General features: G+C 40.7%; 2 protein-coding genes across 3 annotated transcripts in view; one reads left to right on the top strand and one right to left on the bottom strand.

Moving 5' to 3' along the window:
• Positions 1-6,933: 6,933 nt before the first annotated feature.
• LOC108709312 (choline-phosphate cytidylyltransferase B) lies at positions 6,934-31,277 on the bottom strand. Of its 2 annotated transcripts, none has more exons than XM_041583555.1 (8): positions 30,752-31,277; positions 19,116-19,215; positions 18,703-18,819; positions 16,327-16,478; positions 13,547-13,625; positions 12,307-12,449; positions 9,652-9,840; positions 6,934-7,792 (listed from the first exon to the last, which is right to left on the bottom strand). In XM_041583555.1, exons 1-8 carry the CDS (start codon positions 30,866-30,868, stop codon positions 7,586-7,588), a joined length of 1,104 nt encoding a protein of 367 aa, XP_041439489.1. In that variant the 5' UTR covers positions 30,869-31,277; the 3' UTR covers positions 6,934-7,585. The 2 variants fall into 2 exon arrangements, with proteins under 2 accessions (XP_041439489.1, XP_018104531.1); XM_018249042.2 differs by having other exon boundaries at positions 6,934-7,795; positions 30,752-31,274.
• A 27,871-nt stretch (positions 31,278-59,148) lies between these two features.
• Positions 59,149-64,244, top strand: part of LOC108705797 (DNA polymerase alpha catalytic subunit-like) — a 125,018-nt gene continuing 119,922 nt past the window's right edge. The window contains exons 1-3 of the mRNA XM_041583551.1: positions 59,149-59,366; positions 61,800-61,924; positions 63,659-63,755. Of these exons, the coding sequence (XP_041439485.1) occupies positions 61,802-61,924; positions 63,659-63,755 (220 nt within the window). The 5' untranslated portion in view covers positions 59,149-59,366; positions 61,800-61,801. The remainder of the gene's footprint in view (positions 59,367-61,799; positions 61,925-63,658; positions 63,756-64,244) is intronic.

Below are 64,244 nucleotides of genomic sequence, written 5' to 3'. Positions count from 1 at the left end.
CTTTCGACTTTTCGTCAATTCGATAGTCGAAGTACTGTCTCTTTTTAAAAAAACTTTGACTACCTACTTCGCCACCTAAAACCTACCGAGTACCAATGTTAGCCTGTGGGGACCTTCCCCATAAGCTTTCTAAGCTTTTTTTGATTTAAGAAAAATCCTTCGACTTCGATATTTGAAGTCGAAGGATTTTACTTTGAGGGTCGAATATCGAGGGTTAATTAACCCTCGATATTTGACCAATAGTTAATGTGAACCTAAATGTGCTGTGGAAGAGCTTGTTTTTTTTGGGAATGGGGTCCTATAGATGGCTCAATAGTGTACACCTTATTTTATCTCAAATGCATGAAATGCGTTTATTGTATCTTTTTATACAAGCTGTGATAAAACCGAGGGAGTTGCATCCTCTACTCAGTGTGCTATTCTAAAAACATTTACATAATTTTTTTCGTTTCATAGCTATTTCGATTTTTATTAACTGCCAATAAAATATATATACGTCCATTCAACTTTAACTTCCCGCCGTATGCAAATTAGGCAATGCTAGCGCAACTTCGCTTTGCTTGGTGCAGTAACGATAGCACAACAATGCCAACGTTCGGCGCCCTGGACGCAACTTCGGATTTTAGTGAATTATCGTTGTCCTGATGAATCTACGCCTGGCGAAGTGTTGCGCTGTGAGGGAAGCCATTGCTGGCGAATTTTCGAAGGTTAGTAAATTTGCCCCATAGGGTTACTTCACAAACCCGGCACCAGCCTCTGCTCTGTCCTTCCCCCTCGCTGCATACCTTTAACTTCCAACTTCAGGCCGCAATCAGGTACGGAGCATTCAAAGTTCGGAGTGCATTGCAGGGAGAAGACCTGAGTCACCCACCGGGATTTTTCCCAGTGTCCCACCAGCCCAGTCCAACCCAGCTTTTGCTCTCTTATATCATAATTCTGCGGTCTAACTATTTGTTTACACAAAAAAATAAGGAACCCAAAAGGAGAAAGGAAGAAATATGATTGCAGTTTCCATCTGCCCCTTTTTATCTACCCAAACTGACATACAGTTATGAGCTCATTATATAAGGCCCACTGATATCTATGCCTTCCAGACGGCTAGAGAGGAGATACAGGTACCAGGAAATACATTCCTTTATACACCTTTACTTGTAACAATACAAATACATTACCTTGTGCACTTTTTCATCTCCCAATTTGTGCGTGTATGTTAGCCTCCCATACACAGACTGTAAGCTCTATGGGGCAAGGACCTCCTTCCCACTATGTCTCTCACCACATAGCACTTCAGCTCTTTGTCCTGATATGATTTCTGTATATATTTATTATGTGATTTGTCTTCCCGTGTATACTTTTATATATATTGTACTTTTATGCACTGTACAGCGATGCCCAGGGTCCGGCTGCCACTGGAAAGCCTGGGCGCTGCTGGATGGTCCAGGAGGAGACATGGGGAGAGCACAGACCAGGCCCGTACCAGTGCAAAGTCTCATCTTGCGAGACTTGTGATGTCACGGCCACAAAGTGCCATTTAAACTTCTGGCAGGTCGCGGTCTACCAGGAATATTACCATATTATTACTGATAGACCGCGTCCGAAATCGATGTCCTGGACTGCCCTGAGCTACAGCCAGATGGTGCAGACAGTGGACGCACAGAAGGGTGACATTTTTTTTTTAAATTGCAAAAAAACCCATAGGCCCCTGACCACTATGGGCCCCTAGGCTATAGCCTAGGATAGCCTAGGCATTAATCCACCCCTGATTGTATGAACTTTTTTTTATAGTGTTCTGTTGCACATATTCTGCCAGGTTTAGATTTTGATGTATTTGTATAATTTGTAAGCTCAGTACCTCAACCCATTTATCTTTGTCTCTCTTATGGTTAAACCAGACGCAGGCAGTACAAGCAGAAATGTAATAAATGTTAATGCCGGTAAGGAAATAGTCACACGATTACCAGAAAAATGGATTTCTCCATGGCAGCATGCAAATATGAAAAACAATTTTTTTAATCAGTAAAGTAAAACATAATGCCCCCCCCCCACAAAGAACAGGACTTTATACGTTATTAAATGTGCATTTTTATACTTTATACCCCTTGTAAATGGCCTCACCATTCACAATAGAAGAAACTAAGTTTTATATATGGGATATGTAGGAGTCCTGTTTGGGTAGGGAAATCTGTTTCATTCCAAAGAAGGGAACATGCACCATGGCAGCAGTAAGTCTATAAGGATAAAGATTCCTCCAGTTCTTGTTATTCCCTTGAGTATTGTGATGGACTGATCTGACACTATGGAATAAACAATATAAAGCTGAAGAGGCTTATTACACTGGGGAGCTGTGGATTACTACTTAGCAGAGACCAACCTTCAGTTTCTTTGGAAGAGAAGCCACATAACACTAATCACCCATTTTTTTATTATACGTCTGTACTTGGAGCTGCAGATTTATTGCCTCTTGTTTTCCAGTGAAATAGTCATTCATTTGCCGTCATTAATGGCTTCACTCCTAGATTTCCTAATTAATTACAAACCATGATAAATTCTCACTGTGTAAAAGAAATGCCGTTCTTAATAAGTAAAATAAAAATTACACTCTGCCAGAGGGGGCAGCGCAGTGTCGGACTGGCCCACAGGGATACCAGGAAAAGTCCCCGGTGGGCCCAGGTGTCAGTGGACCCTCCTGCTTCAAAACATTTGGCCTATTTCATGGCCATTACCTACTTCTATGAGAACAAAGAGACTAAGTAGATTGAATAATAGATTATAGCATGTAAAGAAGAGAGACTAGCAGTATAGAGGTTGTGTGAGGAGAGGAATTATAATAGTACTGAGAGTGGGCCCCTGGTCTAAGGTTTTTGGGTGGGCCCCTGGTGTCCCAGTCCGACACAGGGCCAGCAACATACTCTGTGGGCAGCTTCGCATATGGGTTGGTTGTATCTTTAATATAGTTTTAATATAGTTGATTTAGGGAAAAGCTTATCAAGGGCCCTGTGGGTTTTTTTTTAAATCTCTCTTTTCATTCCATCAGCTGGTATATTGGAGAACTTGACTCCAGCCCACATGCCAGTCCCAAGGTTGTGCTATGCACTCAGCTTTTCCTAGTGCAAGAATCTGATAGGTTTGAGTGATAATGTAAAGATCTACAACTTCTCGGACCACAACTTCCACAAGTGAAGGCTTAAAGGAGAACTAAAGCCTAACTAAAGAAGTAGCTAGAAATGTACATTATGTTTTGGCAGGGCCAGGCCATGCCACACAGGCGCCCTAGGCAAGCCAGCCGGACACGGCGCCTGCTTAGCGCGAGTGCTCATGTGCAAGGTGCGCAGAAAGAAGCACAGAGGGGACCGGACTGGAGAGTAGGCACAGAGGGTAGTACGTGCGAGCGTGCATTAGTGCACAAGTGCAGGAGCGCAAAAAGAAGAAAAAAAGCAGAGAGTGTCGGCACAGAGGGGACCAGACTGGGGGGTAGGCAACAGAGGAGGTCCGTGCCTGGCGCCCCCCCAGCTTTGTGCCCTAGGCACGTGCCTACTCTTCCTTCCCCTTGGCCCAGTCCTGTGTTTTGGGCTTCTGCACCAGCCCAAAGTGACCACAGCCCTTTAGCAGGGAAGATCTGTGTCTCCAAATATGTCCCAGTAGCTCCCCATGTTCTTTTCTGCACATGCTCTGTGCTGCTGTCACTTACTGAGCTTAGGGACCCATTCACAATATACAATACACATAGAATAGAAATGTCACTACAGGGGCCACCCAAAAAACTTAGACTAGGGCCCACTCTCAGTACTATTATAATTCCTCTCCTCACACAACCTCTATTCTGCTAGTCTCTCTTCTTTACATGCTATAATCTATTATTCAATCTACTTAGTCTCTTTGTTCTCATAGAAGCAGGTAATGGCCATGAAATAGGCCAAATGTTTAGAAGCAAGAGGCCCACTGATACCTGGGCCCACCGGGGAGTTTTCCTGGTATCCCTGTGGGCCAGTCCGACACTGTGCTGCCCCCTCTGGCAGAGTGTAATTTTTATAATTTACTTATTAAGAACAGCATTTCTTTTACACAGTGAGAATTTAGCATGGTTTGTTTTTTGGGCTTCTGCACCAGCCCAAAGTGACCACAGCCCTTTAGCAGTGAAGATCTGTGTCTCCAAAGATGCCCCAGTAGCTCCCCATCTTCTTTTCTGCTGATTCACTGCACATGCTCTGTGCTGCTGTCACTTACTGAGCTTAAGGACCCACTCACAATATACAGTACACATAGAATAGAAATATCACAATATAAGGCTGATTAGTAATAAATACAGATAATTACTACATGGCAGCACAAACCAGTGCAACTAGCATCAGAATTTAATAAATAGCCCTATAGCATCAGCTTATGTTACAGACAAACCTAATTTTCTGCTTGATAATTTTTAACAATCCCTAAGTTTAGCTTCTCAACAGCTGCTCTGAGCTTCTATTGAGAAGCTGAAACTTTAGGCTGGTACAATAAGTTCAATTTATAAAATATGACATTTTCAGCCATTTTAATTTTAAGGGTTTAGTTCTCCTTGAATGCAAAGTTCATTCTTGAGGTGGGCAGAAGGAGAGGCATCTGTCTCCCAGTGACAACTTATAGTTATTTGTTGTTCAATATGTTGTTATTATATTACGTTGCCTGAGGGTGGCAATGACTTCTTTGCATAATATCATCTTTTTATTATAATTTTGCTCCCAGTGGGTTACCTTCTATTAATGGGATACCTATGGGATAGAACTATGTCTTCATCATTTAGCTGAAAAGCATGTACTGCTACTGTATTAACAAAAAGGCCAAATTTTATTTGCTCTGAAATAACACAGAATTCCAATAACATGAACTGCAACTTTGCCACAATTTATCAATGTGGTGCCATAAATTCCCTAAAAATACGGACGAAATGGAGCCTTGGAAGGAACAGTTCTTCAAATAAAGTCTTAATTCCAGAACTCCCATATGTACATGTGCCTTGCATAGGTATGGGACCTGTTATCCAGAATGCTTGGGACCTGGGGTTTTCCAGATAAGGGACCTTTCCATAATTTGGTTCTCTTTACCTTACGTCTGCTAAAAATCATTTACACATGAAATAAACCCTATAAGTTTATAATAATAAATTATGTGAGTCTTAGTTGAGATCAGGGTCGGACCGGCCCGGCAGGACACTGGGAAAAAACCTGGTGGGCCCCGACCCTCATGGGCCCCCGCCAGGCCAGTCCCCATTTTTATCTAAAAAAATAATAAATTTGTTGGAGCCACGCAGCTCCATCTTTGTGTGTGCCACCTTCATGCATGCGTGCAGAGCGGCCATCACAGTAGGGGGAAAGGGGGGCCCTGGACAGCAGTCCCAGTGGGCCCAGGCCCCCCAAGTCCGATCCTGGTTGTGATTAAGTACAAGGTGCTCTTTTACTATTAAAAAGAAAAATTCATTTTAAAATTTTAAATCATTTGATTAAAAAGGAGTCTATGAGAGACTATCTTCCTATAGCTCTGAGCTTTCTGGATAACAGATCCTATAACTGTATATGGATAAAATAGGCATTTCGATGCAAGTACGAAGGGGAATGTATGGGCACAAGTACCTTTGTGTATAGCATTCTGACACATTTTTCCATCAATTTCTGTATCATAAATGAGCTCTCTTCTGTAAAAAATGCATGAGTTCTCTTTAAAGTCTCCCTAACCCAGGCTTAAATGGGACAGCATCCCATCTGAAAGCTGTATGGATAAGCCCATTAGAGAGAGACAATCCACAACATAATGTGTAACACAACCAGATGTAGATCTCCAAAAAGATTCCCCAAATGTAAGTTACCAATTGAAACAGCAAAATGGAGTCAGTGTAGCTGTTCTAGCTGGATATTCTAGTAGTCCCTCGTTATTTAAATGATCTCATAACTTATGTGTACTTTCCTTACATTAGGCCTGACCATAATAAAAATGGTTTTGCATATAGATGGATATTTTTTTAAGGTCTACCTTTTGTATGCTCAGGAAAGTGCCATAAAAGTTACCACACAAAAAAAAGAAACAAATTCCATGTCTCTGAATGTCATTATCTCTGAAACCTCAAAAGGTTTAAGGTTTAGGGCAGAGAGACACACGCTCAGATTCGGAGAGATTTAGTCACCCGGCGATAAATCACCTCTTCTTCGAGGTGACTAATCTCCCCGAACTGCCTCCCGTTGGCTAGAATCTAAATCGACGGTAGGATGGCAATCGGATCGCTTAGTTTTCCGAAGCAGCCCAAAGTTTCCTCGTGGGGCAACTTCTGGCGACTTCGGAAAATGAAGTGATCCAATTGCCATCCCGCCGGCGATTTACATTCTAGTCAACGGGAGGCAGTTCGGGGAGATTAGTCACCCCGAAGAAGAGGTGATTTATCGCTGGCTGGGTGACTAAATCTCTCCGAATCTGAGTGTGTGTCTCTCTGCCCTAAACCTTAAACCTTTTGAGGTTTCAGTTCGGGAAGATAAGTTGCCCCGAAGAAGAGGAGATTTGTCACTGGGCGACTAATCTCCACGAAGTAGGAGGAACTTTAAACATCTTCAGGCCTTTAAAGTCATTTAGTGGGAGATATAACATTTTTGTTCAAGTTAGTTTTGCCTATTGCTCTGGATACTACAACCTTCATTTTCTCATTGTGTCTTGCCTTCAGTTCTTCCAGTTACAAAAGTAAACAACATAGATGATGCCAATGTGAAGCCCTCCAGCTAATCATGAACTTTGAAGTCCTGAAGCCCTGTTAGCCCTGACATTTTCATCTTCTTCTACAGGGTGATCAGATATCACTATTATTAGATGCACAGGGATGTATAAAGCTCTCTGCAAACACCTGTGGTCAAGGATGTTCAGTCTCCAGCCATGGGGCTGAATGAATGGCAGACTGTGCATCGATATGACCTATAATAAGCTAGAAATATTTTCCTTTATGTACCATGGTTGGATTCCATTCCAGTATAATTTCCAAGCACCAGTGAGCTCCCCAGCTAGAACTTAATTAGTGCAAAAAAAAAAATAAGTGAAACAATATTCTACATTATTTTGAAAGTAAAGGCTAGCTAGTTAATGCATAGGAATGAAACAGCCTTCTTGGTATTTTACGAGCAGATTGAGTTTTCATTTTATAGCAATATCCCATAACTCATTGTATAAAATAATAAAACATGTTTTTTGTTGGTTTACTGTGCTCATAGGCACGGCATGCATCTACTGTAATATCTATACGCTAACCTTCCAGAATAGCTACTCTTCTCTGCCTGGATATCATGATCTCTTTCAAGTGTAAACTCTTGGGACTGAAGGGTCCTATCATTTCCCCAATGTCACATTAATTTAAGCTGCTACTGGTCCTTCCCTTATGGGTGACCCTGTCTCTGGCACAAATGCATGTCACTGAGAGCGGACCTTTACATTTTGAATTTTAAAGATCATATTAAGTACTTCTTGACACCTCGGTTCTCTCTATGTGAAATCCTTACAATAGCCTGTGTCCTGTGAAAAGAATACTTTGGGACCCTTCTCTAACTAAAGACCTAACTGTTTCATAAGTTCCTATAAATTACTTTTCATCCTCATCTCCCTCACTCATGCTGCTAATGGAGGCTGAAGCTCCTTTTGGAGAAGTAGGTGATGACTTGTTATGGATCCATGGCAGAGTGGGAGACGGAGAGCGTGACGGCGAGCGCTCTCGTATGGGACTGCCAGTGGGACTCTCTCTTGGAGACAGGGTTTGTAGCATCCTCCCACTGCGCTCCTGGAACATCTGCTTCTGGAGGGAAAAGAACTGCGTAAGTACAATGCATTCTGGGGGTAGCGTGGGTTTTATTTTAAGAAACTTTACACACAACAAAGCTTGGATTACAAAACAGTTATAAAAACTCAACTCAGTAGCTTGACAAAGGGCCGAGCATTGGCCTGAAACGTTGCATATTTTAGATCAAAGCCATGTAATGCTAATTTTACAAAATTTACACTCCTTGATGGTACTGTCTCCTACACTTACATAACAGTGATATTTGAAAATATGTGAACACAAATTATAATTAGAAGAATATATAAAGTTAATTAAAAATAATTAATTAACAATTAATTATGATTAATTAAAATAATTTTACATTTTAAGAATTCTATTTTTTACATTTTGGGACATGTAAGCAGTTCAAATTATATTAAAAATTTTAATTCCTTCCTCTCAGAAAAATAAAAGAAATGGAGCACTCTATATGGGGCTAATGTATTAAAATTGTGTTTTTGCCGTCTGGCAAAAAATTGTAAATTGGAATATATTCTTATTTAAAATTTTCAAATGTACATTTTTGAGATATTTCAATGAGAGAAATCTCAACAATCCACAGAAGTACATTCAGCAATAAAACCTGCAACTATATGACTACAGAAGTCAAAAGGAGGTTTATTTTCAACATTCAACCTATTCTATAATTCTTGGGTTTTTTTAAAAATGGTTTCGAACAATTAGCTTTTCCTAGAGATCAGTGTTTTTTTTTTTGTGAATTGCTGCAAATGAGTTTGATAGGGGCAGATTTATCAAGGGCCGAATTGAAAATTTAAGGGAAAAAAAATTAGAATTTCAACTTATTTTTTTGTACTATGACTAGGGAATAGTCCAAATTCGAATAGAATTTGAAAAAAAATGTAAAATTAGAATATCGAAATTTATCATGCACTGTCTCTTTTAAAATTTGACTTCGACCATTCGCCACCTAAAACCTGCCGAATTGCTGTTTTAGTCTATGGGGGACCTCCTAGAACCTATTTGGAGTCAATTGGTTGACTTTTTTAAATACAGGTATAGGATCCCTTATCCGGAAACCCGATATCCAGAAAGCTCTTAATTACGGAATGGCTGTCTCCCATAGCTATACAGCTATGTATACAGCTATGTATTCCACAAAGCTGGTGAATATACTGGTGCTTTATAGATACATGTCAATAATCATTATTACAGGTATAGGATCCCTTATCCGGAAACCCGATATCCAGAAAGCTCCGAATTACGGAATGGCTGTCTCCCATTTTATCCAAATAATCCAAAATTTTAAAAACAATTCCCTTTTTCTCTGTAATAATATAACAGTAGCTTGTACTTGATCCCAACTAAGATATAATTAATCCTTATTGGAAGCAAACCCAGCCTATTAGGTTTATTTAATATTTAAATTAATTTCTAGTAGACTTAAAGCATGAAGACCCAAATTACGGAAAGATCCATTATCCGGAAAACCCATACCTGTACTTCTAATCGAATTCGATTGAATTACTTCGATTTGAACAATTCGAATACAGCCTATTCACCCACAGAAAAAAGCTTGGATTTTTTAAAATAAATTTCGGTTGGTCTTTTTCTATTCAAATTTTGAAGTTATGGGAGTTCAAAAAAAATTTGAAATTCACCCCTTGACAAATCTGCCCCTAATTGTGATCCTTTTTCAGGATCAAGTTTTTCAAATAAAAAATCAAAATGTTAAATTTCCCCCCATATATTTTATTTTCTTACATATAATTAAATATGTATTAGTGGTTTTACAGATGTAAAAACATACTGTTATATGTCAGCCATGTATTAAAATTCCTACCAGTACTAGAAAATTGAAATCTGGCACCTACCCAGGTTCCATCAGGTCCAAACAACTCTAAGAAATTTCCAATAAAATCTCGTGACTTCTCCTCCCATTTCTGAATAAGGTCGTGGCTCTTTTCCTCTACTTTATAAACAAATTCCTTTGATTTTTCTTCCACATTTTTTACTTTTTCTTTCATTTTGTCGACTTGGTTCTGAAATCTGTATTTTTTATCCTAATCAATAAGACATTGAACATATTAAACAATGAACATAAAAAACCCAATCAGCACATATTATTTAAAGAGGCATTGTCTTCATGCACGAAGGCCAAAGTCACATGTTGCCCAATCTCTTCTCAGGAAATATACTGGTAAGATAACAAGTGATATTGTTTACAGGGATGTTACATTAGAGACAGACAGTGGGGGGGGGGCAATTTTCACATCGATATGAACAAATAACAAAAGACCAACCCTTTAAACTTGAGGAAGCCCAAATGGCTTACAATTCATCAATTTATGGTTTATCCACTTCCCTATGCTGTAGGCTCAGGGCAGTGCCCTGTAGATGTGTTTAGCTCAGATACTTTGCCAGACCTGGTCTGTTTACATATGAGAAAAGGGAGTCAAAAATTTGAGATATCTCAGTTGTTTGTAGGGATGCACCAAATTCAGGATTCGGTTTGGGATTCGGCCAGGATTTTTCAGCAGGATTCAAATTCGGCCAAATCCTTCTGCCCGGCCGAACTGAATCCGAATCCTAATTTGCAGATGCAAATTTAGAGGCGGGGAGGGAAACCAAGTGACTTTTTGTCACGAAACAAGAAAGTAAAAAATGTTTTCCACTTCCCATCCCTAATTTGCATATGCAAATTAGGATTTGAAATCAGTATTTGGCCGAATTTTTCACAAAGGATTCGGGGGTTCGTCCGAATCCACAATAGTAGATTTGGTGCATCCCTAGTTGTTTGTAATAAACACAGAGGTGGTTTTTCCAATATTTGAGATATGATGCCCAATAGTGGTCATAGACCAGTGTTAGACTTTTATATATTGAGCAATGACTCCACTCTCCCATCTGGCCCAGCCTCAGAGTGTTGCAGATACAGACATTCAGATATAGATTGAAAAATAAATGCTAAAGAAGCATTAGGAATTTCAGAATAAGGAACAAACATATAGGGGGTTATGCAAAAATCACGAAAAATGTGTGGATTTTTTTTCATAGAATTGGACTTTTAAAAAATCACGACTTTTCGGAATTTATTATTAAAAAGTCAGAATCAAAAAATCCGGCATCTCAGACCTGCTGAGGTTGCATATTTGTCAATGGGAGAAGTCCCAATGATTTTTTGATGTACGCTGGGTTTCGTGCAATACCCCGAAGTTTTCAGAGTTTCCGGGCAAAAATCTGAGTTTTCGGGTGAAAAATCTGAAAAAATATTTGAAATTTTGATAAAAGTCCAAAAAATCGTGAAAATCAGATTTTTTTCCACAAAGCAAATTTTCGGGAAAATGTAATAACAAATAAGCGTAAGAAACCCGAGCGGATTTGTATCAGAAAATATTGAGATAAATTCGGACTTTGATAAATAACCCCCGTACTGTATCTGAGGAGAGGTTATCTGTATATACAGTATGGCAGCATACTGGCCCTGGCAGTTAAGGGGCCGATTCACTAACTTCGAGTGAAGGATTCGAAGTTAAAAAACTTTGAATTTCGAAGTTATTTTTGGGCTACTTCAACCATCGAATGGGCTACTTCAACCTTCGACTACGACTTCGAATCGAAGGATTCGAAGTAAAAATCGTTCGACTATTCGACCATTCGATAGTCGAAGTACTGTCTCTTTAAAAAAAACTTCGACCCCCTAGTTCGGCATCTAAAAGCTACCGAAGTCAATGTTAGCCTATGGGAAAGGTCCCCATAGGCTTGGCTAACTTTTTTTGATCGAAGGATATTCCTTCGATCGTTGGATTAAAATCCTTCGAATCGTTCGATTCGAAGGATTTTATCGTTTGATCGAAGGAATAATCCTTCGATTGTTCGATCGTACTATCTGCCCTAAATCCTCCGACTTCGATATTCGAAGTCGAAGGATTTTAGTTCCTATTCGAATATCGAGGGTTAATTAACAATCGATATTCGACCCTTAGTGAATCGGCCCCCAAGTGTCTCGATTGCATGGTCATAGGGTTTTGGTACAGTATTATCCATTTAAGTTAGCTGTTACTGTGAAATTCAAGAAGCAAAAGCTTGATAACTGGGGGATGAGTACAAAAGAAAAGCGAAAGTCATGCTGATGAAGATGACAAATACTGAAGGTAGCATTGGAATCTGAAAATGACATTAAACCTTGCTGAATTGCAAACAAGTCTGTATTTATAGACTGCACAGAAATAATCAATCTTGAGAGGTCAAGATAGTAAATATAAGGCTAACACAAACACAAGATAACCACAACCCAGGTGAGATTTAATGGTACAGCAACGCTCCAAATTTCAAAACCTCAACATGGGTAAGGTTACAATTTAAACAAAATGCAGCTTTTAGGAGAATGGGAGGAGGATTTAGTTAGCGTATAACAGAAGAACTTCTCTATGGTTATTACCTATCCAGGCAGAGAAAGAGAGCACAAAGTAAACATTGTTTTGGGGGAAGTTCCTGAACTCAAGCAATAAGCCCGTCTTTATACTTACATTTATAAAGCTAACATTTAGCTCTTTGGCAGTGTAGCCTCTTTGTAAGTTGCGCCTTGCATAAACATCATAATCACGCACAATTCTAGTGATTATGTCAGATGTGGAGATGCCTTCTGTCCTTTGAGTTGGCACAAACATGCCTGTCAAAGATAAATACAAAGGATGAGACACAACTATATGTTCTTCTGTGCAAGATACTTCCTTCCTAAAAAGCTACAAATTGTTCATTTCATTTTAAAGACCTTAAAGTAGACTAGAATGATGTAGGCATGTACTGAATCATTAATTGCTATGGTTTTATATAAGTTTTTTTCCAGTATATAAGCAATACAAATAACAATAGAAATCTAGACTTCTAATCATTCTGCTTTCTGGTTGTCATGGTGACTGGCTCTAGCAACAGAAAGTCTAATTGTCAGGCAGAATAAAAAAGGCAAATAATTCATAGCAAAAAAAATAAAACTACTTGCTGAATTGTAATTATTGTATTTATTTTATTTTGGATGTTCACTTTTAAAGGGGAAGGAAAGCTACAGAAGCAGGTTATTGCCAATAGATCAATCACAATAGTGCAAGATATAACGCTATATTTATTCTGCATACCTGAGTAAACAGCTCTAGAAGCTCTCTCTGTTTATTTAGGATAGCAGCTGCCATATTAGCTTGTTGTTCACTTCCTGCCTGAGTCTCTCCCTGCTCACTTATAGCTCTGGGCTCAGAATACAGCAGGGAGGGGGGATGGGAGAAAAGGGAGGAGAAGAGGGGAGAGGAGCAAACTGAGCATGCTCAAGCCTTAGCCTTGGAGGATTAAGCTGCAAACAGGAAGTCTGATACAGAAGCCCATGTATACACAATAGAAGGAAAGAAATGTGGTGTTTCTTTTGACAGAGGACTCAGAGCAGCAACATTAATGTGAGGGTTTACAACTATCTGGTTGTTGGGGTCCCTGTCCTCAGCAACTAAAAAAACAAAACAAAATCCAGGTCAACTGGGTTTAATTTTATCGCTGTTCTTGTTTTGAATTGTTTTTTATCCCTCTTATATTGATCTTCCATTTTAATTCCCAAACTACTATGTGGTTTCTAGGTCATTAACAGCATCCAGTATATGTAGAAGTTATAGATGTCAGTTGGGATCCCCAGAAAGGGCAATGTGAACAGAAGTTTATGCTGGAAGTGAAATATATTTGTATGTTAGTTCTTATGCATTATATGTATATACATAAAGGGATGATTACCTGCTTCCTTTATATGCTTGTACACGTCATCTGAACCTGCAGAAGAGTATGGGATGTCATCATGTGCAACAAAATCTATCTGGATACAAGACAAAACAACGATTTTAGGCTTCTAGATAATGTAAAAAGGCTTTATAATATACAGTAGTTCATTATTCAAACTGGTATTTAGGGGTCATTTATCCAAGTCTGAATTTATCTCAATATTTTCTGCTATAAACTCCAGTCAAATCCGCTCAGGTTTTTTACTCTTATTTATTATTACATTTTCCCAAAAATTTGCTTTGCGAGAAACAATTCGTTTTTCACAGTTTTTTTTTCGGATTTTTCACCCGAAAACTCAGATTTTCGGGGTATTGCAGGAAACCCAGCGCACATCAAAATTTTGACTTATGTGCAACCTGGACAAGTCTGAGATGTATTTTCTGAATCAGACTTTTCAAATCCTCGGGGTTTCCAAAATTCCAAAAAATTTGTGATTGTGAATGTTTCGTGATTTTTGCATTCTGAGTTTAGTAAATAACACCCTTAGTCTTTGCATCAAAAGTTCTAACAAATATAAGATATGTATCTGTGGGGATTATCATGGTCAGATTCTTGTCTTCGCCACCCCAAGGCCTCTTCGCGTTGCAGGGTCCTAGCGCCCGGCAATTTTGAGCGCAAACCCCTGCAGAACCATGCATGCTTGCGCTGAAATGCTGGCAATAAGCGCCTGTTCGAATCCAGCTGGGCCAGCATGCCGCCCCTACCTTCTTGCCGCCACAAATCTGGGCATGGGGATTATAATAATGATTGTTGAGCAGATGACCTAAGATTAAAACATCATAGAATTGGTGGTTTAGTCTGCTGCCCCCCTTCGCCACAATAATGTCCTTATAAAGAGCATGGTCTGCACCCACTGTGGACCAGCAACAGATGGACTAAGGGGCCTATTTTTTATGGTATGTAAAATTAAATCCGCCAAAAAGACGGTGAGAAAGCTGTGAAAAATAAATGGTGAATTTATCATGGTGTGTTTTATTTTACGCCATGCAAACACAAGATTTGCCACCTTTATTCGACTTTGCTTTAGACCAGTGATTCCCAACCAGTAGCTCATGAGCAACACGTTCCTTTCTTATTGTTCCTTGCTTATTTTTGAATTCCAGGCTCGGAGGCAAGTTTTCGTTGTATAAAAACCATGTTCACTGCCAAAACAGAGTCTCAATGTAGGTTGACAAACCACATGGGGCTACCAAATGGCCAATCACAGCACTTGGCACCCCAAGAACATTTTTCATGCTAGTGTTGCTCCCCATCTCCTTTTAATTCTGAATGTTGCTCATGGGTTCAAAAGGTTGGGGATCCCTGCTTTAGACCATTGCAATTAAGTTCCGGCAGAAGTTGTACAAAGAAAAAGTGTGTAAAAAAATTATGCCATTTTTAAACTGTTTTATACAAGGCGATGCTTGGCAATGTGTGGTGAAATATTCAGCCATTATTTATACCACATAATACGTACATCTGCCCTTAAATGCAAATATAATATAGTAAATACAATAATTAAATTGTGTTTTTGGCAACTAAATCACAAAGAAGAACAAATTAAAAATTAGACAAAAATTTAAAAAACAATATATCAAGTTAGATTTGTCTTTCCCAAAATGGTTGCAGGAATAATACAGGTAATGGAAGAGAGAGAAAGGAAGGTTAAATAAAAAAATCAATACTCAAGTAATTGCTCTAGAACTTATTCAAGAGCAGGAGTGACCAAAGAAGTGTCTGAGATGCTGTGAATTGTGAGAGAAAGAGAGACGGGAGCACTCACAGACCTTCTGGATTATCCTCCTGCTGTGCTGCCACGTTAAAAACGCTCCCGATGCGTACAGCCTCCAATTAGAATTATTGAACACGGAGTCTTAAAATCAGCATTTTATTGAATCTTCATTAAAAAGTTGAGCAGAACATACATCTCAAAGCACGCTTAACGCGTTTCGTGAACAAAACAACTTTCTCTTTTTTTGAGAAAATGACGAAACAAACTTTTGTGAACTTTTTCCCATCCAAGTAGTAACCAGGCCCGACCCTGCTTGGCTTCCGAGATCAGACGAGATCGGGCACTTTCAGGGTGGTGTGGCCGTAGGCCTTTTGTGAACTTTTTAATGAAGATTCAAGAAAATGCTGATTTTAGGACTGCCGGTGCTCCGTGTTCAATTATTCTGATTGGATGCTGTGAATTCTGGCCCGGCAGAAGGAATGGTGCAGGCCACATGTTGACTATCCTTGCTCAAAAGTAAGAAAATATTAAGCAGTATTAAATGCAAATATTAGATATCTAGGATCCTATATAACGGATGATAGACCCTATAGAAATGGATAGTGAAGAGGGCAAACAATCCCAATAAGCAAAAATGTCATCAATTTAATCAATGAATTATTTGATTTGCATCCATATAATAAAAATAAAAACTGCCATATGTTGAAACTAGGGGTGCACCGAATCCAGGATTCGGCTGAATCCTTCTGCCCAGCCGAACCGAATCCGAATCCTAATTTGCATATACAAATTAGTGGTGGGGAGGGAAAGCGCATGACTTTGTCACAAAACAAGGAAGTCAAGATTTTTTCTCTTTCCCACCCCTAACTTGCATATGAAAATTAGGATTCAGTTCGGTATAAATAGTGGATTAGGTGCATCCCTAGCTGAAACTGAGACCTACCTTATAGTGCACTCTCCGAGAGCTCCTACAATTACACAATGAGGACATTTATCATTATTAGAGTGAATAAGCAAAATGTACCTTATGCTTTTCCAGGAACTCTGGAGTTAGGGTCCATGGAGCATCTGTGATAATCTCATCCACATAACGACAGTGACGCAGAGCCTCATATCGCTCAGTCTCATTCATCACTGTAAAGCCTTTGTATTTATGGGTCAGGTCATCACTGCAAACTTTCATACAAAACAAGAAACAAATGCTGGTGCAGCTATACAATGTTCTGTATTTAGTGACATATTAGCTCATAAAACCTACAGTTACAACATCCCCCCATTTTGTTTACCCAATGTGTAGACTGAGTGAATTCAACTTCAAGTCAATTTGGTATCATATTAAAATATAGTTTTCTGTTGACACATGATTGCTCTGGTCCTTGGCAGAGTATTGGGCAAATCCTTGTGAAAATGCAAGCAATTAAACAGATGGGGTTCAGTCTGTTTAGCCCATATATATCCACAGGTGTCTCATCAATAATTACACTTTAGGGCATAGACATATGTATGACATAGGGGTTTTTTTTTTAATCAATATCAGAATTTTTTAGATTTGTGAAAATGCAAGCAATTATACAGATGGGGTTCAGTCCGTTTAGCTCATATATATCCACAGGTGTCTCATCAATAATTACTCGAGTGAAAACCTGAATCAGATGGAGTTTTCCTGAGAAGCCAATTTTTTTTTATTTGTGCCAGAAAAGTCAGAAATAGTTGGATTTTCTGACTAATTCCAGCACTGACCATAAAAAAACTTCCAAATAGCACAGGGACCTCTCCCATTGACTGATATACAACCTCAGCAGGTCTGAGATGGTGGTTTTTTGGATTCGGGCTTTTTGCAGCATCGAGCTTTAATAAATCTAGAAAAATTTGAGTTTTTTAAAAAAAAGAATTTGAGTTTTGCCCCAAAAAGCCCAACTAGATACATTCGGAGTTTAGTAAATAACCCCTGTAATGTTTCTTAATATATCCTATGTGAGTGCAATTTACCTATCTTCATTCAGCACTAGTTGTCAATATCCAGACAGTATCCAGACAAGACATAATGGGCACTGTAGACCTTGAAATTGAGCTCTTCCATCATAACTTGGTTTAAATCACTCTGTATGGAACAGGAATTTGCCTTTAAAAATCCCTACAGAATGTGGTGCAAACCTTGTTTGATAGGTTGTTTGTTTGTTCATCTGGTTCCAAGACATTGTAAAAGCAAGTTTTTTAATTTTCTTAAAGTGGGGAAACCAAAGGAACATGTGGCGCCAGGGCCGTCCATAAAAGTTTTTTTTAAAAAAAAAACATTTGCGCCAGGGCCCCCCTTACATGGTAAAAATATTGGGGCCCCAAAAAATATTTTAAAAAAAAAACATTGGTGGCAGGGGCCTATAGAATATTAAAATAATACATTGGTGGCCAGGGGATTAAAAAACAAAACACAAATTGGTGTTCAGTAGAATTGAACTCGTGGCTTCAGGACTTCACCTTCGCCTCCTTTTGTGACTTTTGGTCTTTTCGCCGCTTCAGGACTTCAATTTCGGCTGTTTTCGCGACTTTGGGTCTTTTCGCCGCTTCGGGACTTCGGCTATTTTCGTGACTGCGGGTCTTTTCGGCGCTTCTAGACTTCGGCTTCGGCTATTTTAGTGGCTTCGGGTCTTTTCGGCACTTCGGGACTTCGGCTATTTTCGTGGCTTCGGGTCTTTTCGGCGCTTCGGGAGTTCGGCTGTTTGGCTTTTTGGCACTTCCGCATTCTCGGCTGGCCGCTGATCTTCAGTGCTGGCCAGTGGCGTAACTACCAGGGGAGCAGGGGGTGCAATTGGGCCAGGGCCCACACCCCCGCAGGGCCCCCCGGCAGTCACGCGCCCCACTGCAGCGGCTGCAGCGCCGCACGGAAGAGGGTGGGGGCCCCACCTAGTTCCGTCTTTGGCGCTGGCAAGGGGCCCCCCTTCATGCCTGGGCCCGGGACACTTGTCCCCCGTGTCCCCCCCTGGTGGCGGCCCTGATGGAGAGATCTTGGCCTTGGCTCTGCACTGTGGTTATTTGGATACTGTCAGTTGTTGATTGCATCAGATTTCAGGGCTCCCCTAAAGCCTGAGAGGAGATCACTGCCAAACTGGACAGGGCAAACAAAACTAGAGACAGCTACTATAAGAGAGAGTCAATCGCTTGCTTACTTCAACGTTCATGTCTAGTTAGATTGGAAAGTATTAAAAGAAAAAGAGTTGTTTTGCTAGTTAAATGATTTGTAGCTTTGCTTTGGGCAAGATTGGATGTATAGGGAGGGACTAAACTTTAGTAATATGTGCATAAAAGTATACATTCTAGTTAAATTAGCTGCATATTTGCCAACAAAGTGAGACATGGCTTTTGTTATTATTCTTTTATTAGCATTCCTTTGCCAGTGTGTTACCTCCAACAAGCAGGTAGCTGTTAGGAAACAGGTTTTTGGCTTGCATAAGGGCTCTTGCATGACCTGAGTGGAAAACATCAAATATCCCATCTGCATATACCCTGACAGGTCGATCAACTGGAAAAAAAAAAACAATACAAAGAAAATCAGTTTCTTTCCAATATCCTGAGAGCTTGGGGTTACTCCCACTATAGACAAATTCAGACACATGCAGTGATCAGCATTATTGGTTTGGGACCATGAACAATACATTATTTATCTTAAAGAAATACATTATAATCAGCAGATAATTACATTCAATATATAACCATAACCTGACTGCAGTTACTGGATTCTATTATTGCTTTAGTTAACAGTTTACAATTGGAAAAGATTTCAGACATGGGCCATATGTATTGAAGGTAAGGACTTACCTGGTGTTCCTATACGGGCCTGAGTGATGGTTAATTTCTCATGTGGAGCCTTACACTCATAAGTTGTTTCTTCAGCAAATGGGGCAGGTGCAATTATAGTCTGATATGGAAACAGAAACAGAAGAAAAAATGAAAGGCATCTGCTTGGAGTATACATTTTCAATGTTCTTGCTATGGTACGATATTTAAAATATGTTCAGTCTAGAACAGGGGTCCCCAAACTTTTTTTTTTTACCTGTGAGCCACATTCAGATGTAAACAGAGTTGGGGAACAACACAAGCAAATTGGCCATTTGGTAGCCCCTATGTGGAATGGAAGCAGAGACTCTGTTTGGCAGTACACCTGGTTTTTATACATCCAAAACTTGTCTCCAAGCCTGGAATTCAAAAATAAGCACCTGCTTTGAGGCCACTGGGAGCAACATCCAAGGGGGTTGGTGAGTAACATGTTACTTGTGAGCCATTCGTTGGAGCTCACTGGTCTACAAAGTCTACCCAAGTCTACCCAGAAATTTGAGGAAAAGACTTGAGGAAATGTCATAAGATGCTGTTACAATGGAGACGTAGGGGGTTATTTATCAAAGTCCCAATTATCTCAATATTTTCTGCTACAAACTCCGATCAAATCCGCTCAGGTTATTTATTTTTTTATTATTACTTTTTCCAGAAAATTTGCTTTGCAGGAAATAATAAGATTTTCAGGATTTTTTTGGATTTTTATATCAGATTTTCACGAATTTCACAAATTTTTCCGAATTTTCACCTGAAAACTCCAAAAACGTCGAGGTATTTCACGAAACCCAGCGCACATCATAAAATCATTGGGACTTCTCCCATTGACTTATATGCAACCTCGACAGGTCTGAGATGCCAGATTTTCAGATTCGGATTTCCATCCTCAAGGTTTAATAAATTCCAAAAAATTTGAGATTTTTTTAAAAGTCAGATTTTATTAAAAAAAAATCACGAATTTTTCGTGATTTTTGCATTCAGAGTTTAGTAAATAACCCCCGTAGCTTGTTCACTTGAAACAATGGCTTCTGGGATATTGGCTTTGGATATAAGTCTGTGTTGAATCGTTCAGCAATAGTCTATGTACATGTTTGCTTGCATGTGTCTGTACTACATATGATTAGATGCTAATTTGAGATATTATTTTTCTCTGCTGCAACTATACAAGATGCACTACCCATTATATGTATATATTTATATATAGGTTCAATGGCCTCCCCAACCTGATCCTGTGAAAATTCTAGAAATCCATCACAGAATGTGTTTGGCTAGGTCATAATATAATTATCCTGCTTTTTTTATACTCTATGCCTTCTATGCCTTCAGTCACTTGGGATAACATATTTAAGTGTGAATATTTTTTTCCTTTTAAAATCATGAGTATAATTAGATTGAAGGGTTGAATTTGATGGACATGTGGTGTACGTTTAATGACTAATGTATCCCAAACTAATCAACTGGCTGTTCCTTTTTTATAAAAAAAAAATGTTCCCATTAAAGGTCCAATAACAGTAATTTTTTTTTTTTTTGTAAAAATTGGTTTCTTTATAACGAAAAAAATCCAATACAGTTTAAACTTTTAATTTGCAAAGCTTTTATTAAGAAATTACTTACTGATTCTCTGCATGCGCTCCTCTTCTGAAACGGCGACAGGGTGACGATCCATCGCGCGGCATTTGATTTCTCCTCCCTGGCTATCTCCTATAGAGGAGAAATCGAGCACCGCATGATGGATCGTCGCCCTGTCGCCATTTCAGAAGAGGAGCGCATGCAGAGAATCGGTACATAATTTCTTAATAAAAGATTTGCGAATTAAAAGTTTAAACTGTGTTGGTGGTTTTTTTTTCATTAAAAGGAAACTAATTTTTTTTTAAAAAAAATTACTGTTACTGGTCCTTTAAGTTAATTTTTTCCCTACTTTTATTCCAATAAGTAAACTATTCCCTTTGTAATCTAAGGGGGTTATTTATCAAAGTCCAAATTTATCTCAGTATTTTCTGCTACAATCTCCAAACAAATCCGGTCAGGTTTTTTACGCTTATTTATTATTACATTTTACCGAAAATTAGCTTTGCTGGAAAAATATCCGATTTTTGTCTGTTTTTTCAGATTTTTCAACAGAAAACTCAGGTTTTTGCCTGAAAAACTCTTAAAACTTCACTCACTTAATTGGGATGCACTGTTAATATTAGGAAACAGCATGCTCTCTTATAACAAAAATGGTACGATTTTATTCAATTAACTGTAGAGGGTTAAACTCCCCTAATAAACATAATCAAATTTTCAATGACGCTCACAAGTCTAAAACAGTCATTTGGTTTTGTCAAGAAACGCATTTTTGCAAAGTATCTCCACCTAAATTCTATAATAAACACTTCCCGCATAACTATCATGCTTATGCCAATAACAAATCTAAAGGCGTTTCAATCCTCGTTACATCCAACATACCAGTTTAAAGGCATGCATGCTGATCCAGCAGGTAGATACTTGATGTTAATATGCGAACTGGGTAACGTCACATATTCTTTGATGAACATTTATGCCCCAAATGAAAACCAAAATGCCTTTCTGAAAAATGTTTTTGCTAAACTTCTCCAATACAAGGTTGGGAAATGTGTTATAGCAGGGGACTTTAACATGATTTCTGATCCCAGCATTGACGCTTTGAAAGGTAGGGGGAGAACTATTTCACAAACACAAAGGAACCAGGCCAAAACATTCAGTAATCTACTTCACTTTACAAGGGCTGATAGATATATGGAGGGCCAAAAACCCATTAGCCAAAGATTATACTTACTTTTCCCCACGCATTCAGACACATACGAGGATAGATGCATTCCTGGCAGACCCCCAAACCACCACGCAAACCACACGACCTTGGATTGGGTTAAGGACATGGTCGGACCACGCTCTGATAGGAATAGAAATCCCAAACACCACTTCTTTGAGGGATAAACTACCATGGAGACTAAATGATAGGTTGTTGCTTAAAGAAGAAAATAAACTCCACATAGAGCAACTCATTACACAATACTTTAACCTAAACTCAGGGGGTGAATTCAACTCACAGACAGTCAAAGCAGTTTTACGGGGTGTATTCATTTCCTTAGCAAAGAAAATTAAACAAAGAAGAGAAGAGTCCCAACTTCAATTAGAAACAAAATTAAGAGATCTAGAAAAACAAGCATATCAGCAAAATACAACTCCTCCCCTAAAAGAGGTTGCCGAACCAAGAAGTAAATTAAATTAAATCATTACTGCAAAAACAGCTTATAGGCTGAAACTGCTTAAAAAACTATATTACACCAAGGGAAATAAAGCAGATAAACGTCTTGCAAACCAACTTAAAAAACAACAAGCTGAAGCCAGAATTAGCCATCTAACTTCTGCGAAAGGGAAATTAACTGACCCTAAAGCAATAGCAGAGGAATGCACTAAATATTATGCTTCCTTGTATAACTTATAAACTGATAGTACACTAGCACAACCAAATTTAGGTACTATTAGGACGTTTTTTAGTAAATTGAAACTTTCTCATCAAACTCAACCACAACTCGAAATGTTGAATGCACCAATATCAGGAGAGGAGATTGTAAGGGTTATAAAACTCCTAAAATCAAATAAATCACCGGGCCCAGATGGGTTTTCTAACTCTTACTATAAAGTGTTTACAAAGTTACTTACACCTCATCTCCTTAAAGTCTTTCAAGGCATTGTAGATACGGGGTCTATCTTCAAGCTCATGTAGTAACAATCCCTAATCCAGGAAAACCTCAAGACATAATTCCAAATATACATCAATACATAATTCCAAATATCAACCTTCAAGAGTGGGAAAACAGAGGGATTAATAATATCGGACAACTCTATTTTGCAAATACTTTGAAAAGGTTCGAAGATCTAGTGGAAAGATTTGAACTACCGCATTCTCAACATTATACTCATCTTCAAATAGTCCACCTTTTGAGAACCGAGGCCTCATGTGAACTTAAAATCCAATATAATACAGATATGGAACGCTTATGTGGCAAGGCATGGAATTGCAAAGCTATCATCTCGGAATGTTATAAACAACAACTACAAAAGGATTTTAAATTCCCATACATGCAAAAGTGGGAGAACGACCTCTAACTCCACTTCTTCCAAGTCCAATGGCAACAAAGCCTCTCAGCACCTAAAGGAGCCACTTCTTGCACCAATCATCTAGAAACACATACCAAAATCACCCATAGGTGTATCTTACCCCAAAATGTTTGGCAACTGTTAATCCTCAATACCACTCGCAATGTTGGAGACAATGTGGACATATTGGATCGCTCTTACACATGTGGTGGTTATGCCCTATAATTCAACATTTTTGGTCAAAAATATTTGACTTGATTCAACAACGTTTAGGATGTACTCTTCCATGCCAGCCCCAAATAGCTCTTCTCCAAATCTATCCAGGACATACAGTTGGACTCAATAACAGAAAACTATTATTCCATATCTTCAACTCCAAGCCACGCTGATTGCACAAACCTAGAAGCAACCTGTAACGCCAAACATACAACATATAATTTCGCAATTAAAAGCCAGAGAGAAAATGGAGAGAATGGCGGCATTTACACCAGAAACCAGTACCAAATGTGCGCATTCCACCCCAGAACCACAGGAGCGATGTTTCAAGGCATCCGGAACTTTGAATTTTGTCTTTCGTTGAGTTTTTCCCCTTAGCAAAAGTCGTATATCCGATATATCAACATTTACCAGGTTTTTGTTCTCTGTATATTCCATGTACAATTATCTCTTTTTTGTTATTCTCTTTTCCACAATCTCTTTCCTTTTACTATTACCTAAGTGTATAATTTTTTCGCTGTTCCTTATTGTGCTGACTCTGCTTATATAAAGCTTTACATAGCTCTTGTATGTTATTAAGCATGTAGACATTGGTTCTATCTATGTTTATGCTATGTCAATGCACAATAAAATTGCAATTTGAAAAAAAAGAAAATCATTGGGACCTCTCCCATCGACAGGTACGTGATGCCGTATTTTCTGATTCGGACTTTTCCATCCTCGGGGTTAAATAAATTCCGAAAAATTAGTGATTTTCTAAAAGTCCGATTTTATAATTTATAATTTTCGTGATTTTTGCATTCAGGGTTTAGTAAATAACCCTCTAAATCTATGCTTTTTGTGTATTAAATACATGTCAGGTGGTTTCTCCTTACATAAAAATATATTTAGTGATCAGACTGTAATCTCCCTGGAAAAAGGGGTTGGTTTGAATGTGTTCTATAAATTACACGGGTTGCAGATTTCTGTAGGGCTATTTGTCACATTCTCCTTGAGCTGTGTAAGTAATTATGTTTCTCAGAACAGTGGCCTTTGTAGATATTTAGAGGTTACGTGATTACAGTATCTCTTCTTGTTGGCTCTTTCAGCATGGACTCATCAATCTTGTAGTAATAAATTAAAACTGGAGCAAGACTATATTGCTTCAATACAATTTCTTATGACTGAGAACTGTTCACTATAAATATTAAGAGTGTGTGTTTTCCTTTGTCTGGAGTCTATGCTCTCGAAGCTACCAGTTCTGCTATGTATTTAGAGGAATGAAACAGTGATCCCCAATAGACCTCCAGCTATTCAAGAGCATTTAGACGAGGATCTCTCTGAGGTGTATGATGGCTCCACCTAGTTGGGTGGACTTGTATTTGGTGAATTATATCTATTTAGGCCCTGCAGATAAATCTTCTTTCAGAATAGAAAAGTGTTCCAAAATATTCCCCCCGATGATTTGCTCTGTTTGAAAACAAATGCTGAAACCCATGCCTATTTTCTTTCAATAATCTCCTAGGGCACACGTTCTGTCTGTGCAGGAACTGATTACCAGCCGCAGGACTCGGACCATACTTATTATTAGTTTAAGATTTCACCCTACTTCCTTTATCTCAGCGGGAACCCGACTGAGCGATTCAGCGCCAAGTGACCTTACATTCAGATAAAGACATGTTTTGAGGCTTATTTGAAAATACAGAGTTTGAAAGCACTGTTATTATGTAATAAAACAATTCTGACTGTATTATATGGCGGTTTGCAGCGTACGATCGGCAAGCTCCTACAGATTGCACAGCGAGTGCTTCTATAGAACGTTAGTCATGTATTCAGTTCTTTGTAGCTTATAGTGTTAATTATTACCAACTATATATTGTATAAAATAAAGATATTAACCTACAAACACAGACATTCTTCTAAATATGCTATATAGTTCCCATTGTACTGGCATGCCCAGTTAAGAAAAACCCATGAGATTTCAGAAATCCAAGACTAGAATTTCCCAATTATTATTATTAGTTAGAATTGATAGAATAGTTGCTAATATTCCACATATGCTGCTGAGAAATGTAACAGTTCAGCGCTCACTGAACTGCCATTAAACATTAAACATCAAGTTTAGTAAAACGGTAAAAATAAATCAATTGAAAAAAGTCTTTGTTTATGGTGTACAATCTGAAAACAACTCAACTGAAAAAAGTGTTTGGAAGGTGAACAATCCCTTGTGGTTCACCTTTAAGGTAACTTTTAGTATGTTATCGAAAAGCAACTTTTAAATTGGTTTTCGTTATTTATTTTTTATAGTTTTATAGTTATTTGCCTTTTTCTTCTGACTCTTTGCAGCTTTCAAATGGGCATCGCTGACCCCTTCTAATAAGCAAATGCTCTGTAAGGCTACAAATGTATTGTTATTGCTATTTGGTATTCCTCCTCTTTCTATTCAGCCCCTCTCCTATTCATATTCGTATTTAAATCAATGCATGGTTGCGAGGGGAATTTGCACCCTAGCAACCAGATTGCTTAGAATGCAGATTGAAGATTGCTGAATAAAAAGCTAAATAACTCAAAAACCTTAAATAATAAAAAAAAAAACCTGAAACCAATTGCAAATTGTCTCAGAATATCACTCTCTACATCATACTAAAAGTTAACTCAAAGGTGAACAACCCCTTTAACTAAAGAAGTAGCTAGGAATGCTGTTGTACCAGCTCAAGGCAACCACAGCCCTTTAGCAGTAAAGATCTGTGTCTACAAAGATGCCCCAGTAGCTCCCCAACTTTTTTTCTGCTGATTCACTGCACATGCTCTGTGCTGCTGTCACTTACTGAGCTTAGGGACCAACACATAATATGCTGAATTTATATAATATAAATGCCACAATATGAGGTTGATAAGTAAATAATTCTTGGCATATAACAGCTTAATAACCAGCTCAAATAGCATCGACGTTTAATAATCAGCCTTGTAGCATCAGTTTATCTGACAGATGAGCAATCAGGTGCATTTAAAAGCCCATAGCATGTGATTCTTTTCATAATGGTGCTTAGCGTAACTACACAGAAGTCCACGGAACATGTACACAAGTACTGTACCTTTAAAGGGTGGTTCACCTTTATGTTAAAAGAATAAATGAAAGGTGGATTTTAAGACCAATGTATTCAAAAAAGTATATCATTTATTTATCAAACAGAATTCTTAAAATCTGGCCAGCCAGGAAACACAATAAATAGATAATCAGTAAAATTACATAAAAACACCTTTATGTTAACTTATAGGGGCAGATTTATCAAGGGTCGAATTTCAAATAGAAAAAACTTTGAAATTGGGTTGAATAGGTCCGTATTCGGTTGAATTTGAATCGCTTGAATCGAAGGAATATCGTATTCGATCGAATTCGATTCGAAGAACTTCGGTTTTTCAAAGTCCACCAATTGACTCCAAATAGGTTCTAGGAGGTCCCGCATAGGCTAAAACAGCAATTTGGCAGGTTTTAGATGGTCAATGGTTGAAGTCGAATTTTTAAAGAGACAGTACATGATAAACTTCTATATTCTAATTTTTTAATTTTTTGCAAATTCAAATAGAATTTGGACTATTCCCTAGTCAAAGTACATAAAAATAGCTTGAAATATGAATTTTTTCAATTCCAAAATTCACCTCGACCTTTGATAAATCTGCCCCTTAGTATGCTATATGTTAATATGTTATACAACGGCTAATTTTAAGCAGCTCAATTGGCCTACATGTTTTCTTTATTATAGTTTTTGAATTATTTGCCTTCTTCTTCTGACTCTTGTCATCATCTGGACCGGAGCAATGGGGATTTAAAAAATAATTGTATTTACAGCGCATCCCCAGTGTTTTTGAAGTGGGTGTGTTTGGGCAGCATGCCGAATACCAAACTGAATCCAAATCCTAATTGCATATGCCAATTAGGGGTGGGAAGGGGAAAACATTGTTTACTTCCTTGTTTTGTGACAAAAAGTCACGTGATTTCCCTCCCTGCCCCTAATTTGCATATGCAGATTAGGATTTAGAATTCGGTTCCGCCGGGCAGAAGGATTCGACCGAATCCAAATTCTGCTAAAAAAGGCCAAATCCTGGATTTGGTGCATACCTAGCATAAGTCAATGGCAGAGGTCCCAATACTATTTTAAAGTTGACTCTTCAGAGCTGGCAAATAAAATTCACTCTCTTGGGGTTTATGAAACTGAAAAGCCCCTTATAACACGTTAATCCTACAGAAATAATTTTTTTTTTACAAAGAACAGATTGTGAAAATGGGTATATCGCCAAATTGTAAATCTCTGTAGAATTTAACTGTTTCTACAAAATTTCTGGAACTTGAGCATTCTCTCTCCCACATTCAATTATTATCAGTGCATTTAGGCATATGACATATATATCCAGTTTATATTTTCTGAAGCCAAACACATGTATTGCTAAATATAGCAGTTTAGATTATTTGCTACACCGATTTTTTTAAGGGACATTGTTCTTGGAATCTGCCTTTAATGCAAAGAAAAGTGGCATGTTATTATATTTATTTGGATTCTAAGAAAGCTGCCAGCTCTTGAGGCACACAATGAGAAGAGTAGTTTCTGGTTGTCATGTGATATTCATCACTTCCTTAGGTAGCTATATAATAGTATAACAGACCCAAAGGCACATCATAAAATCAGCCATCATCAATATTTAAAGAACCCCCAGGCTTTCCATTTAGGCATTTACAGCACTGTAATGTAAAACAAACCTTAACAAAGTATGTTAAAAGTACCTGCTTTGTTAATCTTATGAAACAGTAATGACAGTGCCAGTTTTTTTAATGGGAAATTCTGCGTTGACACAAAACCTGGCTGATAGCAACCAACAGAATTATTTTCATGTAGATATCAGGCAGGCTGTATTGACCTAAGTATGGCCAGCTTAAGAAATGTAAATGTTCTATTTGGAATGCTTGGAACCTGTGGTTGTTTTAATTACCATACCTTAAAGGAGAAGCTTAATTAAGGAAGTAGGCTAGAAATGCTGTACATTATGTTTTGGGCTTCTGTACCAGCCCAAGGCAACCACAGCCCTTTAGCAGTAAAGATCTGTGTCTTTCGAAGATGCCCCTGTAGCTCCCCATCTTCTTTTCTGCTGATTCACTGCACATGCTCTGTGCTGCTGTCACTTACTGACTTTAGGGACCCACTCAATATACTGTATATACAGAATAGAAATGTCACAATATAAGACTGAAGATAATTACAACATGGCAGCACAGAAACCAGTGCAATTAGCATCAGCATTTAATAATCAGCCCTATAGCATCAGCTTATATTACAGGCCAACCTCATTTTTTGCTTGATAATTTGTGATGACCCCTAAGCTGCTCAGAGTCCACTAGGCTGGTGCAATAAGTTCAGAATATAAAATAGGACATTTTTAGCCATATTCATTTTTAGGGTTTAGTTCTTCTTTAAATCTGCAAAAAATGTAAACATTAAAGGAATGAGAAAGTGAGTGGGTGCAGCTAAGAGAGTTTCCAAGGAAATAGAAAACTGTGAGCTAAATACAGGAATGGGACATGTTATCCACAATGCTCAGGACCTGGGGTTTTTCCGTAATTTGGATCACCATAATTTAAGTCTACTAAAAATAAATAAAACCCAATAGGATTGTTTTGCCTCCAATGTGGATTTGTACAGCTTAGTTACCATCATGTACAAGGTACTGTTTAATTATTACAGAGAAAAAAGAAGTCATTTAAAAATATTTAAATGATTTGCTGAAAATGAAGTCATTGGGAGATGGCCTTCACGCAATTTGGAGTTTTCTGGATAATGCGTTTACAGATAAGGGATCCCATACCTGTATTTCCTCCTCTTTTGAAATAACTCTGTTTCAAAGATGTAAAATTACGGGATGCACCGAATCCACTATTTTGGATTCAGCCGAACCCCTGAATCCTTCGCGAAAGATTAGGCCGAATACCGAACCGAATCCTAATTTGCATATGCAAATTAGGGAAGGGGAAAACATTTTTTACTTCCTTGTTTTGTGACAAAAGTCACGCGATTTCCGTCCCCATCTCTAGTTTGCATCTGTAAATGAGGATTCGGTTCAGCCAGGCACAAGGATTCGGCCTAATCCGAATTCTGCTGAAAAAGACCGAATCCCGAACTGAATCCTGGATTCGGTGCATCCCTAGTAAAATTACTGAATAGCTAGTATAATAAGGTTGGGTTTATATTTAAAGAGAGATAATTACATAGAGTAAATAAGTTCTTTATTTCTAAGCTGTCCCTGAGAAATGTTAAAGGGATACTGTCATGGGAAAAAATGTTTTTTTCAGTTAAAAGTGCTGCTCCAGCAGAATTCTGCACTGAAATCCATTCTCAAAATAGCAAACATCTTTTTATATTTAATTGTGAAATCTGACATGGGGCTAGACATATTGTCAGTTTCCCAGCTGCCCCCAGTCATGTGACTTGTGCTCTGATAAACTTCAGTCACTCTTTACTGCTGTACTGAAAATTGGAGTAATATCATCCCCCCCCCGCAGCCTAACAACAGAACAATGGGAAGGTAATGAGATAGCAGCTCCCTAACACAAGATAACAGCTGCCTGGTAGATCTAAGAACAGCACTCAATTGTAAAATCCAGGTCCCACTGCGACACATTCAGTTACATTGAGAAGGAGAAACAACAGCCTGCCAGAAAGCAGTTCCATCCTTAAGTGCCTGTTCTTTCTAAAAAGCACATGACAAGGCAAGATAACCTGAGATGGCTGCCTATACACCAATAATACAAATTAATATAATACACTTGCTGGTTCAGGAATGACATTTTATATTGTAGAGTGAATTATTTGCAGTGTAAACAGTGTAATTTAGAAATAAAAATTACATCATAGAAATCATGATAGAATCCTTTTAACTTTGTGTGCTATAATGATAATGAAACCGGATGGGAACAGATACAAATGCAGAGAGGAGTGTTCCTCCAGCTGGTGTGCAGAATAGATCGGATCGTTTTAAGCCGTGTGAGCTACAGACGGATGCTCTCTGTGGTGCAGTTCATCCAGGAATCAGGATAGTCATGTCCTTCGGGGATGCTTGGCAAATGTGTGCCATTCAGTGTGGTAAGGAACATGCCTCGGGAATCCTGCCTCAGCACTGACTGAGCAATAATGCTTTGTAATCCAACTTCCCTCAATGCAGATATTGTACAGGGAACAGCCATGCTTTACAAAGCCGCACAAAAGACATTCTTTCTATATGACCTTTGTGTTTGATTCACAAGAGCAGAGAGTACTTACCGACCAAGGATGAGGACATGTGTGCTCTAATTCCTCCATGGTTTCTAAGGGAAGCTCATCACAAGGGGATTTTGGGATACCAGTATCTGACTCAGCATCAATGCTGAGCACTGGCATGGCCAGTAAAAGAATACATGCGCCTTTCCCGTCTCTATGGATTTTGATTCTCCCTGTAAGGGATTTTTTTCCCTTTCCTGTTTTGTCCCTGGAGGAGCAGAAGGTTGATGTTTAAATCCTATAAGTAGCAAGAAGGATGCAGAGGGCCCTGGCTTATCACTATAACAACCAGGCAGCAGTACAGCCTGCGTCACAGGACTCACTCGCTTCATTTGCATCTTTCCTTCTGATTGGGGCAAGGTCAGCCCAGCACAGGCTTAAATGTATGATGTTTCCCTTGAGCATGATCAGCCCCACATTGTTATGCTGTTTCCAGCGAAAGAAAAATGGCTCAGTTCCGTTAATCTATATATTGTAAGAATCAATAATACAGGCAGGGGATCCCTTATCCAGAAACCCATAATCCAGAAAGCTCAGAATTACGGAAACCTCCCATAGACTCCATTTTCAACTGATTTTCTTTTTCTTTGTAGTAATAAAAAGTCCCGTGTACCTGATCCAAACAAAGATTTACATTAGACATTAGAGGCAAAACGATCCTATTGGGTTTATTTAATGTTTCAAGGGCAAGTCAACCCCAAAATAAAGATTTGCCTAATAAAAGAAACCATAATTCTAAGGAACTTTGCAATATACATTTATTAAAAATGTTCAGTGCTTTTAAAGATATTTGTATAAACAATCGGTATTGAAAGCTGCATTTGCTTGATTGTTCACCAGAAATAAATACTTTTTTCAATTACTTTTCATTATTTATTTTTTACTGTTTTTCCAAAATCTAAGTTTAAAGTTGAATGTTCGTGTCGCTGGTGTTTGAGTCTGGCAGCTCAGTAATTCAGGTGCAGATTCTGAACGGTTACAATTTTGCAACATTTAGTTGATACATTTTTCAGCAGCATCTCTGGAGCATTAGCAACTATTGTATCAATTCTAACAGCTGCCTGTAATGAAATCCAGGAATTCTGCTCAACAGGAACAAAGATAAGAAATGTATCAACTAAGAGGATTATTTACTAAACTCTTTTAAAAAATAAAACTTTTTTTATAAAATTGGACTTTTAAAAAATTACGATTTTTTTTTTTAAACCCAAGGATGGAAAAGTCTGAATCTGAAAATCTGAAACCCTGAGAACCCAGAACCCAGAAATCAGTTTTTTTCCTGCAAAGCAAATTTTCGGAAAAATGTAATAATAAATAAGCGTAAAAAACCCGAGTGGATTTGATCGGACTTTGTAGTAGAAAATATTGAGATAAATTCAGACTTTGATAAATAACCCCCTAAATGTATCCATTTAGAACAGTTTACAGGGTCGGCGACCCCCCTCCCAGAGCTGCTTCAGAAGGTGAAAAATGACACTTTACACTTCAATATTAGAAAAACGGTCACAGATAGAAAATAGAAAGTCATTGGAAAAACTCGTTATTTCTGGTGATCAATCTGAAAACAACTAGTTGTTTGAAGGTGAACAAACCCTTTAACTCCTAGTTGTTACTTTTTAAACAATGTTACAAAAATATTTGAGTTCCCCAGCAAAGACAGGTCTGTTAATCAGCGACCTTGTCTTACATTGTATCAACAGGGCAGAGAATAGAAAGGGACAGACAAACACTGCTTTCAATAGCAATACATATACAAATAAGGTAAAAACCGAAGAAAAGTTGCTAAGAATTATGTTTTCTTTTATTAGGCAAATTTTTATTTTGGGCTTGACTCTAAATTACTTTTAAGTTGTATGGATATACAACTTAAAGGACCAGTAACACTAAAAATTCTCAAGTTAAAAAAACATTATGGCCCCCTCTAGTACCTCCTCCATCCAGCACAATGTTCACTATTTCTAATGCTTTATTAAAAAAGTACCATAATAAATATCTTCTTCCGGTTGTGCTGTGTCTCAGAAATAGGGTGAAATGGCTGCATGCCCTCAGCTTTATCCTACGTGCGTGCTCCACATCTCCTGACCGGCCTTCTTCTTAAGCCAGAAGTCAGTTGCTGCGCTGCTGTGGAGGATTTTTCAGCCTGCATGTTTTAAATTGAAACCTGATTTGGGGGGCACTCGTGAGCAGCCAACCAAGATGGCCGCAGCTTGATAGAGCTGCGCTCCTCTGTGCTATAATCCCTGCAAAGCACCTCGCTTAGGCACCTTATACTGGGGACCTCGGGACTAGAAGGGTCAGTAACCATATTTCTGACACCCATATGGCCCACAGATGCCGGAAAAGAAAAAAAGGGCCCAGACACAGAGTCACGCCGCACCACGCAGAGCATAGCGTCTTATCTTACTAGGCCACAAGCCTCCTCTCTGCCCCTGATGGCGTCGCAAGAAGACTCTTGGCTGGGTTTAGACTCCCAACCCACCTGCTCCGCCACCCAGGAAAGCACACTGGGAGAAGAACCGGCACTCCTGGAAAAATTCAAAGCAATGCTGCAACAAGAACTAGCCATGACGGCGGCTGCAATAGCAGCCGACATCTCCAAGCAAATACATGAACTTGGTCAGAGGACGGATGTCTTAGAACAGAAGGTTGATGACATAAGCACCGTTCTAGGTGCACATGAGCAGGACATCACCGAGCTACACAAGCACTTGCAAGAGGCCATGGACAAAATTGAGGACTCTGATAACCGCTGCAGGCACAATAACCTTCGTATTCAGGGCCTACCGGAAACCATCACCGACATACAGGCCGCGGTCCAGGCTATTTTCTCCAAGCTAACTCCTAATTTAGCACCTGAAGGCCTGGAATGCGATCGATTACACCGCGCCCTAAGACCACAACCCGAGGGGGATCCCCCACGGGACATTATCCTGCACTTACATTACCATCAAACGCAAGTCGCCATCCTGAAAGCTTTGCGGCAATCTGACAGGCTGGATTACCAAGGGCACAAATTCCAGATTTACACGGACCTGGCTCCGGGCAACCCTACAAAAACACAAGGTATTTGCTCCTATAACTAAAGTGCGTCAAGAACACCGAATCAGATACTGATGGCTCTTTCCGGTCAAGCTTGCATTCTCGGTCAATGACTGCCAACACCACATCCAATCGCTACAGGCGGGCACAGAGCTCCTTATCCGCCGACACAGCGTTTCGCCCATTTGGATCAAGGTTGGGGCCTCTCCTCGGAAAAGATTGTCTCCCCAATCAAACCTGATTTTTTAGCTGGTTTGCTACGCTTTCTCTCAACATAACCACTGTGTCTTGGTTCATTGAAATCCGGATGACCCAACCAAGGTAACATGCCTACATTCCCCTTTTTATGAGCGGTTGACCCAGAATATCCACCCTCCAGAACTTAAAATACATTGTTTTCCCCTTATGGAAACGCCAAGGGCCACTTTAAGCACATTCTCTGACGTAACCGATTTCACCCGGACTCAACCCCTTTAGGGGTTGGCGCGGATGGAGTTATTCGAATGACCCCCACAAGTCAGTCACCTCAACTTCCCCCCAGCATTGGGGAGGGGGCCAAATGGACACTGACTGTAGATTCAAGTTCAGTTCCAAGTATTTTCAGTTTATCTCTCTATTTTTTATTGATTTTTAAAACAGCTCTGATATGCCTTGTTTTTGGTGTTTTATATACTCTTATTTCCTATTGTATATTATGTATTCTATGTTATTGCCATTGCAATAGGCACATGGGTAAATTAGCTGTCATGTGTATTTCTCCAAAATTAGTCTAAAAATAATATTTCATAATGCACAGGGTTTGAATTCCCCCTTAAAAAGGAAAAGGGCTTTCTCCTATTATACTTCTGTTCACGCAGATATACAGTATATATATTTACCTTCAAGAAACCCACTTCTCTAAAAGCTCATTCCCCAAATTTTTGCATAAGAAACTCCCTATTGTATATATGGCTAAGAGTGACAATAAGACAAAAGGGGTAGCAATCTGCATAAGAGCTGGCTTATCTATTCAGCTTATTGATAAATTTGAGGATGCAGAGGGGAGGTTCCTAGACCTGAAAATTATACTCAATGATGAGAAGCTAACCCTGATTTCATATTATGCTCCTAATACCCCCAATACAAGTTTTTTTTAAAAGTTATCCACGTTTGTGTCAAACTGGGCCGAGGGTTACATTATCATGGGTGGAGACTCCAATGTTGCCGTTGACAAATACTGGGATAGACAGTTAATTACCCAACAACCTCTAATGGATCAACCCCAACCTTCCACTGAGGGTAATAAGATTGGCAAACTCTGCACTGGTATAGGTTTAGTAGAGATTTGGAGGGAATTACAGCCCCCCACAAACTATATACCAGAATCAACCATGTTTGGGTTTCTCAATCATTGACAACCTTACCACAAACATCCAAGGTGCTGACCATCCCCTAGTCTGACCACTCCCCTCTTTCCTACAACATTTCATTCCACGAAACTCACGAAAACTAGGTGGCGGCTAAATGAACTACTATTGAAGAATCCCAAATATTTTTCCCAAATCGAAAGCTCTCTTAAAGACTACTTTGCCAATAATTTGGGTTCAATAACATCATACACTATGCTATGGGAGGCACATAAATCGGTCATGAGAGGCCTATTGATACAAATGGGAGCCCAGAGGAAGAAAATATACCTCCAAGAACATCTTAGATTATCTAAACAATTAGAGGATCTAATCTCGGCCCAAGCATCTGATCCACAAACTGACCTCTCCAACCAAATTCATAGAATAAAAACGGAGTTAGACCTATTGCTAAATTCCAAAGCACAAAGTGCCTTACAGTGGACCCAACAGCGCTTTTATGCTCACTCAAACAAGCCAAGTCACCTATTTGCACGTAAGCTAAAGCACAGACTTGACTATACCCCTATCTCCACTCTCAAGACCTCCTCAGGCCACACATCTAACACAATCCCTAAAATACTACAAGAATTTCACAAATTAACACTTCCCAATCTACGCTGGTCCAGTTTTTCCAAAATATGGAGCCCAAAAAGCCACTATGGAAAAAGATATCACTGAAGAGGAAGTTAAATTAGCAATTCAACATTTTCAACCCTCTAAATCCCCCGGCCCAGACTGTTTCTCTACTCTCTACTCCAAAAAATTTGCACATATCTTAACACCCCACCTAACTAAAATGTTTAACCAACTTTTATCAGGAGACTCTTTCCCCCAACAGACTCTTACTGCCAACATCACCCCAATTCCTAAGCCAAACTCAGACCTTACAGATTGTAAGAACTACCGCCCCATTTCAATTCTCAGCATTGATATTAAAATGTTGGCCAAAGTCCTAGCTGAACGCTTAAATTTGATCCTCCCCTCAGTGATCCACAGGGACCAGGTGGGCTTTGTTAAAGGAAGGCAAGCGTCTGACATAATCTGCAGATTGTCCATACTGTCGACCCAAGCCCAGAAATCTAAGTTTATTTCCATGCTCCTAAAATTGGACATACGCAAAGCCTTCGATTCAGTTGAATGGCCCTACCTCTACCATACCTTACTCAAATGGGGCTTTGGCCAAAACTTTATTACTTGGATTAGAGCTTTATATCATAAACCCATGGTAAGAGTCACTATTGGGACTCACTCCTCCACAACCTTTCCCATAGAACAGGGCACACTCCAAGGTTGGAGTGTTATCCCCCTCGATCTGATCCTGAAACCACTAGTCATTGCAATTAGAGGCAACACTGACATACAGGGTATCAGAGTTGGGACCCAGGAGGACTCCTTATGCCTGTTTGCAGACGATGTTACTATGATCATCACTCGTCCCCTATCCTCTCTACCACACCTGTTTCAAACCCTAAAAAAATGTGGTTCTGTCTCTGGGCTGGTGACTAATCCTGAGAAAACAGAAGCACTCAGTATTAACCTACCCCCCGAGATGATCAAACTTCTATCCATAAACTTTGATATCCATTGGTGTAAATCATACATTACTATTTTGGGTGTCAGGTTTACTGTGTCATACCATTAACTGTATAAGACCAACTATCCTTATATGTATAAGAAATTACTCAAAATGTTAGAAGAGTGGGGCAAATACCACATATCGTGAATAGGCCGAATAACAGCTGTGAAAATGTCACTCCTCCAGAAACTGTTATACTTATTCAGAGTACTCCCTGTAGATATCTCTAGGAAGGACCTTAAACTATTTGAGAAACACATCACCTAGTTCATATGGAACACTAAACCCCCAAGAGTGAACAGGAAAACACTAGAAAGGAGACCCCAGAAAGGTGGATTGGGCCTCCCTAATCTGAGAAAATATTACTTAGCTTCCCAACTCGCTCAAATCCCTTTACTGCACTTGCAACACTTGCCTCCCCTTTGGGTCAAATTAGAGAATACCCTAGTAATCCCCTACGCAGCCGAAGCACTGATTTGGACACCCCCGTCCAAGCGCTCACTAATATTAAACCCTAGTCTACAGTATACCCTAGGGTTATGGGACCAGAATGCCACATTAAATAAACTGGTCTCCCCTCATAACCCGGTCGCTCCAATTGCTCGCAAACCATCTTTCCTTCCTGGGTTACAGGCCTTTTCGTTCAGCTGGTGGACTGCAAACTGGTTATCTAGAGTGCATAATCTTCTCACAGTCAGAGGCCCCCTCTCAATGTCTTATCTGAAAGAGAATTATGACATCCTGGACTCTGAAGTCTTTAGGGCCACCCAACTTTTACACTGGGTAAAGCAATGTTGGTCTCTGAGGAACCCCGAAGCTCCTACTAAAACCTACTTCGAGAGGTGGTGCACAAACAATTCTACCACCCCTAAAGATGTCTCTTTACTATATTATAATATGGTCTCTCCGGGTAATCTCACAGATTTAAATTATATCAAAGCTTGGCAAAAAGAATTGGAGATTACTTTAACAGAAGAAGATTGGGTAAAGGCATGGGATAACCTAAAACATAGTTCAAGGAATACCATTATCTCTGAAGCAGGGTATAAAGTCCTCTTCAGATGGTACCCGACGCCTGTGAGATTGGCTAGGATACATCATACTCCTCTAGATAACTGCTTTCGGGGTTGCTCATCCTCAGGTACCATGACACACATATGGTGGTAATGCCAAAGAGTGACTAGATTTTGGACTCGGGTGTACAATATGATTTTCTCTATTCTGCAACTTAACCTAGTAAAGACCCCATCTGAAGCCCTCTTGGGAGTTCCCCCCTACTCTGAAGCTCAAATTATTGAACCATATTTTCCTTGCCGCTAGGCAAACCATTGCTAAATCATGGAAATCTCTTAACATCAGGCCCGGACTGGCAATCTGTGGGTTCTGGCAAATGCCAGAGGGGCTGCTGTATGGTTCCATAGAAAGTTACCATATAGTGGGCTGGTAGGGGACCGTTTGGGCCTCTGTGTACTTGGAATTGCAGGGCCTATTTTGTCTACCAGTCCAGGCCTGCGTAACATCAATTTTGCAATGTTTAAAAGCAAACTGGACCTTCACTAATGAGAGACTCTCTGGCCTAGCCTCTGAAAATCTTCCAAAAGTAATGAAGATTTGGCAGCCTAGGATTTCATATAGATTTGGCGATCCCATACCTCTTAGTATAACATCATTGTAAAGCCTGTTCTACTAAACTGGTAATATTGCCTTCATAACTTTATATACACCATTAATGAGGTGCAAATTTAATGGCTGTTCTCTGCCCCTTTAGGTTTCATCCCCCCCCAGGATACCTAATGCTAAACTTTAACTGCATTTACGTTGTTTAGGCTAAGTTTAAATAGCCAGCAAGAATGTACCTAACCACCCTTCTGTTATGATCTGTTTGCATTATACAGGGAACTGTCCCTACAGCTAACAGATAACCTTAACCAACTACCCGATATCGTTAACTATCAGTTACTTACATTGGGGCATATTTCTATTGATAATACGGAGTAACCAAATGCAAAACATTTACTCAAGTATGGTTAAATTGTGTAACTATTTACTACTTTTGTAACACTGTATAATTATCATTAATGCAATTCCTTAAAGATTGTCATGTTCTGAAAATTTTTATAAATAAAAACATTTAAAAAATTTAAACCTGATTTATTCAACAAAGGCAGCACCCAGGTCAGCCATAATTGCTCTACAGCAGCGCAGCAACTGACTTCCAGCTTAAGAAGAAGTCGGGTCAGGAGTTGTGGAGCGCACACGTAAGATAAAGCTGTCAGCAGTAAGCTCTGCTATCATTGGCTCTCAGTTATTATTCTATATGACTGTACAATACTATAATTAAACTGTATATTTTATGGAAATACATTTATTGCTGTACCTTTAAATAGGAAATCTGTAATTCATAAACCCATAAGCAATGCCATTTCTTATATTGGCCTAACTAAACTGATTTGGTATCCTTAAAGGAGAATTCAAACTGTAATAAAAAAAACCCTCCCCCCTACCCTGGGTAGACCCCCCTCCCTCCTCCTCCCCCAGCCTACCTGCCCTACCCAGGCAAATTTTTTACTCAACCCTCTGTGCAGATTCTGGCCTCAGAGTTCACGGTTGCCGTCTTCTTTCTTCTGTCTTTTTCAGAAAGTTTTGGTGCATGCGCAGTTGGAGTAACGGGAATGGAAACTTACTTCAACTGCGCATGCGCCGCAAATACTGCCTAGACACGAAGAATAGTGGAGAAGAAGAAGATGGCTGCCGTGAACTCTGAGGCCAGAATCTGCACGGAGGGGTGAGTAAAAAATTAGGGGCATTTGCCCAGGGGCAGGTAGGCTAGGGGGGAGGGGTTTTTTTTATTACAGGTTGAATTCTCCTTTAAAGTATAAAGATATTATTTACTAGAGACCCTTTTTCTGGAACACCCCAAGACCATACATGCGTAAGGCGATGTGGATCCATCTCTTGTTGGATACTCATTCATTTTATCCATAGTGCTGCCTATTTGGTTCTATATATTTCTTATGAAACCTTAACATAATAAATATCTGAATGAAAAGCATGAAACAGGAGGGTGATATAGTCAAGCTGTTTGTTGACAGTGTCTTGAGATCTACTGATCATCAACTACAGGTCTACTGGTAGATACAAGCTACCTTTTGGGCACCCCTGATCTTCACTTTCTCCACAAGGATGTCACAAAGTGCTGGTTCTGAAATGCTGTGATGTTACATGACATGTGATAAACCCTGATTTGTGCTTTAAGAGTATAAAGTCCGTTGCTATTTGTTTTGTTCAAAAACATTCTGACATTCAATTGTTTTATTGTCACGATCGCCGCCCGGAGCAGGACCAGGAGCTCCGGGCGGCGCAACTACTTCCTCCGACGCCGCTCCCAAAATGGCGGCGCCCATGGCCGCCACGTGGGTAGCGGCGCCGGCGCAGAGACGCCTGCGCGCAAGTGCGCAGGCGCGAAGACGTCACAACGGTGCGACGGACGCAGGCGCAGCGCGTCGGTCGCAGACGTGCTGACGCCGACGCAAGGGCGCCAAAAAACCCCTTTAAAAGGACGCCTGAGACGCCAAGATGGCGCTCGAAAATAGGATCTTGTTCCTGATTTAATTCCTGGGTTCCCTGTTGCTGTTTTCCCTGAGTATTCTATTGATTGATCTCTTGTTGTTGACCCCCTGCCTGGACCTTGGACTCTGTTTATATTCTGCCTGCCTTTTGACCTATTGCCTGAACTTGATTACCCCTTCTGCTGAATCCCTGGATACCACGATCCTGATCCCTCCTGAGGGGCTTCCTCCTATATCCGGACAACTCCCCAGAGGGAACTCCCGGTTCCCTGACATTATTTTCGGGCCATGGATTCCTCTGAGGAAGCTCAGCCAGATTTCGGCAGGGCCTTTCGGGGCCTACATTCCCGCATGGAGGCGTATGAAGCCCGGCAGAATTACGTGGGACACACGCTGGAGGCGATCTTGGAAAAGCTCTCCTTGTTGACACCAGCGACCCCCCTGCCGGCACCTCCTCCGCAAGCGGCTGCTGCCAAGGCTACCCAGCCCTCTACCTCTGGTCCACATATTCCTGCTCCGCCTCTCTACGATGGCGATCCTCAAGCCTGTCGAGGATTCGTGAATCAGTGCCAGATTCGATTTGCCCTACACCCCACTGAATTTGACTCTGAACGTGCCAAGGTGGGGTTTGTGATTACTCGTCTGGCAGGGAAAGCTCTCGAGTGGGCATCTCCACACTGGGAGAAGCAGTCCCCACTGATGGATGATGCGGAAACATTCCTCAAAGAATTTCGGATCGTTTTCGATGCTCCCGGCCGGGTGACATCCGCTGCTTCCCGTCTGTTCCAAATCCGCCAAGGGAGTCGCAGTGTAGCGGAGTATGCTATTGAATTCCGTACACTTGCTGCTGAGACTCGTTGGAACAACGACGCATACCATACTGCATTTTATAATGGTCTCTCCCTCCGCATCAAAGATGACCTGGTCTCCCGGGAATTACCCACGCAAGTTGAGGACCTTATCGCCTTGGCTGTTAAGGTGGACACTCTTCTGAGAGAGCATCAAACCCTGAGAGATCGTGTCAGGAAGTTTCAACCCACGTTGGCACCCCGCTTCCAGAGGCCTCTCCTGCAGGCTCCTGTCACCCCGCCTGCCCAAGCATCCATTTCTCTCCAGGAGGAACCCATGCAAGTGGGAAGAACTCGCCTCACTGAACAAGAGAGACTCCGCAGACGGACGTCAGGCCTGTGTATGTATTGTGGCGGACATTCCCACTTCGCTAATGCCTGTCCTGCAAAGGCTAAGAGTTTTGTACCCCGAGGTATGTCTATGGTAACTCATGTAGGGGGCACGACTCAAAAGTCTCGAGATTGGTCTCAGGGGAAGACCCAAGGAAACTCACACAGGTTTCTCCTTCCCTTCCAGATTCGTCTGACTGATAAGACCATCTTCGGGAATGCTTTCCTCGATTCCGGAGCCGGGGGTAACTTCATGGACGCTCTCTTTGCTAAGTACATGGGAATCCCCCTATTTCCTTTGCCTTCTCCCATGAGGATTTTCGCCATAGATGATAAACCCCTGGAGTCTGTACTCACGATGACCACTGGCGAACTACTTGTGCAGGTTGGGACCCTGCATAAAGAGAGACTTTCGTTTCTTATCATCTCTTGTCCCGATGTTCCTGTTGTTTTGGGTCTCCCCTGGCTGCGCCTGCACAATCCCACCATAGACTGGTCCACAGGGCAGGTTTCTCGTTGGAGCCCATTCTGCCTACAGCATTGCCTTCCTGATAAACCCCTCAAGAAGGTAACTATCTCCTCAACCGAGTTAAAGTCTTTGCCCTCCTGTTATAAGGAATTCTCCGATGTGTTCTGTAAGAAGTCTGCGGAATTCCTTCCTCCACATCGCTCTTATGACTGTCCTGTCGAACTCCTGCTAGGAGCCATGCCCCCCAGAGGCCGCACTTACCCTCTTTCTCCTGCTGAGACTTCCGCAATGAAGGAATATATCCAAGAAAATCTCCAGCGGGGGTTTATCCGCCCTTCTACCTCTCCTGCAGGGGCTGGGTTCTTCTTTGTGGAGAAGAAGGACGGAGGCCTTCGGCCATGCATAGACTACCGGGGCCTGAATAAAATCACTGTCAAAAACAGGTACCCTCTGCCCTTGATCGTAGAGCTCTTCGACCAGCTGAAGGGGGCGAAGATATTCTCTAAGTTGGATCTCCGAGGGGCGTACAATCTCATTCGCATCCGTGAGGGTGATGAATGGAAGACGGCATTCAACACTCGTGACGGGCACTATGAATATCTCGTTATGCCCTTCGGCCTTTGCAATGCCCCTGCCGTCTTCCAGGAGTTTGTTAACGATGTATTCCGGGATCTCCTAGGAAGGTTCGTAGTCGTATACCTGGACGACATCCTGATCTTCTCTAAAGACCTAGAAAGCCATTGCTCCCAGGTGAAGGAGGTACTCTCTCGTTTGAGGAAGAACTCTCTCTTCGCCAAGTTGGAGAAGTGCGTCTTCGAGGTGTCTAAGATCCCCTTCCTAGGATACATTATCTCTCCTGAAGGTTTTGAGATGGATCCCGTGAAAGTGTCTGCCATCCAGGAGTGGCCTATCCCGTTGAGTACCAAGGCAATCCAGAGATTTATCGGATTTGCTAACTACTATCGGCAGTTCATCCGGGGGTTCTCTTCCCGCATTGCACCTATCCTGGCCCTCATCCGGAAAGGGGGTAAACCCAGCTTGTGGCCCCCATCTGCCATTGAAGCTTTTCAGTCTTTGAAAGAGGCCTTCACGTCCGCTTCTGTCCTCCGACACCCCAATCCTGAACTACCCTTCTGCATCGAAGTAGATGCTTCTGAAGTCGGAGCCGGAGCCATCCTGTCTCAGTGACATCCCGCCGATGGGAAGTTGCATCCCTGTGCTTATTTCTCCAAGAAGTTCTCGTCCGCAGAGCAGAACTACGATGTCGGGAACCGAGAACTCTTGGCTGTTAAACTTGCCCTTGAAGAGTGGCGTCACCTCCTGGAGGGTTCTCTGATTCCTGTTCAGATTTTCACCGATCATAAGAATCTCGAGTTTATCCAGTCCCTCAAGAGGCTAAACCCCAGACAAGCAAGGTGGGCTCTCTTCTTCTCTCGGTTTAATTTTATCTTGACTTTTCGCCCAGGTTCCAAGAATCAGAAGGCCGATGCCTTGTCTCGTAGCTTCACTCCGGTGGACCGCTCTCCTGAGGGACAAGAGCCAATCATCCCTCCAGTCAAGATTATTGCCTCCCTGTATCCACAGTTTGCTGACCAAATCCTGGCTGGTCAGTCTTCTGCTCCTTCAGATACTCCCATTGGAATGGCATTTGTTCCTCCTGAGCTGCGTCTGCCTATTCTGCAACAGACCCATTGCTCCAGGCAAGCCGGACACCCTGGTCCAGCTAAGACTCTTGAACTATTACGACGCCTGGTCTGGTGGCCTGATATCCGCAAAGATGTGAAGGACTTTGTTGCTGCTTGTAATGTTTGTGCCACATCTAAGTCAAGCCATTCCCGCCCCAGTGGGTTACTACAGCCATTGCCGGTTCCTTCCCGTCCCTGGACCCACCTGTCCATGGACTTCATTGTCGAACTTCCTCCCTCTTGTGGGAACACTGTGATCTGGGTTGTCATTGATCGATTCTCCAAAATGGCCCATTTCATCCCTCTGAAGAAGTTGCCCTCTGCGGTGGAGTTGTCCCAGCTATTTATCCAGTACATCTTCCGCCTGCATGGGTTCCCGGTGGAAATCGTCTCCGATAGAGGCACCCAGTTTACTGCCAAATTCTGGCGTTCCCTATGCAAAGACCTGGGAATTGTTCTTCAGTTTTCATCTGCATACCATCCGCAGACGAATGGGGCAGCTGAACGTGTCAACCAAGCCCTGGAACAGTTCCTGAGGAACCACGTATCCCTCTGCCAGGATGACTGGTCTGATCTCCTCCCATGGGCGGAATTCGCTCATAATAATGCTTGTCATTCCTCTACAGGAAGGTCTCCGTTCATGTCGGTGTATGGGCAGCATCCTCAAGCTTTTCCCCAAGACTTTGTACTTTCTGACGTCCCGGCTGCTGACGATTCCGCAGCCCATATGTCTGCTATTTGGGCTGCTACCAAGTTGAACCTAGAGAAGAGCGCTCTTGTTCATAAGACTTTCGCGGATCGTCGTCGAAGATCCTCTCCTCCCTACAAGGTGGGTGATAATGTCTGGCTCTCTTCCAGGAATATCCGGTTGAAGATCCCATCTCCCAAGTTGGGTCCAAAATTCGTGGGTCCATTTCCCATCTTGGAGATAATCAACCCTGTGGCTGTCAGACTTCAGCTTCCACCAGAGATGAGAATCCCCAACGTGTTCCACGTGTCTCTGGTGAAACCCGCTATCACCAACCGGTTCTCTGGTGGTCAATCTCCTCCTCCTGCCATCTCTGTGGAGGGTCAACTCGAGTACGAGGTGGAGAAAATCCTAGACTCCAGGATCTCCAGAGGGTCCCTTCAATACCTCATTCAGTGGAGGGGCTTCGGTCCTGAAGAATGCTCCTGGGAAGGACATCGTGATGTTCACGCTCCTCGTCTGGTGAGGGATTTTCACGCCAAGTTTCCCCAGAAGCCTTGTCTCGGTGGTCCTGAGGCCCCCCGTGAGGGGGGGGGTACTGTCACGATCGCCGCCCGGAGCAGGACCAGGAGCTCCGGGCGGCGCAACTACTTCCTCCGACGCCGCTCCCAAAATGGCGGCGCCCATGGCCGCCACGTGGGTAGCGGCGCCGGCGCAGAGACGCCTGCGCGCAAGTGCGCAGGTGCGAAGACGTCACAACGGTGCGACGGACGCAGGCGCAGCGCGTCGGTCGCAGACGTGCTGACGCCGACGCAAGGGCGCCAAAAAACCCCTTTAAAAGGACGCCCGAGACGCCAAGATGGCGCCCGAAAATAGGATCTTGTTCCTGATTTAATTCCTGGGTTCCCTGTTGCTGTTTTCCCTGAGTATTCTATTGATTGATCTCTTGTTGTTGACCCCCTGCCTGGACCTTGGACTCTGTTTATATTCTGCCTGCCTTTTGACCTGTTGCCTGAACTTGATTACCCCTTCTGCTGAATCCCTGGATACCACGATCCTGATCCCTCCTGAGGGGCTTCCTCCTATATCCGGACAACTCCCCAGAGGGAACTCCCGGTTCCCTGACATTTATTTAGTCACTCAGCACATGTGTAGTCGCACAACACCATTCCTTCATCTTTTCATGTAGCAAAAGCTTATTCTGTAGAAAGAGGGTAAAGTGCTCTGCCTGTTTACTAGCTGGACAAGGTTTCCCTTAGCTTATATGGGGTTACACATGTTTAGAACACCTTTATCTGTTCTAGTCATATAGTAAAATATGTGGTTTCCTTTGCGTATAACAATCAGAAGCAGAATTCGAAGAGCAGGAGCTTTTCATCTGTTTTTCCTGTGATTAATGTTCTGGTGAAAGGATAAATTGATGACATTGTGAATGAGATATTCACCATGGCATCTCTCTGATGCATTAGATTACAATCAAGGGTCTTTAAGTGGTGTGGATGTAACGGGCTCTTTATGGTAGATCTGTGCCGACCAGACCATGGTGAGGGAAGCAGTCTGGCTGTGCAAACTGAGTGGTAAAGTCCTTCACTCCCAGAGGGCAGTGAGAAGTCATTATTGTGGAGGGGATCCCATCAGTTCTGCAACAATTACCTTGATTGAAACTATTACAAGAATAACTGCCATTTCCCCTGCTTTTACCATCAACAAATCTGCAGAAGAAAACAGGTTAACATGTGCAGCACGCAGCAAACCACCTAAGTCTGGAATCAGATTGGGTATGAGACTTTACTTACATGTTCCAAAGAGAGGGGCGATCAGCAGATAAGAGCTGTCTCTAGTGTGCTAGGTACAAAAGGCCATTAATTAATCCTCTGATTTAGCTGTATGGGTCAAAGATGAATGGGTCAAAGCTGATTCTTTCTGAATCTTTGTCTAGATGTGTGGCATTTACCTGTGACCTGCATTATAACAGAGGAAGAAAAGGAAGTCACTATGCAATATCCAGATTCAAAGACACATCATTCCAAAGTTTTCTCTAGGGCCTCTGTGCGACAAGCTTTTGAGAAGATCGAAAAGTAGAGAACTCAGACCCCTAAATGATACCTTTTGTGGTACCAGGTGCTATACTAGGAGACCCACACCTGCCACAAGGGCCAACAATCGATATGAAGTAAGTACCAGTAGCACACTGAAAATGTAAGTATATTAAAAGAAGGAGGCTCTTTTTTTGTATGTTTTGGGGTTCAATAAACCTTGCACTACTTCAGATTTCAGTGTGCTGCTGGTACTTCCTTCATGACAGATTTTGAGAAGATGATCTTTCTTTAAAAAAGTTTATATTGTGAATCAATCTGGAACCCCCATTAGACCCTATACTGCTGTGTTCTTAGCAAATACTGGAACTGTTGCTTCTACTGTTATAATGCGAAAGGGTAACACCTTATGACACTGATTTATCTACAATGGACTAGATCCTATTAAGTTATTAATAGTAATAACCATTCATTTTGGTCTTTTTCAGCTGGATGCATCAAGGTAGGCAGAATCCAAGTAAATCAAAAATCCTTCATGGAAGATCCATCTGAATTCTAATTTACATATGCATATTATGTGTAGGAAACAGGGCCGGAACTAGGGGTAGGCAGAGTAGGCATGTGCCTAGGGCGCAAAGCTGGGGGGGGGCGGCAGGCACGTACCTGCTCTGACGCCTACCCCATTGTCCCGTCTCTCCCCGACTTGCACGCGTATATTTTTGGAATTGCGCATGTGCGCACAAAGTTTCGCGCATGCACGCCAGAAACTGCGCTCAGCCGGCGCCGTACCCGGACAGGTTGCCTAGGGCGCCTGGCTGGGTTGGCCCGGCTCTGGTAGGAAAGCTAAGGGCAGACACACACGTGGAGATTCGGGGAGATTTAGTCACCCAGTGACAAATCGCCTCTTCTTCGGGCGACTAATCTCCCCACAATGCCACAATGGGATTTAGATTCTAGCTGACGGGAAGGCAGTTTGGGGAGATTAGTCGCCCGAAGAAGAGGTGACTAAACCTCCCCGAATCTCCACGTGTCTCTACCCTTAGCTTTCCTGCACATAATATACATATGCAAATTAGGATTCAGATGGATCTTCCATGAAGGATTTTAGATTCTACTGAATACCGAAAAAGTGGATTTGGTGCATAATATACAGGGTGTATGTATACAGTATATACACATAAACGCGCATTGTCCACATCATTGTTATTTACTTTTCCCTGTGGCTAGGGTTGCCAAATGGCAGGTATTTTACTGGCCTGGTCGGTAAAAATGATGGTTGATCCCAATGTTATCAATAGGGATAAAAGATAACTATATAGGAAGGCCTGTATTGTTTTTCCAGAAAAGGTGGCAACCTGCTCATCACACTGTATCCACGAGCTGTCATTAGACAAATCTGTTTTCTGATATTTTTAAATTCTGTTTGGTTAATATTTATATGCAATGTAGATTGAATTTAGAAAGCATATTTAATATTCTTCGGAATTATCAACAATTATAATTTGTTTGGTTGCAATATTAGGATTCAAGGACGGAACATTCCACTGAAACACTAGGTGGCACTATTGCCCTTTTATATTTAGTAGCAATTGCCTGTACTCGATAGTATTGGGGTGAAAATGATCATCCTTGGTGATAAAGTAAATGTAATTTCTAAGTCTTGTTTTATTGCCACCCACTACTTTTTTAAAAAAAAAAATCCATTGTCCACATATAAAGTTGGTAGAATCTGGCTGAAAGTTCATTGAAATTACCTTGTAGATCATTCCGCTACAAATACTGTATAATACAGCCTATTTGATTTCAAAGGAAAATCACAGTGAATCCCACTCACATTTTATATTATACAGGAAAGGAAGAGTAATTCAATACTGTTACAATGTGCTTGCACAGTTTCAGTATTATAGTTGTCTTTTCTCTAGATTCAAATATTCTTATTAGGTTAAATTTCTCTATATGGAACTGCCAATTTGATCATATAAATGAAAGAGGCAGTCAGTGTACAGACAATCATTATATCATCCAAAATATGTAAATACGTTCTAAATGTTCTTGCTAGAACAGATTGTAGATACAATCATTTCCAGGCTGAGATAACATCATAGGGCTCATTTAATAAAAGAGAGTATATTTTGTCCTGGGAAGTAATATATAGCAACAAATTAGTAAATAGCTTTAATCAGTCTACTATGGGATGAATAATGAAAGTAAGCCTCTAATTGGCTATTGAGTTATTACACAATTACACAAGTTGTCCAAGTATTAGTCAATGAAACCCGCTGCTTCTTATAAGAGAAATGGGAAATGTTCAAAATCTGCATTAGTGGAAATACAAAAATATCCAGTTTGGCAAACAAGCCAGCTGTTTGGTGAAGTCATAGAATCACAGAATCTTTTCTGCAATTTCCCAGATTGTTAAAGATCCCACACAAGACAAGCATGTACTTGGAACAGGGTTCTTATGTTGGGAACAATCTTGGTATTTGTCCAAGGGTTAAATGACAAATTTAAAAAGATTCTACCCAAGGAGAATTTCGTTGACAATTATAATCTCACCCTTTAGAGCATGAACACACATGCGGTTTTCGATGTGGAAATGCGGCGTGGTTTTTTAAAAAAAGTCAACCACTGCATTAATACTCTAACCTAGAGTGCCATTGCCTGAGCTTGAAACCGTTTAGCACAGGGGTGTCCAAACTTTTTACAACGAGGGCCAGATTTGGTGAGGTGAAAATTTGTGGGGGCCAACTATTCAGCCTGACATGCTGGATCCCAGGCAAAAAGAAATGTGAAGCCACTTTAGACCCTGGGACTGAACCAGCAGCAGCTGTAACACAACGACAAGTACCAGTCTAAAGCTGTGCAACTACAATTCCCAGTATTCCCTGTACTTCAGGGCAGGAAGTTGCAGCGTATGTAATAGGGACTTTACTCACCGAGAACAAGTCCACCCCGAGTGCTTTAAACTGCTCTAAGCTCACAGGCACTTCTGGCTGCAGGCGGTGCGGCTTCCTTTGATCCTCCGCGGAATCGTCCACTGAGGACAGCACACTGGGCTCAGCACACGCGTCTCCTATTGGCTGGCCACTGTGCGTTGCCGTAGGGACCGCAGTTCGGACTGCGCCACGCCCAACTCCAGCCGGCATAGCGGAGCGCTCCTGCAAGTGGCATTGGAATTTGCTGCGGGCCAATTAAAAATGGATAGCGGGCCGTAGTTTGGACACCCCTGGCTTAGCATATTTAGGCAGCAATTGGCTTTTTTTAAAAAACCGAGTTGCGTTTCTGCGTGGTAAAACCACATGTGTGTCCATGCCCTTAATAATTAATAATAAAAAATGATATAACAGTTATGGAGTCCTTACACTAGCTAATGTTACTCTAAAGGAAGGTTTATTAACAAAAATACATTGAAATGGTAAAATAGATGAGCCATTTGGTCTTCATCTGGTCTTGATAAAAAAAATGTATGCGATTGCAGAAACTAATTTTCTGTGGAAATCTGATCTACTCTGTATCCTATTAGTGAGAATAAATTACCAAAATTCTATGAGCAGATTTACAAAGCAATGGCAGAATTCCAGAATAACAACAGGGTAGCATTATGGTAGCTCTCAGTAAATCGGCCTCGACTTCCGCATAATGTGCCAATATGATGCAAGTTAGAACCACCTATGCATAAATCACTCAAGTTGCAGAGCACAGTTTTATAGTATGAATTCCATTTGCATCAGGTGGAAGGCCAGTTGGTGCAGGCCAGTTGTATCCATGATGCAATCAGCTGGAAAACCATGGAATTAACAACAGTAACTGGTAATTCCAATGCTAGTGGTAGTTCACCAGTGTCCTTTTACTATTTATGCACAACTCTTTACAGCAAGCCGGCACACTGGCTCTCCTTGCACATTGCTAGGAACATGCATGGGCACATGTATCTGTAGTAAAAAACATCAATGAACGTACAAGTGCTTTGTACTTGCAAGTGTACATGAGCCCTTTTTAATAGTTCTTGTCAAGGCTGGCTCTCTCAGCACTGAAATAATTTAAAGGTGAAATACAATTTGCATCATAGGCACTATGCACAGGGCCCCCTTTCATATCTGACTACCCACACTCTGAAAGAATGCAATAAATTCCACAATTCAATATGAGTTGAGCAAATGGGGATTATGTTAAACATATTTTGGGCTTTTTGCTTTATTTAGGAAATACTTATGTTCTTCATTTCTGTAAATCATCAAGTGATAAGACACTTCCTGGATTGAACCTTTTAGTGTGACCAATAAAAGTCCAACTTGTAGCAGTTGTACCTGATAGTCTGTTCACAACATTTAACATTACTTACAACTGAAAGTGAGTGAAGAGACCTTTGTTGGAAAGTATTTTAATGCCAGGTATCCCAATCAAGTTGCAAAGCTGTAGCATTTTCTGGGGCTTGCTTATTATTATATATGCTTCCCAATTCACTGTGCTTAGTAGGAAAGGAGATAGACTAGTAAAGCTCAGTCATGTTTTTTTTTACAAACCGAAACAAGCCTTTGACTATACTGCTGTCCAGGATAAGTCCATAATTAATATTAAAGATTATTCAAGCTCCTCAAGCTCAAGAAATACAAAATACCATTTTGTCTTTTCAACCCTAGGAAGCCCTCAGTGCATGTCCCTTGTCTGTGTGGGTGTTGGATCTTGTGTGTGCCAGATAATACTTCTTGCGTGTACCCTTGCAAGTGTGTGCTTTGAACTGAAAAGTTTGTAGCGGCCTTTAACTCATAGTGGGCAAAACCTTCTTCTGGTAGCCTGGTTTGAGTGGGAAACTATCTGCCAGTATAAAATGAAACAACCTTACATTTTTTACTGCTGACAGTTTCCTTTTATGTAGGGTCAATCCTAGTGGTGAACATTAGACTACTGGTACTAACTTTCAATTCTTGATAGGTCCACTAAAATCTACCCTATACCCACTGCATTATGGGTCTGGTAGTCCCACAGAACAGTTCTGCAATTAAGACCATTACTTAACGATGAGCAGAATAATGAGGTTCTGCCCTGGTTAATGTTTGTAAAGAAGAAAGCGCTGATCCCATTGAGCCATCTGCAGTGCATGTACGGTTTATGTGTCCTTATGTGTAAAATAATCATTATAGTCTGATTTTCTTAGTGATCAGAGAAATGGCACAACAGGTCAGTTATTCAATTATTTATTTTCTGTTGTCAGTATAAATAAAAACTGTAAATGACTGGCGCAGATCTAGCCACCCAACGTTATCTGTTAAAATACTCATGTAAATGAGCTGTATAAATTACAACTGCTTGCCTTTAGCAGAATTATAATTATTTGTTGTGATTTACAGTGTACATTCTACCTCTTTATAATACCCAGCTTTCCTTTTGCCTGGACTATTTTTTATTGAAGTTACAGAGACATAGGGGCCGATTCACTAAGCTCGAGTGAAGGATTCGAATGAAAAAAATTCGAATTTCGAAGTATTTTTAACTTCGAAATTCGACCCTTAATGAATCTTCCCCATATTGTCTATAGAAGAAAGAAAACACATTATATATTGAATGTATATGTTTTATTAATCAAACATTATTCCAGCCTATCAATTTTGTTGGTTTTCAGATTATTTTTAGCCATATGCTGCAGGACAGTCCAGGGAAATCAATTTAATACAAATATAATATTCCAAAATATGATTTTATGTCAGTAGAATGACTATTATATCAGCTCCAGAAAGGCCGGATGAAACCATGATTTAATAGATGGAAAGGACGTAAAATATGAAAATTGTTTCATACTGGGTAGCTTCCAACAGTGAATGCATTAGTGTTCTGCATTACCTACCTGAATCGCATCAGCAAAGAAACACTTGGTGAAATTTTCTTATTTGTACTGTAGATTTGCTGATTATAATTCTACCACTCAGGAACATTTTTGGAAACCCTCTTTAGCCAATAATGTGATTATAATAACATATTTGCTATATGCCCCAATCCCATTCCTTAAATGACTCATAGCTTGCATCCAGTAAGCCTATTAGTAAACCAAATTGAATGAGCATCCTATACAATATTTTATAGCATCTTTTCTTCTTTTCTTTCTGTCGCATAGCAATTTTACATCTGCAGATTGTCACTTTTGGTGCTATCAGTCAAATTAAACTCAGGATCAAAGCAAGCTAACCTTTCTGTAATTGGCTGAGTGGCTAATACCCAATCCATCACTGTTTATTTCAATTCTAAGGGTTTCTTTTATGCCATTGCCCATGCAGACAGTTAACCCATCATTTTAGAAGACAATTTGGACAATTGTGGTTTCAGAATAAGAGCTGTATAGAAAAAGAAAACTCAAAGGCTTACCACTGAAAAGACTCAAACCAGCAACTAATGGCGCATTACAGTAACCTCGTCCTGGATATTCTGTACAGTTATCAGGGAACTGCAAGCAGGCTAGTTAGAAAGTAAATAAGCCATTGAAAAGCATCGAAGATAGAGCTGAAAATACTTAGTTGATTTGCTGATTCCAAATTGCTTCCCAATAGAGCTTAATGGTGATCTCCCACTGTGCTCAAATCATTCAGAACCTCTTTCAACTGAGAAAACCTTTGTTAATGCTAGAGTGGGGGAAAGAATACAGCACCATTCTATGTGTGACCTGAATATGTGGAGTCTAGAGTTTTGTTTGGTCAAACGGAGTAAGCGTCTTATTAGTTAAAAGCATTCTAAAGGAACATAAAGGAAACATCGTCGGATGGGAGATGAGTCAAAATATTTCTAGTTGTTGCCATTTACAATACTTTTCCAAGATGCTGCTTGTTCATCTTTCTTTCTTAGCACTTCCATTCTGCCTAATACACCCCATTTAGTATCTTTCTCTTCCCCAGCATGTGTAATCCTTAAGGCTTTTTCCTGGCAGAATATGTACAGTACATGAAATAATTATATTCGACTATTTGGATTGCATTTTGTTAGATTGCATTTTATTCAATATATTATATTCATTATTAGATTACCAGATCATGTAAAAAATATCAGGGAAACTTATATAGCTGGTGTATAGTTATAGTTTCTTGCAACCATCTCTTAATGACACCAATGCTCTATTTGCTACCCTCATCTACTGTACATGTCCCAGTTTTAGAACCTTTTAAATGAATATAGGAAAAGGGTTGTCTCTTTCTATATTATTTTTATTTAAATTTTAAAATAAACATAACATCTGAAAAACATATTATTGACATCAAGAATCAAGTTATGCAAATTACTATTTTACTGACAATGAAAACAATGTAAAGAATAAAAAAGGAGAGCCTTTTCAAGAATGTCTTCTTTCTATGTTGCTATTTGTGTTGCTATAGAGTGGGGTTTTCAGAATTTTTTTAGGTTAAGTCTCCATTTGAGGCTAAACATTTAGGGGCCGATTCACTAACTTCGAGTGAAGGATTCGAAGTAAAAAAACTTCGAATTTCGAAGTTTTTTTTGGGCTACTTCGACCATCGAATGGGCTACTTCGACCTTCGACTACGACTATGACTTTGAATCGAAGGATTCGTAGTAAAAATCGTTCGACTATTCGACCATTCGATAGTCGAAGTACTGTCTCTTTAAAAAAAACTTCGACCCCCTAGTTCACCATCTAAAAGCTACCGAAGTCAATGTTAGCCTATGGGGAAGGTCCCCATAGGCTTTCCTAAGTTTTTTTGATCGAAGGATATTCCTTCGAATCGTTCGATTTGAAGGATTTTATCGTTCGATTGAAGGAATTATCCTTCGATCGTTCGATCGAACTATCTGCGCTAAATCCTTCGACTTCGATATTCGAAGGATTTTAATTCCTAGTCGAATATCGAGGGTTAATTAACCCTCGATATTCGACCCTTAGTGAATCGGCCCCTATGTCGGGCTCCACTCAGCTCATAACAGGTTTATAGCTAGATATAGGGGTAAATTTATCAAAGAGTGAAGTTCCGCCACTAGAGTGAAAGTCCGCAGCTCTCAATTCATTTCTATGGGATTTTGAAAGGCATATTTATCAATGGGTGAAGTGAAAGTTCACCCTTTGATAAATACACCTATAAAAATCCCATAGAAATGAATTGAGAGCTGCGGACTTTCACTCTAGTGGCGGAACTTCACTATTAACTTCACTCTTTGATAAATATACCCCATAGACATTGCTGTACCAGGCAGACACACAGTAGCTGCAAAATATCAGTAAATCTGACTGTAATTGACTTTTAAGATGGGATTTATGAAGTATCTAAATGAACTAAATAGGCATTCTTCCCAATTTTTGCCTAACTGGCCTTAACATCCCACAGTTTGGGAACCACTGATTTTGCTTAATCATTTTGCCAGATATCAGAAAGCAGAATCAATTATGGTTTATCACATGAAAACTCATGGACGAGATTCGATTTGAGGAGAAAAAAAATGTCTTCAAATTCAGTTCCAGTTTTTACCCCATAATAAAACCGTGAGATAAGTTTTTATGAATTGAATTGCATCTCATATTGAATCTTGTCCATGAGTTTTCACATGAAATTGAATCTGGCCAGATTGATATGCGTGTTCTTTATTTAATGATATAATTCTCTCTATTTCTAGTCGACACAATAACCTGCCAAACATATTTAATATTCTAGGATATTTTGATACATTATCTGGACTGTAGGTGATGTGCTTCAAATCAAGTATAAGGCAGGTAGCTCTCTCTAGCTTATTTTCATCTTATGTTACCCATCCATCTAGCGAAGTATCTTGGAGAATATGTATTGGGTAGGAATTAATTTATATCATTAAGGCTCATAGTTTTCTAACTACTATTTGTTAGTCTAAGTCATATTTCTTTTATATCTCACTGGTTCTATTAGTTAGTACAAATTCAATAAAAAAAGAAAAATAACCACAATAATATCTCTTTAGTCAAATGATCTTGGCTACCAAGCTATCTGTATGAAAAAGAATTTGAGTTTTCTTACTTGCAGACTGATAAACCTAGGTAATGGTGTCAAAGGGTAAAACTCTCCTGAGAGAAATATCTATACAGTTACAGGTTTTTCTTTAAGTATGTCATCTTAGCCTTCTTTCTTTTTAAATGACCTTGTTGCACAGCAGGATTGCTTTGGAAAAGAGAAGAAAAATGAAACCAGAGCTGATATAAATTGCCTGGTGCCAGTTTCTGTACATGGAACAATAGTAACAATTGTATAATGACTGATAACTGGAAAAGTCAGCTTATTTTGTTGGGAGCCACAGGAATATATTTGCATACATTTGTAGTTTATTTCAAGACTTGTCATCTACAGTGCAAGTAAGCACACATTGCCTAAATAGCAGAAATATGGGAAAGTACAGGAAATATGAAAACTAGAAAACAAAGTTCCATTTGGAAGGAATCAAATACAGTAAAACACATATTAAACAGATTCATGGCCTTGTTTTTAAAAAATTCATTTAACATTTATTCTTAGCCAAGAATGATAACCACAAGGTAAATTAGTTGGAGAGGTTAAATTTGGATCCTGGTCATCTCAGAAGAAGGCAAGTGTATCCACTGGCTCCATAAAGTTGGCCATAGACGGACTAACGATTGTGCAGTGAAATCTTTCGAACTGCCACTAACCATTCAGATTAAATAAAGTAGTAAAAGAACAAATCAGACAATGTTCTGCCCCTGACATCAATCGTATGAAAGTTATGTCCAACAAAGCTGGTGACTGTCTCCCACTGATATTGTCAGATCAGCAATACATGCAGAGAAATTATTGGTAGCCAACAAAAATCTTCTAACCTGTCTGAACGACTAAATGACCGATTGCCATGGCACGAAAAATGTTGGGACAATCCACACACAGTCTGGAAATGGCATGAAACTAAGATTTGTACGATCAAATCTTTGCGTGTATGGTCAGCTTCACTCTGATTTTACCATCTTTGATCTACTCCACATTTTATGACACATTTTATATACCAAAATGAAAGTCAGCCAGATGTCGATCAGGCAGGGTAAAAAATCCTGTTGGATCGTGGCCGCATCTGTTTGTTGACCATTCATATAGCCTCCATTCTGAGCCGATTGTTGGGCCCTAGGGCCCACGATCGGATCAGCCCGATATATCGCCCACCTCAATGTGGGCATATCGGGGAGAGATCCACTCATTTGGCGACATCGACAAACAAGCGGATCTCCCTGTGTATGGCCACCTTAATTGTGTGACTAGTCTGGTCTGGTCATAACCAGTTATCACTGGATAACCAAACTGAAATTACATTATGAGTTTATCCAGAAACTTGAGTTTGTAAACTAAGGGTGATGGCACATGATTAGTCACCCACAACAAATCTCCTCATCTGCAGGGCAGGCGACTAATATCCTGCAAATGCTTTCCCACCAATAAACCACCAAAAGGTGGCTGAGCACCAGTGTTTGGAATGGAAGAATTCCATGGGTGGCATGCTGCATCAGAATGGGTTGTGAACACTGGAGACATGCAGGATAATTGCTAGCTCTTGAAATCACCATAGCGCCAATATCCTGTGCCCTGGACATGTGCATGCATGTGCACACATACACATATATACAGACTGTGAAGGGGAGTGGCACCCAACGTGTAAAGCTGAGCCTTCTGGAGGGTGTAAATGTCAAATTATAAGGTTCAGTTCAACTAATATTTAAAAGAAGTGCTCCACGTCACTTAAAGTTGCATCCTGGGTGCCGAACGCTGACGACTTTCTGCATAGTTGTTTACACTTCTTTTTTAGAGATGTTGGTGGAAATGGTTGAAGTCGCCATTTTTTATTCCAAATGTCCAAGGGAGATTAATAAAGACATAAAAGCTCCTCTAAAGACATGAGCCCACCCTAAAATATGTTTGGCAGGCCCCTCAAATGTGTTAAAAAATGTTCACACAAAAATCTTTTATAGTTCGGACTTTTGAAGGCAATCCCAGTTTAAAAAAAAGGAAAGTCACCAGTGTTTTTTTTCACTTTTTATGACTTTTCGGTCCCTGACATCAGATGGAGGAAGATGTAGCTTCGTTTCAGCAGTTTGCCTGGTCTAAGGTAGCGAAGGAAACTCAGACGAAGGAGGTAACTTTCAGTAAAATCTAAACTTTAGGCCATTTGTCAGTGCGAAAAGTTGCCTGGCCATATAGTGGGAATGAACGCAACTGACGGTCTCTTTTGCTAGCGCATTGTCGTCTACGCCAGTTAGTGAATTGGCGATGTCCCTGCAGCTTAGATTTCTGGCAAATTTTCGCTAGCAGCGGCAACTTTGTCCTTTAGTGAATCTGCCCCATTGTCTCCCTAGTTAGCAATTGTTTTGTCCCTAAATGTTCCTCTACCTCACACAGAAATACAAGGAAACAAGGAATAAAAACTTTATTTATTCATTTGGTCCGTCGCAAGTTGAAAATCTGAGCAGACTTTTGTTGACTTCAGGTGGGGGCGGTTACTGTTGGTTGGTACAAAGAAATAAATGGTGCTCCAGAAAAAAAGTAAAAAGCTCACCAAGTCGATCGTGTGGTCCAGGTGCACCAGCCCCCCAGCTCCAGGGAGCGACAATCCGATAGGCAAAATGAAGAAATAGGGCTATCCGGCACTCAAATGAACCCAACAGGGCCAAGGATGTATATAACTTAAAGGTAGAAGGAAACCTAGTCGGCGCAAAAACCCTCCCCCCCTCCCGTGTGTTGCCCACCCTCCCTCCTCCCCCCTGGCCTACCCGTCCCGCTGGGCAAATGCCCCTAACTTGTTACTTACCCTTCTGCGCAGGTCCAGTCTACGGAGTTTACCGACGCCATCTTCTTCCAAGCGATCTTCTTCCTGCTTTGACCGGCGCATGCGCAGTAGGAGCATTTCGCCGGTACGATCTACTGCGCATGCCTCAAAAGTCACTGAAATCGGAAAACTTTGTGACTTTTGGCGCATGTGCAGTAGATCCGTATCGGCGAAATGCTCCTACTGCTCATGCGCCAAAACGCTGGTCAAAGCAGGAAGAAGATTGTGTGGAAGATGTCGTCTGTGAACTCCGTGGACTGGACCTGCGTAGAAGGGTAAGTAACAAGTAAGGGGCATTTGCCCAGCGGGACGGGTAGGCCGGGGGGATGGAGGGAGGTTGGTCAACACACGGGAGGGGGGGAGGGTTTTTGCGCCGACTAGGTTTCCTTCTCCTTTAAAACATTATTTTTTATTAAACAGGGCCCACTGTGCCGAAAAATAGAGGGGATGGGGCGAGGGAGGCAACACATGCAGGGAGGAAGACAGAAGGGGACACAGGGAGGGAGGAAGATGGCGGAAGGGGACGCACACAGGGAGGCGACACTCACAGGGAGGAAGATGGAAGGAGGGGACACAGGGAGGGAGAAAGATGTAGGGAGGAAACACGGGCAGGCAGGACCGGTTTCAAAAATTTGGGGGGCCCACTAGTTGACTCTTTGCCCAGGGCCCACCAAGCCCTTAAAACGGCCCTGTCTAGCGGGTACTGATGGTAACAAGCAGGAAGTTTTTTTTTCTTTTTTGCCTTGGCATAAGTAAAAGCTGGAAAAATGAGACCAAGTGAAATAATGAGAGTAGAGCTTATAGGGTGAGCCCTCGAGATCTTTGTAGCACCCCTCCCCAAGAAAAATACAATTGTCTTTTCTTGGTTCCCTGGTGTGTTCTAACGACAAGAAAACAATGAGTTTGTAAATAGCGGCCAAATATTGGGAACGGGACTCTGAAATGGCCAACCACCACGAAACACAAGTGCTTCTTTATCCCTTAACTAAACAGAACAGAAAAACAGCAGCCTGTCGTCCCAACTACAAACTACCGGCTACTGCTCTTTGTTGTTGCCAAAGTGTAGCAACGCTCCGCGTCATCGCGCTTATATACGTGACGCCGTACTCTCGCGAGATGAGACTTGTGACGTAGGGACTAGCTGTCTGGCGCTTGCGGGAAGTTCAAGCGAGCGCTCTGTGACTGTCCCGCGAAAAGTGGAAGTGTTGGGCGGTAGGTACAATCTGTCTAAAAATATCATTCTGTGGGTTAATGGTCTTAGTACAGCGTTACTTGCGCTAGTAATCCTGTTTAGGAACAGATATTGATTATTTGCACCTAGAAAGGACCATACGCCGGATGGAATTCTATTCACTCTTACACTGTATCCAGTGTTCTGCCGCCTCATTAGCGTGTGGACTTGTGTGTCCGACATGTGTCTGACACTCGCACACTGGGGTATTTGCTGCAGCAGATCAGATAAGGAGCAGCTATGGGTTAGGCCAGGGCTCCCCAACCTTTTTTTTTACCGATAGACCTCATAAAAAGTTGGGGAGCAACACAAGCATGAAAAAGTGCCAGATAAGGGCTGTGATTGGCTATTTGGTAGCCCATGTGTGGACTGGCAGCCTATAGGAGGCTCTACTTCATTTTTATGCAATTAAACTGTGATTCAGGGCAGCCATGGGGGGGGGGGGAGAGTTGTAGGGGCCCCGAGGGTAAGGGGGGCCCAGCCACGTCACATTTATTTGATTATCTGGGCCCCCCATCTTTCTGAGAGCTGCTGACTTCGGGAAGGCATGGACGTTTAAGGGGACCTGGCCACCAATTTTCTCATAATGGGGGGGGAGGGCCCTGGCCACCAATTTTGGCCACTGGTTTTTTTTATTAACATGTGGGAACGTTAGCCACCAATATTTTTTTTGTTTTTTAACTGTGTGGTTGGGGGCGGACCTGTAGGTGGGACTTGCGGTGGGAGCCGCCCAGGGGGCCCATGAAATTTTGTCGTATGGGGCCCTGTGATTTCTGATGGTGGTCCTGCTGGGATTCAAAAATAAGCACCTGCTTTGAGGTCACTGGGAGCAACATCCAAGGGGTCGGAGAGCAACATGTTGCTCACAAGCTACTGGTTGGGGATCACTAGGTTACGCTATGGGTTGGGCAGTTTCTGCAGCAGGTTGGCTGTTTTCAGCTAAATTAAGATACTTATTTAAATCCCAGGCGGATTTTGAAAGTACAAAGTAGCCAAGGTATGAAACAAAACACAAGTAACGTGAGAAATAAAACATTTTTATTGTTCAAATTTGTCTTGAGTTTCAGGTATGTTTCTTAAAAGGATGACAGTATTTGATAACCAGCTATATAGTTAAGTTACATAGTAACATGTTTGGGGAAAAAGGGTTTTGTCACATAATGTAGGGCCACGAACGTTCGGTGTTAATGTTCCCATACGTTCAACCTGTGACTGGCCCTACGTACTTCCGTCAGAGGTCATGGATATTGTCGTGTACTTCCATCAGCGTTTTCATGGATATCGTCAGATCGGCAATACACGCAGAGATACGATCGGCCAATCGACCATATGACCGTTCGGCATGGTACGACAAATGTCGGTGCACTCCACATATGGTCCAAAAGTCGTACGTGAGACGTACGAATCCTAGATTGGATCTTTGCGTCTATGGCCAGCTTTAGGATTTGGGCTACTTTTTGGCCCTTTGACTGGTTTGTACTTTGGAAACCAACCAAAGTTTTTTTTTTTTTTTTTTTATATATTCTTGCCCTAATGTGCCAAGCCTGAGTCTCCCAATGCATGTTGGGTAATGTAGTTTTTGTTTTAACAGTTTGTCAACTACCAAGTTTAAAGGGCACCTGTTGGGTAAAAATGTTATCCCCAACCAAAGGTGTGGGCTAATAGAGCCCGCATTCCCGTTGGAGATAACAGTAGTAGTAAAAGGCCCCCCACCAGCGCTTCGCTATCCGGAACGAGAGGGAGCTCCCGGTGCAAGCAGCCATGTTGTGTCACCTGCATGCGCATGTGGGCATTTTTTATTAAAAAAAACTACTGTTATCTCCAACTGGAATGTGGGCTCTATTAGGCCGCACCTTTGGTCGGGGATAACATTTTTACCCAATAGGTGCCCTTTAAACTTGGCAGTTGGCAAATTGTTAAACAAAAACTACATTACCCAACATGCATTGGGAGATTTAGGCTTGGCACATTTGTTGGGGATAACATTTGTACCCAACAGGTGCCCTTTAATATAAGACTAAAATACCCAGCATGCTTCTTGTGTAGAAGTTACGCTGTCACATTTTGCTTCATGGAAAAATTTGTGAAAGAGTGAAAATTTTAAAAAGGCATATTTTCACATATATTCATTTTTTTTTAAGACCTTTTTTTCCACTGCACATTTACTTTTTGTGGTACTTTTGACGAGCCTCTTGGCTAGTTTTGGGCTGGTTTTGTAGCCGACTTTGGCTGGTTTTGAAAATTAGACCTGGCAACCTTCTGTATTTATTTTCATTCTTTGGAGGTTATGGAGTAGCTAGATTTGCATGTGTACGATGGAAATGGCAGAAACAAGGTACACGTTGAGACTATTGTATGAAGAGTATCTTTCAGTATAAGATTTCTCTCATTTGCTGCACTGTTTTTACATTTAGACATGTCAGACTCCGGAAGTTTCGCTGCATCTCGTTCACGGCGTGAAAAAACAGAAAAGTCAGGCCGCAAGGAAGCCTTGGAACGCTTGAAAAGAGCAAAGGCTGGTGAAAAAGTCAAATATGAGGTTAGTTTACTTAATTCCTGATCTTTTTTTCTAAGGGGCTCAATTGTTTCTCTTGATACTTGCATGTTTAAATCCCCTCATAGGGTCAAATTTACTAAAGGGCACATTTTTGCATTGGAAGGCTCCACCACACTTTGTGCAAACTTCGTCAGACATTAATTTACAGCAAATTTCACTGGCAAATTGACCTCTGCGCCTTTTAGAAAATTGGCGGTGTCCCTGGGAATTTTCATTTTGCTAAATTTTTTGGTACCGATGGCCACTTCACCCTTGAAACTTTGCACTGATATTGTACTTTAGCCCCTTCACTCTGTGGGGGGCCTGATATGTTTTACATATCAAAGTTAATCCACTAATTCTACCACTCCACTAATTAGCTACACCGCTGTATTTTATTTTTTAATTTCTGGAAGTAAACTGTATAAACCACATGATGATACATTTTTAAAGGGATAATAACACAAATTCTTCATTACAATGTACCTGTATGTCCTTTAAGGAGAACTATTGTGAAAATGAAAATGTAATATAAGCTTCATCATACTGAAAATAAACTTTCTAAATACAGTCAATTAAATATTCTTCATGGTTTCTGAAATAATAAAGTCTTTCTTCACTTCCTCTCTCAGCATCTGTTTCTCTTCATTAAAGGGGTTGTTCACCTTTGCGTTAACTTTTATTATGATATAGAGAGTGATATTCTGAGGCAATTTTCAATTGGGTTTCTAAATAGAAAAATGAGTAATAAAAAGTAGCAATAAGAATACATTTGTAGCCTGTTTTTAAATGAGGTCATTGATCCCATTTGAAATCTGAAGTCAGAAGAAGAAGACAAAAACTATAAAAAAAAATAAATAATAATAATGAAGACCTATTGAAAAGTTGCTTATAATTAGCCATTTTATAACATCCTTAAAGTGAACTTAAAGGTGAACCACCCTTTTAAGGGGCTTATTTGTGATTGCTCAAGCTTTTGTAATGAAGAAAAACTTTGATACCTAAAAGCTGCTGGGTTTTTTTTTTTTTTTTGGTACAAAAACCTGTTCAGTGGAAATTACGTTAATTGCAAAGATTTTTTTACCTCTACTAATGCACTCAATGTAGAATGTGTACATTCCCTTTCACAATCTACAAATACACCACTATATATTGTTACACATTTTGAAGTTACTCCACTTCATTGTAATTTGTGTAAAGGTGTTCTCTTTCTAATTACCTATTTAGTTCTATAAGCACAATTATATAGAGATGAACAGCCAGTACTATTTAGCATTATTCCTTTGATATGTTGACGGTGGTCCTTTTGGTTGAAACCATATACTGATTGAGCACTGAGAGTCTTTGCACATGAAAAAGAAGATACTGGCACACAAAGCATTTGCAGCAGGTAAACCTTGCTTTAATTCAAAAAGTGCGGAATGTGCAACGTTTCGGGGTCACGCCCCTTTCTCAAGCATATGAGAAAGGTTATGCTTGAGAAAGGGGCGTGACCCCGAAACGTTGCACATTCCGCACTTTTTGAATTAAAGCAAGGTTTACCTGCTGCAAATGCTTTGTGTGCCAGTATCTTCTTTTTCCTGAATTGCTTAGGAGGCTGCCGTGTCCTCTCATACTGAGCACCAAGCTACAATCGCTAAGGACTGCCGTGGGTGTGCGAATGCTCTATCCTGTTTCAGTCTTTGCACATGACCAGTATATATTTATTTTATTTATTTTTTGGTTACACTTTATTAGGTGGCGCAAGTGTCCAGCATTTATGAAGAGGTTGATGAAGCAGAATACTCTAAGCTTGTCCGTGACCGTCAGGATGATGATTGGATAGTAGATGATGGTGAGTACCTGTTGAAACCATGTAGATTCCCTTTTAGATTTTATTTAATTAACCACGTCATTCTTTTTTTCACATAAAGTATGTGATTTATGTATGCTAAAAAGACCAAAGCATGGGCATGGAATATTGCTGGAGCCCTTCTCTGAAGATATGGGAGGAACTTATTCGCAAAGCATGCCACTATAGAAACTAACATAAATGAGGAGAGGCTGTCCACAGAAATTTGAAAGGTTTGGGGTCCATGGATAGAGCTGGAGGATGTTGATTGAGGTGTTCTCCGAATTGGCCAAGTTCTCTTACTTCTCCCCCTCTCACACTTAGAATTATCTATTATGCTTATGGGCAGATTTACCAGAGGTCAAATTTCAAATTTATGTGTATTTTTTTTACTCTAATAAATTCGGGAGGTTATTTAAGAAAAAATTAGAATGTGTACTATTAGATCGAATAGTCCCGACCCCAAAATTCAAATCAAATTCGAATTGTTTT

The sequence above is a fragment of the Xenopus laevis genome, chromosome 2S (genome assembly GCF_017654675.1).
Source record: "Xenopus laevis strain J_2021 chromosome 2S, Xenopus_laevis_v10.1, whole genome shotgun sequence".
Lineage (NCBI taxonomy): Eukaryota > Metazoa > Chordata > Amphibia > Anura > Pipidae > Xenopus > Xenopus laevis.
This window is presented reverse-complemented; position numbering and strand designations above follow the sequence as displayed.

What these genes read in the sequence shown, in the direction of transcription:
- LOC108709312 (XM_018249042.2), bottom strand. Translation starts at nt 30,868, where the DNA reads ATGCCAGTGCTCAGCATTGATGCTGAGTCAGATACTGGTATCCCAAAA. An exon ending in GGCCCGTATAGGAACACCAG is followed by an intron (nt 18,820 to 19,115) that starts GTAAGTCCTTAC and finishes TTTTTTTTCCAG; the next exon opens with TTGATCGACCTGTCAGGGTA. An exon ending in TAAATGTTAGCTTTATAAAT is followed by an intron (nt 9,841 to 12,306) that starts GTAAGTATAAAG and finishes CTTATTGATTAG; the next exon opens with GATAAAAAATACAGATTTCA.